At 58.7% G+C, this 53,822-nt stretch overlaps 1 protein-coding gene across 2 annotated transcripts; it reads left to right on the forward strand.

The window, feature by feature from the left end:
• The first annotated feature begins 22,155 nt into the window (after positions 1 to 22,155).
• FIGNL2 (fidgetin like 2) lies at positions 22,156 to 41,096 on the forward strand. Of its 2 annotated transcripts, none has more exons than XM_054183079.1 (2): positions 22,156 to 22,277; positions 38,369 to 41,096. In XM_054183079.1, the coding sequence occupies exon 2, from the start codon at positions 38,380 to 38,382 to the stop codon at positions 40,564 to 40,566; it is 2,187 nt and encodes a 728-aa protein (XP_054039054.1). In that variant the 5' UTR covers positions 22,156 to 22,277; positions 38,369 to 38,379; the 3' UTR covers positions 40,567 to 41,096. The 2 variants fall into 2 exon arrangements, with proteins under 2 accessions (XP_054039054.1, XP_054039055.1); XM_054183080.1 differs by lacking the exon at positions 22,156 to 22,277 and adding an exon at positions 29,203 to 29,306.
• Positions 41,097 to 53,822: the final 12,726 nt, after the last annotated feature.

A 53,822-nucleotide genomic window follows, 5' to 3' on the forward strand; every position in this document is an offset into this window, starting at 1 on the left:
CTGATGCTCAGGAGCATCCGCGCAGGTGGGGGGGCTGGGAAGGGGCTGGAGGACAGCCCTGATCTTTCACCCCTTGCCCAGGGTGCGGCTGGGAGCGCCGAGCCCGGTGGTCTGGCCCAGGTCTCTCATCCCTCACTGCCTGGTCATCTCCATCACAAAACCCGGGCGCAATAACTCAGCATGGAAGGGAAGTGGAGGGCGTTGATTTAAACCCGTGGACGGGCTCTCCTAACCCTGGCCCTCCTCGCCGCGGTCAGGGCTGGGTCACGGCCGAGTGCAGCTCCTGCCCTGTGCGCAGGAGGGGGCTGCGGGGACCCGGTGACACGCTTTGCAGCACGGCCACATCCAGCCCCACTGCCCCCGCGCTTGGTTGATGCCCAGGAAGGAGCAGGGAAAGGGTCGGGTGCCGCCACTGCCATCCGCGGGAGAGTGAGGAGGTGTCTGGCGTGTCACAGCCCTGCTCCCAGCCCGGCTGTAAATCAGTGGCGGGTGTCACCGTACGAGATGACAAGGCCAAACCTTCGCAGAGGGCCGGTGGCCGGTGCAAACCTGGGGTCAAGCTGTGATTTATGCCGCAGCAGCTGTTACCATCGCGGTTCCCGCAGCCAAGTCTGGTGCAGGCAGGAGCTGGCAGGGGCTTGGTGTGGGCAGCAAAGTGTCATCCAAGGGATTCTCTACCACGGTGCAGAATCCCGTCCTCCGCCTTTGCTGCATGGCCGGAGACCGAACCCTCTGCCTTCACCGCTGCCTGCATCCCTTTTCCTTACCCAAAACACAGCGGAGGAGGGATTGCCTCCTGCAGCGGGTCCTGCGGTGCTGAGGAATGTCACCCCCTGCCACAGGCGAGGACAAAGCAGTCCCTGCATCCGCCACGCTCTGCTGACCACCTTGGGGAGCTGCCGCTGTGGGGCCCGCGGCGGTGGGGACAATAACCCTTTGTCTTGTGCCTGCCTGGTACCGTGCCAGGACATCCCGGGAGGTGACACACGTTGAGCAGGGAAGCAGCACGCCTGCCCGCTCCAGCACGTGCTCGAAACCAGGGGATTTCGCTGGGATTTACCTTGAATACACATTAAGACCATAAACCGCCTTATCTGAGGCTGCGGGCAGGCGCTGCGGCAGGGACGTCATCTGCCTCCCGGCCCAAAGCGAGCAGGCAGCACCACAGCATGCAGGCTACCGAGGGTTGCCAGGAAAAGTTATCTTTGGCAATAAAAAAATGCAAAATAAAATGGAAATCTGGATTTTGTTCCCTGATTTTCTACAGTTTCACCAACGCAGTGCAGGCAGAGGGGGATCTATCCCTGGCACAGCCCAGCTTTGCTGCCTGAAAAGGCAATTAAGGAGTCGGGCGCGTTTGTTATAAGCGATTTCTTTCTCATTTCCGCTCCTGTAACAGCAGCATCAGGTCAACGGGTTTATATGAGGCTCTTGCATTACAGTTCTGCCGTTTGCCTTTTTTTGTTCTTTTGGAGGCCAGCTTGGGGCCAGCACGGCTGACAGCCCCCAGCCCAACCCTGAGACGAGCCGCCGGATCGAGGGTGTCTGTGGGGAGCAGCGTGCAGGATTGGGCCTGGGGGACCAGGCCATCAAAGCAGCCCCGTGTGCAGCTGGCCATGGCTCCTTGGCACTGCCGGTCACCCCTCGGCACAGCCCAGGCGAGTCCCGACACGCAGGGGCTGGCGAGATGCTTCGGCGATGGCTGCGGCTCCCCGAAACCGCTGCCAGGGCTCCGGCCGCTCCGAGTCCCACCCGCCACTGTCCTTTTTAATTTAGGGCCTTGGGGTTAAAAAAAATAAATAAATGCCAAGAGAGAGGCTTTTCTGATTAAATTACAGCTGGCCAGCGCCGGAGCTGGAGATCAATTTCAATTTCTGCCTTTTTTTTTTTTTTCGGAGAGGGGGGAAGCGCTGGGGAAGGCACAGAAGAGGGGAGCGGGGGGAGAAAATCAGACTTGCTAATTCCCCAGCTGTAATTATTCCTAAAGAGAGACGGTGCCGCGTGAGGTCCCTGGTGTGCGAGGGGTAATTTAGGGTTTCTTTGCGAGGCCTCTATGAAATTTGGAAGGAGAGGGTCTTTCCCCCCCACCCCCGCCCCCCACCCCGGTAATTGTATTTCTGGTGCCGCAGATGGTGCTGGCTCCGGATACTTGCTATAAAGAAGATGGATCGCGGCGCGCGGAGGGAGGTGAGGTGACGGCATCGCGCTCTCGCCTTCGTGATGAGCGTTATCCATCAGGCCCTTTACAAGGCAGCGGGAACCGGGACCACAAGGAATTGCCCGGCAGGTAAAGGCCACCACATCCAGTGGTGTCCCTGTCCCCAGCCAGTGTCCCCGCCTCTGCCCAGGTTTATTTCCAGCCCATCTTCTTGGTGCCGTACCCTTCAGCTTTCCCACACCTCCATAAAAATGGCTTTTAAGCAGGAGTGAGGTCCAGGCACAGGCGATGTGGCAGCGTGGTGGCTGCCGTCACACACGTGCAGGAGCGGAGATGCCCAGTATTCGCCTGATATTCCGGATATCTCACCAAACCCCGATCTTGGAAGACCCTTTAGGCAGCGGGTGTCTGGCAGGGGGCTGAGGAGGAGCCTGGCCATCAGGGCTGGAAAGAAAATCCTGGAAACGAGCCCGAGTGCAGCAGTGAGGTTCCCAGGAGCTGCTGGTAACCATGAATGAAGTAATTGATTTTTTTTAATGCTTGTGGCAGGGAAAATGGCTGCGTCATTTGCAGGTATTTCCCCCTATTTATAAAACATTGTTTCTCGAGCAGCTGTTTGGATATCTCCTGGCAGCACAAGTGCGCGCAGCGATGCTCACACACCCATCCTCTTCCTCACGCCGGGTCCCTCCCCACCAAACGCAGCTGCTGCTGCTCACGAAGGGTTTTCCAGCGGCTCCATGAGATCCTCAGCTGAGAAAAAAAACTTAAAAAGCCCCCCAACCTCCAAAGTGCTTAACCCAGCCATGCCGAAGTCTCCGGCTTTTGGTGCCCAGGGAGAACCGGCGGCCAGAGGAAACCTAATAACTGCCCCGGGGCGGCCGAGCGCAGAGAGCTAAAAGAGAAGCCGGGTTCCTGGCTATGTAAATAAATGTCAAGTTATCTGATCACGCAGGCAGTAAATAGAAACAGGAGAGCATGGCCATGGGAGCCGCATCCGCCCGGAGCGTCGCCGTGTGGCCGGGAAGGGTGGGATGCCCCGAGCCCGGAGAAGGGACGAGCAGGAGGGACCGGGACCGGGGCCGGAGCTGGGTTTGGTGATTTACAAGATGTGACAAGGGCGGCTGAAAATGATGGATAGGAGGTGGGTAATGCCGCTCCCCAGCTGGGCTCCGTGGTGTTAGCGGAGGGGAGAGGACGTCCCCAGCTATTTATCATCTTTCCCCAGGCCTCGTAGGACTGCACACACCCAGTGTCCAGCACTCCCTGGGTGGATTAACCCTTTCCAAGGATGCCTGGGGGGTACGGCTCTGTGGCCGGATCCCCGCTACAGCAGGAGGATGCGGTTTTGCTCCTCTTTGCTGTTTCTGCCCCAAAGAATCCGCAGATGGGTGGGATGCTGCTGCTCTGGAGGAAGGAGGCAGGGGCTGGGTGGGCTGGTTCCCCCATGGAAAACAGAGTCCTTCCCTTTTTCAGGGTTTTTTTATGTGCCCGGGGTGCAGCGGGGGGAGGGTGGGTGGGCAAGGTGGGCAGCACCGGGCAGGCTGAGGTCGGCAGCTCATCACAGTAGTGAGGGTGAAGAGCCCCAGCACCGCCTGTGCGGGGGGGCAGGAATTGGGGGGTGGCAGCAGAAAACTGCGACAGGAGCTGGAGCCACGGGGAACCCCCCTGGAGCCCAGGCGTCGCCGATCCCTCCCACAGCTCCTCGGCCAGCGCTACCTTCTTATTAGATTTGGCAAAATATTACGGAGGTGTTTGGAAGGTTAATTAACACAAGGCACCGCAGCCTGGGAATGTGGTGGCGCCGATGGGTGAGTCCTCGGACAGCCGAGTTCAGGCCGTCGCGCTGAAATAAAACCCGCCCCAGCACGACGGGCACCAGCACGACCCGGTGCCTTTTCCAGCCGGGATGTCTCCTCTGCGCAGGATTAGACCTGGCACCGTCCGGTCCTTCCTGCTGCTTCCCGCAACTCTCAGAGCATCCCCCGTGCGATGCTTCCCAGTTATCCTGGCCCTGTAGGCACCAGGCATACGGGGGACCCACTTCACCAGTGGGGAAACGGGGGAATGAAGCCGCGAGGGAACTGGCTGCCTTGTGCCGGGGAGCTGGGCTGGGGCTCCTGCCGGTACGCGGGCGATGCTGCCGCCCACCAGCAAGAAGCCACCTCGTCCCCCTGCCTGGACACTGCATCTCATCCCACATGAGCCCCAAGGGTGACACAAACCCCAAACCAGCTCCTTATGGTGCACTTTGGGCAGAGAAAAACGTTTTTCTCCTTCATTATAAACTGCATTTACAGGAAAAACCTGCGCCCGGCAGCTCGGAGGTGCCGGGGTCTCCTTCGGCGTCGTGGCACGGGAGGTGGGAGGTGCTGGGTGCCATCCCCAGCCCAGGGATGGAGGAACCGAGGGGCAAATAAAGCTGAACTGGAGCCAAGACGCTGGCTGGGGCTGCGGTACCAGGTAGCCATGGCTATTTATCCCCTCCTGCTTCCCCGCCTGCGAGTCGGGGTGCAGTCGCGCAGCCGTAACCTGACGCTCCCATTCCTGTCATGTTTTACATGGCCGGGCATGTGGTTATATTTTGTTTTGCCAACCTTTGCTTTCCCCAAAGGAGGGAATGAAAGGGCCAGTGTGCCGCCAATTTATTGTGCCTCCCGAGAGCCCCATGGCTGCCGAAAAAGCAGATGCCTTCTGCTTAATCTGGCCTGTTGCTATGTAAACCTCCTTCCCGCTTTGATGTCCCCTATAAATACTCCATGTGTTTCCAATAAACTGGCATTTTTATCACTGGAGCTGTTAAAGGCAGATCTGTGTCAGATTTGTCCCTGGGCTCGGCCGGGGGTTCACTGGGAATAACCTCCCTGCCCTCGTAAAGGGGCTCTTTGTATCTGGGACCGGGGGTCTGGGGCTGGGAGGGGACGCGGCGGCCGCAGTGATGGCACCGCTCCCGGCTCCGGCACGAGCTCCCAGGGGAATGGGATGCTGCCAGGGTGCTGGTCCCGCATCCGCTGGGGCTGAACCCTGGGCCGGGACCACCAGGGCCCCTGGGACCCTCAGGGCTCTGCCTGCCCGACCCGGCTCCTCCCCGCAGCTTGGCCCCTCCAGAAGTGCCGCTCTCCCGTCTCGCATTTTTAAGTGCTTCTTGACGGCGAGCAGGAAGGCCCAGCTCCTTGGGGGTGATCGCAGGCGTCTCTTTTTTTTTTTTTTTTCCTTTTCTTCCCAGTCCCTAATTTCGTAGCTTAAATTGCACAACAGCCGAAAGGTGTGTGGAAAACGCAACCCAACGTCCTTCCATGAGGTGCAGCCCAGAAGCGAGGACACCCCTTGTTTTTGTTAACAGTGTTTCTCAGAGGTGTTGGGCTGAAACCCACCTCACCTGCTCACAAGCACCTCCTCAATCTCCCCAGCGTTCCCCCCTGCCCTTTCGCCAGTATAAATCTCTCTGATTATCATTGTCGCCCAAGGACGGAGCACAGCCCGCCCCGGGCTCGGGGTGGCTCCTCCATCACGGTCACGGGTCAGTCCCCATCTCCTGCAGCGGGCGCTGCTGTCGGTGACGCCGGCAGCACACGAGGCCTTGGGGGGCTCAGCCCTGACAGGGGGTCCCTGGGGCAGCTGGTTGTGGCTGGGGCATCGGCCCCGCTCCTCTCTGCAGGAGGAGGTGGCCTGGGGTGGCTGCAGAGTGGCGAGTAAGTCCCTGCGTCCTGAGACATTTGAGGACAAAGTCTGGTGCATTGACAGTCTGTGACGAGGACACCGGTGTGACGGAGCTGAGATGGACGCGGGCAATGTTTCAGAGGGGTGCTGGATATGGGCAAAGTTACTGCGGGTCTGGGTCTTCCCGAAAGCTCCGCGCATCGGGCGTGAGCGTCACCGCACATTGTCACTGCGCAAAATTCACCCTGAGACCCCGGTGGGGCAGGGGGTCCATTTTAACCCTCACCAGTCTCGGAAGCTCCTGCAGGGACGGGGTTCACACTGTGGCTGCCCGTGGGACAGCAGCTCTGCCTCGTCCCCCCAGAGCCACAGCATCGTCCCCCTGCCATTGCATCCTCCCCGGGCGCTTCTGCCCCTTCCTCTTCCAGGAGATGAAGGTCTGGCATGGGCTGGTCCTGCTGCAGCAGCTCCGGCATCTCCGTTCCGATGCCCCACCATGCGCAGGAGACACCTGGGTGGACCCTCCCCATCAAAGTCCAGCAGCAACTGGGTTACCAGCTGTGGGACCGGGCAACCAACGTCTCTGCCCCATTGGGAAACTGGGGGAGGGGTTGTTGTGAGGGCTATTTTAATCCCTATTTTGGCCTGAAATGTGGTGTCAGAAGCCTGGCTGATATATGCTGCAAAAAAAGGGGTCGGCAGCGCTGGTATTCTTTATTTTGACAGGGCAATGAAAGTGTTATGTAGTCGTGACGCCTCCCTGCTGCTCCACCCCCCTCGGCCTTTATCAACCTGAAAGAGCCCAGGATCCTATTTATAACCTAACCTGAATTGTGCGATGCATGGGGAAGGGGCCACAAAGAGCGGTGATTTATGAACACGGAAAAAAACAATGCAGACCCTCCACACTCTCCCCGGGTCCGGAGGAGAGACCCCTTCACCCAGCCCCAGCACAGCAGGGACAGACCCGGGGAGGGGCGGGGGGTAGGGCTCGAAATGCCCCTGCTTGGTTCGCACAAGGTGACAGCAGCCCCTGCTCTTGCTTTTGGCTTTGAGATGGGAAGACGGAGCTTCCCAGGCACCAACTCCCCTCCCCGCCCCCCCGCCAAGCACTATAGCTGCTGTATGGACCGAGCGATCTGCCCCATCCCGTTGGGGTCTGCAGCCTTCACGGGTGGGTTGTGTCTAACATCCCGAGGGTGTTGGTACCCCAGGTCACCTCCTGGCGCTCTTTCTGCAACGCCGCTCACCTTGAGATGTCCACGAGCATCCTTCTAAAATTATTTGATAGGTTTTAAATTATGTACTTTGATAAAAAGTGCTTTCTGCTCGCAGGTCAGGAGCACAGACGGGTTGCAAAGCCCCGTGTTACGGCCCGGGGGGAAGGGGAGGGATGACAGCAAAGCTCGTCTCTCCAAGGTCAAACTGCTTCCATTCCTCACCCTTGCCTTTCTAATAACGTCGCCAACAAGCGCTGGCATTGGCGGCTCCAGGGGCGAAGGAAACTTGCCGTCCAGCTTGGCTCCATGGCACGCTTGGTTCCATGGCTTGGATCCATCCATGGATCCATGGCAGCGCCTCAGGAGGGGATTGGGGCAGGCAGTGCCTCCCTGGCCCTGCTCAAATGCCTGGTACCCACCAGCGCCAATGGCAGTTAAGCTTTCCGATGTCTTCTTACAGCTGTGAGCAATTCGGAGGAGGGTGTTTGGGCTGTACCTCGCTGTGTTGGCTGGTCGGGGGTTCCCCTGCTGCCCGCCCTCCCGTACCCCAGCGCTCTGTTCGCATTTCCCCTTTTCCCCCTTTTTTCGGATAGAAACCAGGGAGCAGCCAGGGCAGGGGTGGCGACGCCGGTGCCACCGACGGGCCTCTTGCCCCTTGCACGTATATCAGGTTATTGCTGATGACATCTGAATTTGGCATTTGGAATACCTCCCTTCTGAGTTGTGACACATTGATGGTTGAAGCAACCCAGCAGGGTTTTGACTTTCCCTGCCTAATTACTGCCAGATTGGTCAGCCCCTGCCCCGTGCTCCCCAGGGACGCGGCTGCACGTGTGGGGAACCGGGCTGCCCAAATTTCCAGCCTTGGCAAAACTCACCCTTGTCCCAGCGTCACTGCGACCGGGCTCTGCTGAGAAAGATGCGGCACCAGAATTAGTTTATTATCAATTTCCAGTGCAAAAGCACCTGGAAGTTGAGCTGGGCGGCGCTAAGTGTTTCATTAAGGATGCTCTACCTGCTGCTGCAGATCTCCTCCATCTCCCCATCTCTGGACCATCAGCCGGGGGTTGATGTGCTGGGTACCACCGGTGTCGGTCCATGAGTTCCCTGCTCCCGGCACAACCCCCGCGCTGCAGTTTCTCGCTGAAGAGCTTAACGAGGGTGTTTCTTCTATCTTAACTAATTTATTCTTGTATACATCGAGGTCAGCCAGGGTGCAGGGCACTGCAACCAGAGTGAGAAAAGCTCTTGACAACAGAGATCTTGCTCTGCTTTCCGTCAAGCGTCAGCCCCGCTGCCATCAGCATTTCCCTTTGGTGTCGGAGCCGAGTCACCGGCCAGGGACGTGGCACCTCCCTGCCGCTGGCGCGGATTCCTTGAGGAATGACGCCGGGGATCGGCTGCCTGTGTGTGCCATGGCCACGTTATGGTGGGGTTTGGCCCTGCCTGTGCGAGAGGAGCCCGGGGAGCGGGCAGGACACAGCTCTGCGCACCCAGCCGGTGCCACCGCCGGCGGAGGTGCTGGCTCCTGGCTGCAGTGAGCCGTGGCAGCGGCAGGACTGCCCGGAGCAGGGGGGGGAGAATAATAGTAAAAAGACTTTTACGAGGCAGCTGCTTGCAGGGGCTTGTTGTGAGAAAAGCAGATCCAGGTGCTGCACTCAACCAAGCATGAAAAGCAGCAGAGGGGAAGGGCTGCGGGGAAGGGAGAGCGCCGCAGCGTGCGCCGCGGTCACCCGGCTTTTACTGTACAGGGGAGACCGAGAAGCTCATCTCGTGTCCCCAGATATTGGGGACAGAAGGAGTCAAAGTAGCCGGAGAAGTGGGTAGGTGGATGGATGGATGGATGGATGAGTGGATGGGAGACCCTGGGGATGCGAGGAAGCAATGGAGCTGCCAGGGCACGGCTGCTCGTTGCCGGCCAAGCCCCCCAGCACGTTCCTCCCTCCCACTTTGCACACCCGTATGAACCGGCTTTTGTCCCCACTCGCCCGCGTGTCCCGGCGGAGGGAAGAGACGCTTGAGGTCTCGCATCTGCCTTCTGAAAGCGGCCAGGTTCCTGCTGCAGGGAGCAGGCGCGTGGCTCCTCCTCCCTCTGACCCCTGTGGTTTGAGGAGCTGGTGTGAAACTGTACGGGACGGTAAATGCCACCGTCCCGGTTGTCAGCCCAGCAATCACCTCCTTAGCCCTCTTCTGCCTCCACCACAGACTCAACTCAGAAGAAAAGCTTCATCTCGGTGGGTTCATGAGCAAGAAGGACCAAATCGGCACTTGCATAAGCCTGGAAATAGTCGTACAATTGGTGCTTTGTCCTAGATTCAAGCAACATCAGTATTGGCACAAATCCACCCCAGACCCATGGCTTGCTTCTTCCCAAACTGAGTTAATTTTGAGGCCCAGAGCTGTAGAAACTTCAGCTTTAGGACTTTCTTCATCAAAATACTGTTCTTTCCTAATTTCTGGAGGTCACTAAGCACGTCCGTGATGTGTTTGGATTCCTGCTACCTAGCCAAAAGTCTTGCAGGAAGTCAAGAGGTTCCTCAATGGAGACATTCAAAATGTCTATAACAACGCCCGCCCAGAGTTCATGTTTCATTGCGCGTTGATTTATCATCCCTTGAGTTAATTATTGACCTTAGCTTTGCCTTGGTCAATATTTACCTCCCCAGGTCAATAAATCTTGACGTTCACCTCAACAGAAGTCGATATCTCCTTAGTGTTTGTCTATTCCTTCTGTTGCTAATTTTGCTGAAAGCTTTTATTTATTCTTATAAAGCGTGCTCGCTTGGCGCAAGGCCCACTTGGAGAGGAGCAACCTTGGTGTATCCATTATGGACAAAGGCCTTTGCTTCTCTCCGATGGCTCACGTGGGACTTCATGGACACAAACTGTGGGTAGCATCACTCCAGCCAAGACAGGACACTGTTTTCTTCCATCTGACTGATGAGACCTGGCCAGTTTTCAATCATCAGCAACACTGGCTTTTCTGATGGAGCTGACTGCTTTGCTGTCGAGAAGACCACGTGTTCCTACCATCCAGGCTTGGAGCTGGTCAAATGTTGGGGCAGGGGAAAGACGAATCACAGCTTATCCTCAAATATTTATGGAAAGATAGGCCAGCTCTTGAGGATGTCATCCCTGCTTTGCTGCTTGGTCCTTGAGTTTCACAGACAGCTTGTGGGTGCCATTCTCATGATCTCACTCCTAATGGAGGAGACCCGTCTCTGATAGGGATGGGCAAGGGAGTCATGATTTTAAAGATGCTATTTCCATGGTCTGAATAAGCCTTTCCTCTAAGTACAGCAGCACTGGGGGTGTAAATCGTTCCCCACTCCTGTCTGTGGAGGCAGGAACACCCCATCGTGCCCTCGGCCTTGGCCACTGCAGTGGTCCAGGGGTCCTCCCAGGTGATGCCTCTGGCACGAGAGCTTGCCCTTCCCTTCTTTCCATTAAACGGAACTAGATTAATTGCTGACACATCTATATGCCCCTGTCCTCTCTCCTTTTGATTACCCCCGTGACAAAGATTAATTGGAGTTGCTGTAGGAGGCTGGGGGCATGGGGAGGGTGCGAGAAGCACATCCGATGCGGGTACGAGTGGGTGACATACGGCTTCAGAAGCCTGAAGGCCTCCTGTGTGCTCCAGCTGTGCCGTGTCTGAGGTCCCTGGCCACCGTCGTGTTTCTTAGCAGAAAAGCCCAGAAACCCATGGAGGCACAAAACATGATCCGTAGCTCCTGGGAATCCTTCTTCCCCCAGACACGGACACAGGTGGGTACAGCCGCTCTCCAGCCAATGCCCATCCATGGCGGTGTCGCATGGGCAGTGCTGGTCCTTCAGTGCAGAGGCAGAGCCACCCATCACCTTTTGCTCCAATTTTCTGCTGGCCCAGCCCAAATCCCAGCCCTCTTTTAGGCAGAGTGGGTACCGAGGAGGATCCTGCCTGGGGTGAGATTTCTGTTTCCTCGATGGTGCTGAGGGACGGGAGCAGGGTCTTCCTGTCCTGAGGGCCGGTGGTGGGACATATTGGCTGGAGATGGCTGCTGTCTCCTGGCACTGTAGGGCTGAGGACACGCGGTTTTGTGGATTCCCCTCTCTTGTCCCTAGTGCCACCTACGGAGTCTGGGCTCCTGGGTCTGGGACAAGCTCTGGTAAATGCCGGATTCTGTAGCATTGGATATGGGCAGAGATTTTTGTCTTACAATCACCTGATTTGGGAATAAATCTCTGCTCCTTGCCTCTCGTTGCATGTCCCCTTGCCCACCAGGACCCCCTGACATAATCCCTAATCTCTCTCCCCCTGCGAGGAGAAGAGGGGAATAACCTCCATCCCTGTGCTCCTGCCTCGAACTTTTAATATTTTAATTGAGTGAATTGACCTGGAGTAGTCTATTGAACTCTGCCTGACCTTTTAAATAACAGGTCAAGGATTTAGCTTTGCAATGCTGACCTCTTCCCTTATCTGCTAATACCGCTCCTCTCTCAATTAGCTGCCGTCCCCCCAACCCGGTGAAGTTGGGACCACTTTGCAGGCGTCACTGTGGCTTCCTCCACGCACGAGTGGGTAACGCCGCGCGGCTCCCGCCTCCGTGGCTCTGAAACAGAGATCATTGATGCTCCCTTGGGGTTTGCTGCCACTGTCCTACAGCTTCCTTCTTCAGGGACAGGCCTCCAGGCAGGGATGTCCACCAGCACCCAAAGAGAGCTTCATCCTTGACTTTTACTGGCGGGGAGAATGGAGGCATGGCAGAGGGAAAAGCGAAGCTGGTGCCTCTCTGAGGGTCCTATAGAGGCTCCAACCTCATCAACCACATTGAGGGGACTGAAAGGGCACTTTCCTCATTTGCTTGGACATTAAAGGTCATCGAGAGGAACAGCTTGAGATCCCACCTGCCCTGGGGAACCAAGGGAGGTGACCCCTTTGGACCAGCTCGAGCTGCTGCTGTGGCCCAGCCAGAACGTTCTTCCCAAGGACAATAGTGGAAAACGCTTACCAGGAGTCTTGTGTCATGCTAAGGGCTGAAACAGGGATTTTTTTGGTGTTTCAGCAGACCTGGGACGTGGATCCCTCCACAATCACATCAGCTTGAACAAGAGGCGCTGTGTCATGAGTAAAACGGGCTCTGCAGGTTCCTCATGCCCTGCATGCCAGGGCAGCGCTCCCCTGTGTCCAGAAGATGGACTCATGTCCAGGTGAACCTTTACGGGTTTTGAATCTCTCTCTACGGCCCCTTGTTAGAGGTCGGAGCCTGTTCCTTGGGCAGTGGCCGGCTGTGGCCGTGCCACCCTGTCCCACCCAACACAGCTGGCTTCTCCATCTGCTCGGCGCAGCGGCCACTGCCTTTATGGGGAGCATCATTTAACTTTTACAGGGATCCGAGGGGGCCGGTGAACAAACGCAAAGATTTGTAAACCCATAAAACTCTGCCTGGTCCAATTTTATCTCCGCGAGAGCCTGGTTTGGGGAGCAGCCCTGGGTTACCCAGCCCTGTTAAATTAGCACTGGGCTCTGCATTCCAGAGTATAAATATCTGCCATTGTAGTGCTGAGGAATGCAAGCGCGTTGGAGTCTAAAATTAAAGAGCTGGGACGAAGGCATCTCGGGTTACCAGAAACAAGACTCCATTGTGCTCCCATTGGGGCTTCGCCTTGGTGCAGGGAAGTGGACTGTGAGCGTTTAGAAACCGCCTGGGTTAAATGTGAGGGGTGAAATAGCCTTTCAGTGCAAAATTTTTGATATGTATCTTAAGTTGAACCCCCCCGGCTGCTGCTCCGGGGGGCAGGGTGCCCCACCAGCCGCTGGGTACAAGGTGCAGAGGATGCTCCGGAGCTTTGCAGCATTTTCCGGGGGCTTTTCTATCACCCATGTGGGATGCTCTGGCGCCCCGTCCCCTTCTCCTGCCTCGGCTCCCCACGTCTTTAAGCAACAGCTTAAATTAAGCCCCTGTGGGACTCGGGTCAGTGTTAACTCACATCCCGCGCCCGTGTGGTGGGGAGGAACGTGCTGTGAGCCCCATCCCTGTGCCTGGCCCCATCCGCGCCCACCCTTGAACGCAGCCGTTGCTCATGTCGCTCCGCTCTGTTTAACACGCAGAGCCAGAGATGCTCGGCTGATGTTTACCGGCGATGAGGCCACTTGCGCAGAGGAATTTCTGGCCCCTGGAAAAAAAACTGGTGCAGGGGAAATTTGTTGTGTCTTTTTTTTTTTTTAACGATGGTCTATATTCTGCAAAGGAATGGAAAACGGGGCAGGGTGGGATTGTGCTGAGGTTGCACCGGGGGTACTGGGGTGGTGTTCGACCTGCCCGGGTTCCCTGTGCCATGGCGGTCCAGAGGAAGCCTTGAGCCCAGCAGCTACACGGAACCCTCTCCTTCCGGAGAAACTCCCCCTGTTTCTCGCTTCAGATGCAAACGTCTCTTTGGCTGAAAATAAGGAACAGGGTTAGAAGGAAGGCAGGAGTCAGAAAGGAGCAGAAAAATTCAGATTTGCTTGTTATTTGCTGTTTTGCTCCACTGTTCGTGGTTAGGACGCGGTTCTTCACGCCTGGGTGTGATCCTGAGTGTTACTTCCCCACGCCTGCTGCACCTTGGTTTTGCTCTCCTGGTTCCAACCCAACGCTGCCAGAGCAGGACACGGGGCCCGGGGGGATGATGGAAGGGGTCTTCCCTGCCTTTGATGAGGGTTTCACTTCATGTCTTGCCCCGAAAGCCCGGAGGTTGCTGGCAGCGTGGGTGGGGGCCGCCACGGCCATGGGGGTGTTGGATCCCCTTTTGCAGGGGGTCCCGGTCACCTCCCTTTAATCCCGGCCCGCGAGCGTGGGCTCTGATTGCCGTTTTGAACCCACATGCCCGCTCAGCGAGCCCGGGGTCCGTGACGCAGAAAAAACACAGAAACCTCAGTAAATATGGAGCTGTTTCCTGTTGCCGTCGCGGTGTCCCCTGAGCAATCAATTTATGGCCCCTAAAGCTCCTCTAAGTGGATTTATCCTCTCAAGATAAATCTTTTCCCCTTTGTGCGCGCAGAGCGCGGCCCCGCTTCTGCGGCCGCTGCTGCCAAATCAGGTGTTCGGGGGGATTAAACCCCGTGGCTGGACCCCTGGCCCACGCTGGCATCGGTGGCAACGCCGAGCCCAGTGGCAGTAGCCACCCTGCTGGGCCGGTGCCGGCGGCTCGCCCCCAAATGGTTCTCATGGTCACGGGACTATATTCTTTTTTTTTAATCAAGGGAACGTGTTTGCCCCGGGGTAAGGTCTTAGGGCTGCACTATGATTTTCCTTACGCAAATGGACTAAAGAAAGGGCTCCCGGGAGTCCTCTCCCTGCTCCCTCCGCTGCCTCCCAGCAGAGATAAGCCCACGAGGACCCTCCTCGGGACAGACCGGGATCCTCGAGCCGCCTCGTTTATCCCCGGGAGCCGCTTTAAGTAAATAAAGCTGCTAATGGACCCTCCGCTTTCTCCACCCTCGCAGGATTTGCTGTAGAGGGGTCCCCAGGCTGGGGGTGGTGCTCGGGGGTCCCCGTCTCTCCCGTCGTGCTGTGGAGACCGGGGATCCCGAAGCTCCGTGGGAGCAGAGCGGGCGGGCGGTGGTTATTTATTCCCCTCCGTGGAGAAAGGGAAGGGAACTGAGGCAGCTTCCCTTCTCACCGGAGAGGAGGAGCCGGGTTTAATTGCAAACGGGAGCGGGGATGCTGGGGGACGCTCCCCAGCTGCCGGCAGCGCAGCCCCCGGCTCCAGCCTTCTGCTTGCGCTGGGCTGGAAAAAGCCCTATTAGCTCCACGAATTTTAAGCACAACCAGATGTGGGAGATGAAGCTGTTAAACTCCTTTTGTGCTCTCGGCAGAGGCCGGGGGTGAGGGGGGGTGTGTGCTCCCGGGCCCCCGCACCGCTCCGTCCCCCCTTCACTGCGGTTACTGAAGCCAGAGGCTTCGTTCGGGCCAGGGAGGGGACGGTGCCGCGCAGAAAATTCTCATGTGACAATTCGGGGGGGGGGGTGTCTCTCATTGCTGAAACCACGGCTAAGGCTTGTGCCACGAGCTCCTTTCCCAATTTTTGCTCTTTTACAAGCACCAGTATGCTCCAGAAATTCAGCGCAAGCTCTTTATAAGCAGGAGACCCATTTCCAAACTGCACTTTCTGGAGGTTGAAGGACTTTGCTTTCCGCAAGCTTGTCCCTGTTAGGAGTCGGCGTGCATTTGATCTTGTCACCGGGAGCAGGTATCCCCGAATCCCAGGAGAGAGCACGAGCAGTGAGGATCCAGCAGCCCGGCCGCCAATAAATCAGCAGCTCTCTGTAATTTTATGTAACGTTAATAAATCAGACAAATGAAAATAGCTTGAGCCTTGTAAGGCATAAATCAACCTTCCGCTCTGGCATGGTGCTTTAAAATAATTTGTAGATTGATGGTTGTCTGGCTGAATGAGGGAGTTGGGGGCCTGGGAAGATTTTTAATGACCGCTGCAGTGCAATGTCTCCCCGGGCAGAGTCCCAGCTCCTCCCCCCTTCCCAGTTTGCCAGAAGCGGCTCCGAGGGAACTGGGGGTTGGCTGCGGCGCGGGGAGCAGGGGGAGGTCAGAGCCGGACACCCAGCCCGCGGGCCCTGGGTGCCCCTCACCCTGGGCGCCCTTCCTTGGCATCGGGGGCTTTTCTGAGGCTGGGGTCCCCCGGGCTCCGGGTACAAACTCGCTGGGACCGGGTCCCCTCCCTCCTGCTGGTCTCTGGGGTGGCACCACTGCCGGCACGGGATTCGTGCTGCCGTCACGGAGGGCTCCCAGGGTTTTGGAAGAGGGAAAGGCAGCAGGAGATGCACAGCTTGGCAGAGCTTCTCCTGCGCCCTCCGAAAGTGCGGCCGGAGTGCAAGGGACTCACCAGACCCGCTCCCAAAAAACCCACCCCCTCTCCGTCCCTGCTGCCACCGCGGGCTCAGCGTGGCCGCTCCAGGGACACACCAGCGTCACCACGGTGCTGGCTGCTGCCACCGCGGGCACAGCGCCGGCTCTGGCAGAGCAAGGACCTCGATCTCGCCAAACCCAGGACAATGTTGGCATCAAAACCAAGGGAAAATATTCCTTTTTTTTGGTTTTGTTCCTGTTATTCATTTCTATCCTGGTTTTGATTGCTGCCCTCCCTGCCCCGGCAGGTCCCACGTGGTGCCGGTGCCGTGAGCGTTAGTGCCGGGTCAGGGGTCCCAGTCTGTCCCTGTCCTTACTGCTTGCTGGTGGGCAACCGTTTAACTCTTCTTGGCCTCATTTTCCCCATCCTCACACTGAAAATAATATTCCTTCCTACGGGCACTGGCTCCATTGATGGCTGTTTGCCATTAGACCTGGCGTACACCCAGATTCTGCAACTGGTTATACTGGCACAACTGGTATCCTTCACCCGCATTCGCGGGCTTGGTGCTCACCGCCAGACCCAGCTGGATGTCACTGGGGGACCTCTCAAACCTGCCTGAACCCGCGCTGGTTCCTGGCCATGCTCGGACCCCTTTGCAGCTCTCCCCACGGCGGACCCCTCGGCTCTCGCCCATCTGACCCCCTCTGCCCTGGGAGAGGGCGAGTGCGGGGTTTGCGTGAATTTTTTTGGCGTGTTTTACTGCTTTTGGAGGTGTGAAGAGTTAAGTGCTTGGCCGTAGGGCGGCGGATCAGGGTAATTGCTCCCTGACACGAAGGCGGCGTGTTCCAGCAGGATAATCCGCTCTGCCTGCGGGTTTTATCCTTGTCCATGGGGTTTCCAGCAGGATCCCGGGCGCTCGGCGGCTCCGAGACCCCCTGAAAGCAGCGACACATTTCCCGGAAGAGCAGCCAGTTTCTCGGGGTCCCTGCGGCTTCCAGCCGGACCCTGGCCAGGGGCCCGACGCAGAGTGTCCGGCACCGCAAAGCCGGGCTGGGATGAACGTCTCTCTGCAACCCCCTTCATCCTGACTTGATGATTCACAGGGATGCGGCCGCCAGCCACGTTGCTGCCAGCGCTGCGAGGCCGTAAGCCGTTGGTCTGCTTGTTTTTAAGAGCTGAAACGAGCTGCTGCCCAAAATGGGGCAGCGAGGCGGGGCCGGGGCCGGTGTCCCATCTCCCGCGTCTCCCAGACAAAGCGGATCCAAACCCCACCCCACCATCCGGGGATGAGCCGTGAGCGTTTCGGCTCACCCTCGCACCGAGTCGTAGCCAGATTTTAAACCCTTTGTGGTGGGAATTTATAGCCCTTCCAAATCCCTGGGGAAGAAGGACATTAAATAATTAGAGGCCTCTTCAATTAATGCCTCCGGCTCGGCACTGGGCGCAGGGAGTGCCCTGGCTGCCACCACCGAGGGAAGCGCAGGCCGAGGCAGGGAGATGTCACCCCTCCGTGAACCGGCAGAAAACATCAGGCATCACATGTCCCAAAGCCGCAGCCCTCGGATTATCATATTTTGCCGTTAAACCCTAATGCGAGCTGTGGAATGCCAGCCTCCCTGTGGGAGAAGAGAAACCCCAGTGTTTTTAAGAAGTAGGTGTCAGCACAGATTTTTGCTGATGGTTTCTATTGCTTATCAAACAGAGAAATAATTAACGAATTCGGACTTTTGATTAGGAGTTTATTTTTCAGAGGAATCATGGGGAGTGATTAGTGAAAATAAATTGCGTGACCCCGCGGTTCCCATCCAGCGTTTCCTTGGCTAATGAGGTGAGTTTGAACTCTGCAAGCGGGGCTAGAAATCCGGCTTCCCAGTTTAATAAAAGGCAGCTTATACCTAGTGAAACCGGAACCACAGTAAATGTCAGGCTCGTTTTATAGCTGGCGAGGATTAGTATCGTTAGATACTGTTTTCAGGACAGCGGCACCCAGATGCACGCAGCCAAAATCACCGTCCTGTGACGCTGGAAAGTCCTGGCCCTGGAGGACCCGCTGCTGGAGCCTGAGGGGTGACCGCGGCCAAATTAACCAACGTGATCGAGAGGCGGATGGTTGGCATCACCTCGATGAACTGCCTCTCAGCATCCATCCATCTCGGATCATGGGATCCTGGGTACCGCGAGATAGTTTGGAACAAGCCAAGCTTGATCCCATTGGCAAATGTCCACTCCTGCTCTGCATCTCCCTGCCTCTGTCCAGGAACAGCCGCTCCGACTGTCCAGCCATGCGTCACACCAGCTCTGCCTGTGCTGGCTCCAAGCGTGCCCGGGGTGGCTCCGAGTGTGCCTGTGGTGGCTCCAGGTGTGCCCGTAGTGGCTCCAAGTGTGCCCATGGTGGCTCTGTGTGTGCCCGTGGTGGCTTCGAGTGTGCCCAGGGTGGCTCTGTGTGTGCCCGTGGTGGCTCCGAATGTGCCCGTGGTGGCTCTGAGTGTGCCCATGGTGGCTCTGAGTGTGCCCAGGGTGGCTCCAAGTGTGCCCATGGTGGCTCTGTGTGTGCCCGTGGTGGCTCCGAGTGTGCCCAGGGTGGCTCCGAGTGTGCCCATGGTGGCTCTGAGTGTGCCCGTGGTGGCTCTGTGTGTGCCCGTGGTGGCTCCGAGTGTGCCCGTGGTGGCTCTGTGTGTGCCCAGGGTGGCTCCGAGTGTGCCCATGGTGGCTCTGAGTGTGCCCAGGGTGGCTCCAAGTGTGCCCATGGTGGCTCTGTGTGTGCCCGTGGTGGCTCCGAGTGTGCCCAGGGTGGCTCCAAGTGTGCCCATGGTGGCTCTGAGTGTGCCCGTGGTGGCTCCGAGTGTGCCCGTGGTGGCTCTGTGTGTGCCCAGGGTGGCTCCGAGTGTGCCCATGGTGGCTCTGAGTGTGCCCAGGGTGGCTCCAAGTGTGCCCATGGTGGCTCTGTGTGTGCCCGTGGTGGCTCCGAGTGTGCCCATGGTGGCTCTGAGTGTGCCCGTGGTGGCTCTGTGTGTGCCCGTGGTGGCTCCGAGTGTGCCCAGGGTGGCTCCAAGTGTGCCCGTGGTGGCTCCAAGTGTGCCCAGGGTGGCTCCGAATGTGCCCATGGTGGCTCTGGGTGTGCCCAGGGTGGCTCCGAGTGTGTCCGTGGTGGCTCCGAGTGTGCCCAGGGTGGCTCCGAGTGTGCCCATGGTGGCTCTGAGTGTGCCCGTGGTGGCTCTGAGCTGCCTGCCTTTACCCGGGCACTTGTCTCCTGGGGGGTCTCAGGGCCACGACACCACAGCAGTGAAATGCTGCGCGTGGTCTCCGCTCCCCGGTGCCCGAAGCTTGCGGTGAGCAACGCCGCATCCCACTGTGTCCCAGGGAGGGGACACGGCCGAGGGGAAGGAGGCATTTTCTTTCCAGCACCGGCTCCCCAGACCCGCGCTGAGCTTCGTCGTGTGCCAAACTGGGATGGGTAAAGCACTGTGACGGAAGAGGCTCGGATGGAGCTGCCCTATGGTGAGCTGGCCCAGGGCATCGGGAGCGTGTAGAAGTAGAAACAGAATAGAAACCACCAGGTCCCAGCACGTCCAGCAGCCCCACAGCCGCAGGCGGGCTCAGGCATTCGCAGGTTTTGGGTCTCTTACTGCAATCGCACACAAAAAATTAATCCCTGTCACCATCATTTGGGCCGGTCCCTCCGCCCAAAGGGACTCATCCAGACGCCCCTGCGGGACGCAGCGAGATGCTGAGTCCAGTCCTTTCCCTGTTGAATGCAGAAGAGCCCTGGATGTCCCTCCAGGAGCACCCAGTTTCCAGGAAAAACCAGTGGTGGGTGCAGGGGTGGGTGGTGGTCCTGGGGCAGGGGGAGCAGTTTGTAGGCATTTTTCCCCTGATAAAATATTTAGTGGTGGAGATCAAACGGGAACCTCCAGCCGGCTGGTTTTCTACCAAGATGGGAAGAGTGGGAAGCCCCTGCTGGGCGGCTGAGCGGCTCCTGCAGGGAGCCATGACACATAATCCCCCTCCCAGGGCCGCGCCGCGGAAGAACTGAGCCCCCAGTGTCTTAAGCGCGGTGTCCGCGCGCACTCCCGGCGCCGAGCGGGGCTCCGCGCGTCTTAAATAACGGCTTCTTCTTGGTTGCACCCAAATTAAAAGGCACAATGGTGTATTGTTGTGGCTGGGGGCGGGGTGGGGGGAGAAAAAAATTGGATTTTTTTTTTTTTTAATGTAAATAAGCTGCACTGAGAGAACTCAAGGTGGGAGCAAAACGTGCTGGCAGATGGGGCGATGCTTGGGAGCAGCAGCCGGGAAAGGAGCGACAAAGCTGCCCGAGTCCGTCTCTGTGGGAGAACCCCAATTAGTGAAATTGCATCAAATCGCTCAGGCCAAGACAAGGCCCTTTCTGGAACCGTCCCTGCAAATGTCCCCCTCTGTGCCCCAAGCCAACAGTGTCTGGAAGCGCTCCCGTCATGGGGCTGGGGGGAGGATGACTGCCGTGGGGCATGGCCCCCCCCATCCTCCCCCCATCCCATCCCTTCCCCACGCTCTGCCTGAGCGCTCAGCTTAAAATCTGATTAATTTGTCCTTTCCAGGCTTTTTCAGGCCAGCCGGAGAAGCGGTATTGCCGTGCCTGGATCGCAGCCGGGTTAAAACAAACAGCGCGTCTGCTCGGGTTTCGGTGCGGGGCTGCGTCGCTGGTGGATCCCAGCTGGCAGCTCCAATATCTGCCCAAGAACAGGCAACGCTCGCCTGCTCCTGAAAAGAAAAAATATGTCATAATCCCTGCGGGATATGACACAACATTGGTGTGAGGGAAATAACGCCGTAATGTGATTACATCAGGGAAGAGCCTGAGCTGGTTAAAGAAAATGAAGCGGGGGTTCGGAGAGCGCAGGCGAGGCGGCTGCGGGGCGTTCTTGGTGTAAACCCACGCCAAAAAAGTGAATTTTTGAGCCCGGAGAAGGGAGCATCCCACCTCCCACCCCAGCCCCGCTGATCCCAGGCTGAGCAAAGACTATACTGGTCCAGAGAGTTTTTGGTGGTGTGGATAATGCTTTAATAAACAGGTTGTCCTGTGGACACCTCCCATCGACACAGTATCCTTGGGGCAACTGTTTTATTTTTGCATGGTAAACTAATAGTAGGAAAGTATTCCAGGTATTCAGGATTCCTCTGAGCACGGCTCAGCAGCTGAGGACCCAGCCCGCGGCTCCCCGCAGGCCGCGGTGGGGTCCCTGGGGGGTACGGCAGGGCCGGAGCTGGGGTGCAGGGGTCAGGGGGCCGGGGACCAGGGTGGCGGGATATTGGAGGCTGGTGCAGAAGTGGGGCAGGGGGACGGGATGCACAGGGCTGGGGTGCAAGGACGCTGGATGCCGAGCACATGGCACCGGGATGCCGGGGTGGGGGAGGTCGGGGTGCAAGGGGAATGGGATGCAGGGGTGCTAGAAGCACGGGTCCATGGGGGCCGGGATGCTGAGGTGCAGGAGGATGAAATGCACGGGGGCTGGGGTGCACGGGGTCTGGGATGGTGGGGTGCAGGAAGGCTGGGTGTGCGGTCGCTGAGACGCTGGGATGCAGGGGGTCGGGGTGCACAGGCACTGGGATGCTGGGGTGTAGGGGGTCGGAATGCACAGGTGCTGGGGTGCAGGGGGTCGGGGTGCAGGGGTCGGGGTGCGCGGTGCTGGGACGCTGGGGTTGTGCGGGGGTGCGGGGGTCGGGGTGCATGGTGCCGGGATGCCGGGGTCGTGCGGGGGTGCAGGGGTACGGGGGTCGAGGTGAGGGGTGCGGGGGTCGAGGTGAGGGGGTGCGGGGGTCGGGGTGCACGGTGCTGGGACGCTGGGGTTCTGCGGGGGTGTGGGGGTCGGGGTGCATGGTGCCGGGATGCCGGGGTCGTGCGGGGGTGCAGGGGTACGGGGGTTGGGGTGAGCGGGTGCGGGGGTCGAGGTGAGAGGGTGCGGGGGTCGGGGTGCGCGGTGCCGGGATGCCGGGGTCGTGCGGGGGTGCCGGGGTGCCGCGATGCCGGACTCGGCCTCCCGCTCCTCCGCTCCGCCTTTGTGCGGGGCCGTTGCCGGCCGGGCAGCGCTGCCGGCGCGGGGCCTGTGCCGGCCCCAACCCCGCTCTCGCCGCGGGGCCGCCCCCCGCCTCCTCCCGCCCCCGCCGCGGCCCAGGGGCCGCTCCGCTCCGCCGCGCTCCGCTCCGCTCCGCCCCGCCCCGCCGCGCCGCGGGGGCGGGCCGTGGGCGGCTGGCGGGGGGGGGGGGCCGGCCCCGGCCCCGGCCCCGGCCCCGGCCCCAACCCCAGCGCCGGCCCCAGCCCCAGCCGCCCGCGGGCCGCCGCGCCGCCCCGCATTGTCCGGGCGGCAGCGGCAGGATGCGGCGCCCCGCACGGCCGCCCGCCGCCGGGCTGCGCTAGGGCCCGCCGGCATGAGGAGGTGAGTGGGGGACGGAGCGGGGGGTGGGACGGGGGACACCGGAGCGGGGGCGGGCAGGGACGGGGCCGCCTCCCGCGCCGCCGGCCGAGCATCCCCCGCGCCGCCCGGGCTGCCCCGCTGCCGGCGGAGGCGGCGGCCGCCCGCCCCGAGATCCGCCGAGCGGGGGCTTTGGGGAGAAAACAGCCGCGGGGGGGTGGGGGGGGTGGTGCTGCCGGTAACCCAACCCCTCCCGGGGGACCGGGCATCCCCCGCCGCCTCGGCCTTTGCCTTGCCCCGAAAAGGGTACGGGGAGCCCCGGGCAAACGTGCTCATGACATGAGCCCCCCGGCGGGGGCAGCGCAGCGGGCGGACCTGGGGGGCGACGGGCCCCGGTGGCTCCAGAGGCTCCCATGGCCAGAGGGGTGTGTGCAGCAGGGGGGACTGACCGTCCATCCAACCATCCATCCAGCCATCCCTCCATCCAGTCATCCATCCAGCCATCCACCCACGCATCTGTCCAACCGTCCATCCATCCATCCATCCATCCTTCCATCCTTCCATCCAATCATCCATCCATCCATCCAACCATCCTTCCATCCAATCATCCAGCCATCTATCCAACCAGCCACCTATTCATCTGCCTGTCCATCCATCCAGCCAGCCACCCACCCACCCATCCAACCTTCCTTCCATCCATCCATTCATCCATCCCTCCATCCACCCACAGCCCAGGAACAATGTGCACTCCCCTCGGCCGCTGTCACACGTCAAGCGCGCGCTGGAGCACTCACCTTCAAAACAGTGGTGGTGTTGAGGAGCTGATGGCAATTTTTAATTGGGGGCTTTGCCTGAAAGATAAGATCCTTTCCTTTTGCTTTTTTCTTCTTTTTTTGAAGTGTTCTTTTTCCACTTGGGGGACAAAAGGCACTTGGCAAAAAAACCAGAAGGGTTTAAGAGTGGCCTTATCCCGTGTCTTCCAGCACTGGTTCTCCTGGGTTTGGGGACACCGTGTGCTGGTTTTCATCATTCCTAGTTTCACTCTGCGATCACAGAAATGAACGTTATCTTTAATTGGACCTGGTTTTGCAACAAACAGATTTCAGGGGTGCGAATGTGCTGAATTGAGTTCCTAAGAAGAGAACTTGGGCGCGCGCGGTGTTTCGTTGGGATGCCTGCTCTCTGCGGACGGTGCGTGAATACAATAATAACGGCTCAGAATTGATTTACGGATCCCGTGCATGGGAATTGCCGGGGTTTTTCCCTGCTTTCCTTCCCGTGTGCTGGCTGGGTCCCGGCTCCGGCGATGACAGGGCGCTGGGTTTGCCGTCCCTGGGTGCCGGTGCGCGGCTCCAGAGCCTGTTTGCTCTCAGAGGTGGTTCTGAATTAAACATTTCTGCGGGGGCTGAGGCCCAGGAGTTGTTTATCACATTAAACATTTGTTTTAGCTCTCTTTAGGAGAAGTGTGTTGACATTTTCTCTTGGGGGACTGCCGGGGATAATGAATGGCACGTACTGTATTGTGTTCCTCGGAAAGCCGCGGGATCCTGCAATAACATAAACACCCCTGGCTGAATTCATCCCAGATCTGAGAGGAATGGGCTCGGTGTTTACATCAGTGCCGGTGCTGAGCCGCAGCTCGTGCTTCAAGTTTATTATTGATTATGAAAACCTCCCTGTTAATACTTATCAGATATGTTTTTGGGTTTTTTTTTATATTTTACTGCCGACAGCTGCAGTTTTGCTCCGTGCTCCATGCGGGTGAAGCTGTCGGGGGGGAGCGGGTCGCGCCGGCTGGGTCTGGGGGTGGCGGGGCCCGGAGGGGAGCAGCCCCGTCTCTCCCCGCTCACGGTTCCTCCTCGCTGGAGCAGGGAAGGGTTTCGCCGCCGCCTTTGTTCTCCCACCGAGCCCCCGCTGCATTCTTCCCCTTTTGCCATTATCATTTTGGTTAAACAGAAAGGCAAGTTGTGTACCATATGGATCATGTTAACAATTGCTTATCTGGAGCTGGTGTTTTCTCCTCCCTCCTTTTCCCCCGGCCCTTTTCTCCTCTCGGAGATCCGGCTTGGGGTTTTAACAGCATCTTGGGTTTGGTCCCGTAGCCCAAACCTCTCCTCTTGCGTCCCTCGGAGTTGATCCCCTAAGTTAAAACACGGAATAAACGCTGCTGAGAAATCTCCCAAAGCGGTTTTCCCCGGGTGCTCTGAAACACAACAAACTGGGGGTGAAGGAACCAGCGTGTTTTCCGTCGTAGGTTCTCCCCTCTTGCCGGCAACGGGTTTCTCCCCCCGCTGCAGCGGGGGCTGCGTTTGCCTTTATTTGCAGAAGGCCCAGAGATGATCCCGGAGCCGCTTTGCCTGTTTGTGCCGTGTTTTTCCCAAATCCCCACTCCAGGCTGTTCCCAGACCTGTATCGAGCTGCCTGAGGAAGGGGACTACGAGTTTTGAGCCCTCACCCCTTTGAGCATCCGTCCTCTGCTCGGGGCACTTCAGCAGCCACTGGGGGAAAAAAAGAGGAAAAAAAGGAAAAAAAAAAAAAAAAAAAAGGCTGTTATTTTGGGTGCCCAAATACAGATGTGAGGGCCTAACCTTAGGCCAAGGGAGTGGCCACCGGGTCACTTCATCCTCCTCCTCCTTCCCCGGCGGAAAAAGTAAACACAAAAGCCTCCCGGAGCATTCGCCTCCAAAGCCGGTATCGCATCCCGCAGCAGCACCAGCGGATTAGAAGGAATAAACCGATTCTGCACAGCACATCGTCACCTCCGTGACGACAGCATCTCCAGCGTCCTTAAAAAAATAATTCCTGGAAGGATCCTGGAAGCGTGTGCCGTGTCTCGCTGGGGCGTGAAGATGCTCTGGGCTTTATTCGTATTAATTATTTTCGCATCCTCCTAGTCGAGGAGATATTCCCGAGCGTAGAAATGCCACCTCCAGATTTTTCTGCAAATGGCCAAATGTTCCCATTTCTTCCCTTCTCTCCCTGCTTTTCTAAGGGTTTGGGGTTTCTCCACCTCCCTGCTTTCGTTCCTGCCACTGGGCGGAGGTGGGTCGTGCGTAGGGCAGGAGAAATCCCTCCATCCGCAGCGAATGGCAGCAGATGCGGGAGCGCCGGATTTGAGTGAGGATTCCTAAAGGGAATTTCCGGGCAGATGACATTAATGCATCTAGAGAAGCGATAGTGACCCTTGCGTGACGCTGACCCTTGCGTTTATGCCATTGTAAACACTTTTCAGTTATGTTTTTTGAGCTCCAGTGATGATGTGGCTGGGAGCAGAGCTTTGCTGTTGGACGGGGTGCTCGGGGCGGCACGTTTTGTCATCCTGGGGCAGATCCCGTCGCGTCTGGCCAAATCTCAGCCGGAATTTTGCAGCCTGCAAAGAAAGCTCCAGGCTCGCGGCTCGGAGAGTCTCGTTCGCTCGGTGCGCTCCCTTGCTCTGCTCCGGCCGGCTGGGGCGCCCGTGAGGCCGGTCCTTCTTTTCCTGCTTTTTTTTTTTAGTAAAATAAAGATGTTTTTCTGCCTTTTGGGGCGTGCTGGGTAATGCATGCGTTTAGCGACTCTGTGGTGCTCTGGCTCCAGAAGGCTCGTCCCTGGTGCTGGGTCACCGGCGTGTGTGGCCGAGCATCCATCACTCTCATCCCAGGGGACACACGTGCGAGTGGTGGCACCAGCTCCCGGTTGAAGGGAGCCCTTGGGACTCCGTCAGACTTTATTAGTATTAAGCAGGAGCATTCCCATTGCTGGCTCAGCAGCCAAGCAGGGAATAAACCAGTTCTTCCCAGTGCCAGCCCAGGCAATCCATACAGTCATAGAATCATGGAATCGCTGAGGTTGGAAGGGACCCTTCAGATCATCGAGTCCAACCATCAACCCAACGCTGCCCAAACCACCCACATCCCTCAGCTCCACGTCTACCTGGCTTTTAAACGCCTCCAGGGATGGCGACTCCACCCCTTCCCTGGGCAGCCTGTTCCAACGCTTGATAACCCTTTCGGAGAAGAAATTTTTCCTAATATCCATCCTAAACCTCCCCTGGCACAACTTGAGGCCGTTGCCTCTTATCCTATCGCCTGTCACTGGGGAGAAGAGACCGACCCCCGCCTTTCCCGGTGCTGAGGAGCAGTTTGTCCCCTTGCAAGGTCCTGCCGCCGCAAGTTCGTTGCCGCGATTACTTCTGGTATATTTTCCTGTTGGTTTTTCCTTTGGACTTGGCTTGGTCTCGTGCTCCGGGCTGGCGGGACGGGCTCTCCCCCTTTTTCTCTCTCATGCTCTGAGCCCTGGGCAGGATTGCGGTGCTTTTTCTGCTGCAGGAACCCCAGTCTGGGTTTGCAGAGGATGCTGGTGCCCAGCAGACCTGCCCGGGGCCGTCAGCCTGGGCTCAGCGATCCTCTGATGGGAGCAAGAGTTGGAAGTCAGCACCGGCTCTCCACAGCAAAGTTTATTTTGCTGTGTAACGAGGGTGTTGTAAAATCTCTCTCCTGGCCTTGTGGCCTGTCATCAGCTGAAGTTAATGTTGGTTAAATTGTACAGATCACTAGCACAATTTTTCCTCCGGTGGTGCATGCCTTGGGTCGCTTATCAGCAGCCCCTGATCTTTACTGGGGCCCTAATAAACCCTGCCAAGGCCTCGCAGATGCTGCTGGCTTGGAGCTGGGAGCAGGGGAGGGCGCAAATTAAAGGTTTTCTTCCTAGCACCTTTCTCCCGAGGACAGACAACTCAAGCATGTAAAAACCAGGCATTTTATTGAATTACAGTGATGTCATTGTGGCCTGTGATGTGGTGGTGCCTGGGGCCCCTCGCCCTGGGGCAGGGTGCTGGGATGCACTCCCTGGCGGGATGCTGGGGTGTGGTCCCCAGGGAGGGATGCTGGGATGCACTCCCTGGCGGGATCCTGGGGTGCATTTCCCAGGGAGGGATGCTGGGGTGTACTCCCCGGTGGGATGCTGGGGTGCGTTCCCCAGGGAGGGATGCTGGGATACACTCCCCGGTGGGATGCTGGGGTGCGTTCCCCAGGGAGGGATGCTGGGATGTACTCCCTGGCGGGATCCTGGGGTGCATTTCCCAGGGAGGGATGCTGGGATGCACTCCCTGGTGGGATGCTGGGGTGCGTTCCCCGGTGGCATCCTGGGGTGCATTCCCCAGGGAGGGATGCTGGGATGCACTCCCCAGTGGGATGCTGGGGTGCGTTCCCCAGGGAGGGATGCTGGGGTGTACTCCCCAGTGGGATGCTGGGATGCACTCCCTGGCGGGATGCTGGGGTGCGTTCCCCAGGGAGGGATGCTGCGGTGTGGTGCCTTGGACCGGGATGCCGTGGTGCGCTCCCTGGGGTGGGGTGCCGGGGTGCATTTCCAGGGCGGGATGGTGGGATACATTCCGAGGGCGGGATGCTGGGGTGCGCTCCTGGGTGAGATGCTCGGCTGGGGGAGGTGTGGTACCCAGGCGAGTGTTTTCCCTCAAAAGATGAGCGTGCCACTTTTTTTTCTCCTTTTTCCCCCAAGAAAGTGAAAACTAATGTCAAGACAAATTGCACTTTAACCCACACTTGTCTTGCCTACAAAAAAAAAAGCTGAATAATAGCTGAATAAGTACCCCTTTCCCTGCCCCAGCCGCACTCGGAAGAGGAGCCTGCTCCTCACAAAGAATTTGCTGTGTAAATAGATGAGAGGTGCGGCGGCGGCACCAAGCTGGAGGGGACTCGTGGCATCAGGGGACGCTGGAGCCCGTGTCCTCTCCCTGTGATTAATCTTTCCCGGCGTTGCTTTAGGGCTCTGAAGAGCAGCGGGACTGGCTGCCGGGCGGCTTTGTCTGCTGCCTCGGCTCTGCCGCCACGCGGGGATGGTCCCGTCAGAGGCTGTTTCTTTCCTTTGGAAAGAGTCTCCGAAGCACTTGACTCTGCTCCTCACGTCCTGCTGCCTCCCGGAGCGGGATAATGTGGGTGTAATTGATGGCGAGAGGACTAATGGCTGCAGAAATGTGTAATTAAAGGCCAGGGGTGACGTGCGGCGAGGCTGTGCTGTGTGCGGGAGGTTAGAGAGGTTGAGTGTGTTTTGAAGGGCTTGTCCTGCCCGTCCCGCCTCGGGAGGGCAGGTCACCCCGCTCGGGGTGTCCCATGTGCCCTACGCCGTGTGTCACCGGGGGGAACACCGTGGGGGACACCGTGGGGACACTGGGGACACACACCGGGCTCCCCTGTTGGCCCAGCAGAGAGCTGTGTGTGCCGCAGCCCCCCAGCTGTGGGTGTGAGGGTTCAGGGGTGGGGGTTTTTCTTGCCCATTTTGCCATCGCTGTGACTGGATCTGGAATTGCCAAATCCCTGGGACTGGCCCCGTCCTGCCGGGATGCTCCAGCCCCATCCCGGCTGTTTCCGGAGCATTGCCTCCTCCTCCCCACCACCAACGCCGAACCGGGCCATGTGTTGCAAAGATAAATCGGCTAAAATGCCGGCGTGCCGCGACTTTGCCAGACCCGGCTGTGCTGTCGGAATGAGGCAATGGCTCGGAGCCCGTGCTCTCCCCCCGGGGAGCTGGTCCCGGCGATGGGCAGGACGCCGTGCCCGGGGCGGGTTATGGCAACCCGAGAGCACGCCACGGTGCCGGCTCCGCGTGTGCCGCTGGTGGGGACACGGTGGCACTTCCTTGTGTTACACTTTGTGGCTTCACGCTCTTAGAAGAACGGGTTTTAGCAGCTGCGATGAAGCACCAACAACATAAAAATACACTGGGGGCAGGAGATTTGGAGATTTATTGGAGAGGCCACCAAATAATGATATTTAAGAGACACCTTTTGAAGAGTTGTCCCTATTTTCCGCCGGGTCAATGAGAGGAACATCTGTGCAGCGCGAGCCGGGTGCTCGGCCACAGACGCTGTTGGGCAGCGCTCCCAGAACGAATATCTGCGGGTATAAAGATATTTCCATTTCCGTTTCCATCGCCCCCGGCTCAAGCAGCGGGGCAGGGCCGCAGCCTGGCCGCTGCTCGGTGCGCACCAGGTACGAGCTCCAGAAATAACGTCGTGATGGATCTGACCTTGGGCTGTTCGTATCCTCCTCCAACAAGGTGATTACTTTTTAATGAGTGGCTGCTGAAAAGGGAGGCAAATGAATTATTTCTGCCGTAGGATTAGCTCTAGGAGCCCGCAGCAGCACGGCCCCGATCGATAGGCTCTCGCACGGAGCCAGCCCGGCACCAGGCTTCTCCCTGATTTCCCGGCGATGCCTTCGCCCCGACGCTGCTCCCACCTTATTATTCTTTATTCTCTTTTTTTTTTTTCCTTTGGAGCAGCGGCCCTGTAGTGGCGGGTTGAGGGGTTGGCACCCTGCGCTGCGTAATTATAGGTAATGATAATTGGCTTGTAATAGCCAGGTATCTGTGCGAACTCCCAGGGCGCAGAAGGCGGGAGCCGAGCTCCGAGTGTGGCACCCGGGTCCCCGAAGTCGGGGTCCGTCCGTCCATGCGGACGGCAGAGGGGAGCCGCAGCCTCGGACGGGGATGGGGGCAGCAGTGTCAGCAAAGAAAGAAGCCAAAAAAAGGGGACTTCTGGAAAATCCATTAGTGAATGGAGTGCAGGAGGGAGCTGGGCTTTTCAGGCTGCTGGGGCGGTGTTTAAAAAAGAATCCGTGAGTCAAAAGGCTTGTGAAAACAAAAGCCACCGAGAGAGGCCTCCCCCAGCCCAGCGCCGGGGCTGCGGGTGCCGAGGGCAGGGAAGGTGGTCCCCAGGGATGGGGACGGGGTCCGTCATCCCACAGGGTGTGCGGCGGGGACGCATGGGGACCTCCAGAACGGAGATGCAGAAATGATGGAAAAGAGAAGTTTTGTTTTTTTTTTTTTTTTTTTTTTGCTTAATTCCCTGTGGAGCGCGCTGCCCGGCAGGGCACCGAGGCGGAAAATACAACCGCTCTGTGCAGTGCTGGGTAGGGCTGGGAGGCTCCCCAGAATTAGAGTTAATTAAGATTGATTCGTTCTGTGGAGGGGATGAGCTGGAGCGTTGCTGCTACCGCTGCGGACAGGCTCTAGCGCATGGGGCAAATTATCTCCCCGCCGCAGCCCATCTCCCGTGGCCACCGCAGCCGCCGGCACCGACCCCGGCCCAAGGCCAGGTGTTGGAGAAGACAGACCAGGGGCAGGTAGCTCCTGCCTTGGCTTTTGCGCCCCCCGAGGAGTTCGTTATTGGAGCTTTATCAGGAAAACCAGCCGGAGAGGAGAGGGCTTGGGCAGGGGTGGGGGGGTGCCCGGTCCCTGGGCCCCTTCCCTGGCTGCAGAGCATCTCCTGCGCTTCATGACCTTCATCCAGGCGCTTGTGGGAAGACGAAATGTAATGGCAATGCTTTCTTCTTGGAAAAATAAGTAATTTAAAATTGTTTTCAGCCTTCCGGGGTTTATGTGTGTATCAGGGTTCATAGCCCCTGCCCACAGAGTCTGCCCCCGGCATGCTCAGCGCTGGGTGGGCGTCAGGCCGTGTTTTCCCCGGGGTGCAGCAGCTGGGCTCAGCATCCATCCCTGTAACGTGGTGGCTTTGCTTCTTCTCATGCTGTTGTAGAGCAGATCCCAGAGGTTGCATCCCCCCGGGCATCCCCCCCGCCCCCCCGCAACATCCTCCTGCACAGCATCACGGGGCGCTGGCTGGGGCGCCCCAGGTCCTCCTCCTGCGGGGCCAGGGGGGCTGGGGCAGTCCCTCTCAGGGGGGTGGGGTGAATCCTGATGGGTCTCAACAAGTGGTTTTGAGTGAAGATCAGGACAAGGAGTTTTTCAGAGTAGCTTCCGTCTGTCTGTTGACAGCCCCGGCTAAGCGGCTTCTGTAGGAGCAGAGGTGGAGATGGTATAAAGACCCCTTTCAAACTATTTCTCTACATCCTCCAGTAGACCACGTGGATATGCATCTGCACAGCCAAAATCTCCACAGGTGGTTTCATGTGGCATGTTTCTAGATGGCTTTCAGGGGGAGATGGCCGTGGTCAAGCCTGTGCCAAGCCCAAGTGGGAGAAGCAATGTCCTCGCCTTGCCGCATCCTCCATCTCCCCATGGGTCAGGGACAGAGGCAGGAGGCGAAGTCCTGCTGCCCGCGTGGGACCGGGTGGTGGGACCGTGAGCTTCAGGGCGCGCTCACCACGCTTGCTGGCCTGGCCGTTGTTAGGCAGATCGCATGCAGATTGGGTCCATTCGACCTCCTGACCTTTTTATGGGGCCACCTCTGTTTGGGGAAATGGTTCTGCTGATTAGAAATGGATTTTCCCCTCTAATGTAATCCTCCAAAAATGGGCTGGGTCCAACCCAGGCCCCGGGGAGCTCATCCGGCGTCAAGGAATGAAATTTTGGTGGAGGTCTTTGGTCCTGACAGGGATCTGAGCAGCACCCAGGGGCCATGGCGCCCTTCTCCAGGGCGGGCTGAGGTTTCTCCTGCACCTTGAACACCTGCCCTAAGACAACCTTGAGGGCTGGTGGACTTCAGTGACCTGAGTGCCCAGTGATGCTCTTGCTAAAAACCCCCTTCCTACTTAAGATCTGTCCTTCAAGCAGCGGTCTGGTGGAGATCACAGCTGGAACGTCGCCCCAAGGAACATCCTATGGCAGACGAGGCGGTTCGGGGCAGGAGAATATCTGCTGGAGGAGCAGCAAGAGCTTGGCCGAGAGTGGGAATCCTGTCGGAGGGAGCCAGGTTTTGCACGTGCTGAAGCACCCCCGTGGCAGGGAGCGGGCAAGATGGTGATGGATTAATGTGATAATTAACCTTTTGGGTTTAATGTTGGTCTTCAAAGCACTGGAGGGAGTACAGGTGGCAGGAGCAGGGAGGGTTGGAGCAGTCCCACCTTTCCGTGGTTTGTAGACCCAGACAAATAGTTCAGCAGTTTTCTCCGTGTTTTGGGGGAGGGTGCGAGGCTGAAGCCCAGATCTCGGCCAGGCCTGAGCGGTCTATGAGACCAGGGACAAGTGATGTTAAGAAAAATATAAATAGCAACGAAGAGGCTGGGTTGTTTATTTTTTTTTGCATTCTTTTTAGGTCCCTTTTATTGCTACTTTTTCTCCCATCCATCTTATATTGAAAGGTGGAGCAAAATCCTCAAATCCACTAAGTGCATCAGCTCGTTATTAATAATATCCAGATTTTATCGCCGTATTCCCTCATTCTGGGGGTTCCCAGGCCCACACGCCGCGTACAGTTTCCTCCCGGTGACATTTAGCTGAGAGTTCCTCCTCCCGCGGTGACAGATGGGTGATGCTCAGCTGCTGCCAGGCTGAGCGGATCCATATTAATTTTTCATTTGCTGGCTGGGTCCTAGAGCAGGACAGATGGGCGATGGCCCGTTGGTCACTCCCGGTCCGGGCTGGTGTCCAGCTGCTCTGCACTTGATATATGAGTGGACAGAGCGGATGCTGGAGCCGTCGGCCGGGGCTGAGGCCGTTTCTCCTGGGGGTGGGGAGAGGGCACGGTGGGAGTTAGCCTAAATCCTTTTAACATATGTACATTGACCCTGCTCTGATTGCAATACCATCCTGCGCTTTGTCGGCACCGATTAGGAGGGGACGGGGAATGCGGCAGACAAAGAACTGCGGCTCCCCGATGGATTTGCCAAACCACCCAAATTCGCCTTAGGAAACTTGGTGTTTGCGCTCCGGCAGCGCGCCACGGGACGGGCCGCCCAGCGCTGGGCGGCAGGGGAGGGATGGAAACCTCTCACCCTTCGCAGATGCTGCCAGGTATCGCGCCTGGGTCGTACCACGTCTAAGTGTGGCTTTGGGCTCCCCTTGGCCTGGTCCTGGCTCCGGGACCAGCTCTGCCCCCGCTGTAAATCGCTGCCTTTAGGCTGTTTTGCCTATTCTGGCCCCGCCGCATAGGGATTCCCTAGGGATGAGCGGTATCTGGCTTAAATGTGTGTATCAACATGCAGAAATGTGGCTATAACCTATAGCATTAATGCTAAAACATTTCAGAAACATTGCCACAACCCTCAAGTCCACAGCGAGTGTGGATGGAGGATCTGCACGGGTTATAATTCTGATTTATAGCTGTGAATTGACTCGCGGTAATGCCGTTGCACTTTGCCTACACTGCTCTTCGGAGGCAGGGATGAACCCCAGCCCAGGACAAGCTCTTGGCCGCAAAAGCTGAAAAGATTGTCAGGAAATGCCTCATTAAAAAAGAAAAAGCCATTCCCCTGCCTCCCATTCACTGGGCAGACTTGGGAGAGTCTCTTCTCTCCTCCGGCATTTTTTTCCTGGCTTGCCTTTAGCCTCGAAGATGTCGCTGCTGATGCAAGACCTGCAGCATCTCTGCGCGGACGCGGGCACCTCTCGCTGCCACGGATCCAGCTGCAAAGCTGTCGGTGCAGGAGTTGCGGTGACGGGAGGCTGCGTTCCTGCTGGGGGTGCTTGGTCCAGGTCCTGGCGGGACCCACCGTCAGATGCTGGTAACAAAGTCCAGCCCAGAAGATCCATCCCACGCAACATCCCTGACAGGGGAGGTCTCTGTTAGCAGGGCTTGTCAGGGCTGTAGGCAGCGCCTGGGGAAGGCTGGGCTGTGAAACGGGACTCTCAGTATCCAGCTTTGCTGTTTCTTGGCCCAAAGTTCGCACATCACAGAATTAAAAAGCTGGGAATTTGGGCAGAGCCAGGAACTGGGACGGCTCTCCCTGCCCGGCAAGCCGATGGCATCGGGCTGTGCTGGTGCGGGTAATTTGCAGGGATAATGCAATGGCTCAATGTCTTTTGAAAAAGGTATAAATCCTCCAAGCTGGCAGCTCTGCAGAAAAAGGAGCCGTCGGTGTTCAAACCAGCAAGACGGCGGCGGTGCAAGCGCAGCATGGTGGGGGCGGCTCATCAGCTCCTTCCTGCCCCGGGGAGCCCAAGGGCGGCAGCGCCGGCTCCCTCCCAGGCGCTGGGACGCCGACGGGTTGTCCCAGGGGACGCCGGGGCACATCCAGCGCCACTCGCTGCCGTGCTCCGCCGTGGGGACACCTCGTGCAGGGTCCCGGGGGCTCGGCTGGGTTTAAACCCTAGAGCATCCTCAGCTGGAGCACGTTTGCTTTGGCACACTTCCCTCTCCGCCCTCGCCCTCCAAATCTATTCAGGCCCTCTCCCGATCCCCCCGGGGATGCTGGATTGCTGCGGCCATCCCACGTGCTGCCTGCAGCTCATCTCCGCGTCCGCCTGCGGGGGTTTCGCTGTGCGTTTTGCCCTGCACCGGCGCGAGCGATGGGTGCGTGGACGTGGGGCCGGGACGTACAGGACGCGTGTACAGGGGTGCTCTGCAGCCGAGGTTCTGGGGACGAGATATCTGTGCTCCAACAAAGGCGGCCGGCGCCGGGATGCTGCGGGGGCCAGAGCTTTTCCCGGGGAGGGCTGGGGGGCGGCGACGGGGCTGGGGGGGGGAGAACGCACCCCATCCCCAACCCCGAGCCGTTGGACACCCTCAGCGGTGCGCCCCGCTAAAAAGCTCCCGAACAAAAGCCCAGTTCAGAGTCGCTGCTGAATAGATTAACAAGATTTCCATAATTAGGGCGGGTGGGAACAATAGGATTCTCCCCTGCCCAGCCCCCCCTGCCCGCCTTTGTCTTGCGCTGGGGGATAATGGGCAGCAGCGAGGGTGGGAACTGGCCCGGCCATTTGGTCACTGGACAGTAATTTTCTCACACTGCCAAGGGGAGCATTGAAACATCTGTCCCACTCCGCCGCCTCATTCACGTCCCATTTCAAACCCCTGACAACTTCTCCCTGCCCGCCCGCCCTCCCCCTCCGCCTGGTTTTCCAGGGTGCGACCGGGCTTTCCGGGGGTTTTGGCTTTTCTTCTCCCAAATGCATCTCGTCTTTAAAGGGGGCGGATGGAGGCGGGTTCGCTTCTCCATCCTTTTGCGCTCGGGGTTGCTTTGGAGGAGCAAACCCGTGCCCAGGCATCCCCCCCCGGCCCATCTTCTCGCAGCAGCTTCGCCCTTTTGCCATCATGGTGGGCTTCCAGCCGCACGCCACGGCCTCTGCCGCCCTCTTAGAAGAGCAGTTGCCATCCCTGTTTTAGCAGGGTTCGGCATTTGGTGTCCATCCCTGCCATGGGGAAAAGCTGGGGGCTGCTCAGAGACATGAGCGTCAGTGTGTGGGGGTTGTGTCCAGGGGTGTGAAGCTCAGGCTGCCGCGTGCCGTGTTGCAGGAGAAGATGGACGTAGGGTTGCTTGGGCGATGGGCTGCCAGGTCATCCCTTCCCCAGGAGGGACAGTGAAGGTGTCCGTGCCTCGTCAAGGGCAGCTTCAGAAGAAACAGCCTGGAGCGGGGCCAGAGGAGGCCCCGGAGACGCTGGGAGGGCTGGAGCCCCTCTGCTGTGGGGACAGGCTGAGAGAGCTGGGGGGGTTCAGCCTGGAGAAGAGAAGGCTCCGCGGAGACCTTCCAGCCCCTTCCAGTCCCTCAAGGGGCTCCAGGAAAGCTGGGGAGGGACTCTGGAGCAGGGAGGGGAGCCACGGGACGAGGGGGAAGGGTTTTACACTGGAAGAGGGAGATTTAGGTGAGATGTGAGGAAGAAATTCTTGGCTGTGAGGGGGGTGAGCCCCTGGCCCAGGTTGCCCAGAGAAGCTGTGGCTGCCCCATCCCTGGAGGGGTTCAAGGCCAGGTTGGACGGGGCTTGGAGCAACCTGGGCTGGGGGAGGTGTCCCTGCCCAGGGCAGGGCGGGGGATGAGATGATCTTTAAGGTCCCTTCCAACCCAAACCATTCTGAGATTCTCTGAAATGCCGCCGGGCTTTGCTGGTTGTGGTGGTGGAGTCTCTTTCCTGTCGCGCTGCTCCGCACCGAGCCCCGTGCCGTGGCAGAGGCTGGGGCAACGGGCCACCTCCCAGGCGCCTCCCAAACCCCTTCCTCCTCCCCGAGCCCCTGCTTTTGGAGTCTCGGAGTCTGCTTTTGCAGACTGTATTTTTGGAGGAGCGTAAGGAGTGCCCCTGCGGTGCACTGTGCGCTGCTGCAAGGATGGAAACTCCTGGTGCTATAGTCCCTTCCCCCCAAAAAAAAAAAAAAAGAATCTTATTCCTCCTGGAGTCATCCAAACCCTCATTTTCCCCCCTTTCATAGCTCCTCTGTGCCTTGTGCTCGCAGGCAAAAGGCTCCGTCCCTCTGCGCCCAGCCAGGCCCCCGTACGGCGTGGGGAAGAGCTGCCGCCGGAGCGCGGGTTTATTGGGCAGCGTTCGCCTTTGTGTTCGTTAAACTGGGCCCTTTCCCGCAGGCTGCGGTGGCTGTCTCCGTCTGAGCCCTTATCTACCGGGAGCACTTTAATAATGGCCAGTAAATGCAGGGAGGATGCCGGATAAAGCTGCGCAAAGCCGCCATTTAAATCCTCTTGTGTAAGTTTGATATCCAGAGTGGAAGTACAAATGCCATATAAGTCAATTAAAGCATTAAGTAATCTAATTGTGCCGTGGTCACAAAGTGGCTTAAAGGCTGAGAGAGGCGAGTGAATGGTGCACAAGGTCCCTGCTGCAGCCGTCCCCCGGGGCTTTGGGCATAAGGGCGGGGGGACGGGGGGGACCTGCGCTGGGGGGGGTGATGGGGGTCACTGCCACCACCCCCTGCAGGCACTCGGGGGCCACCCAGTTTTTGAGGGCTGGAGGAGGAGAGGGTGACGCTGACCTCGGCATCCCCATGCTGCGGAGCCGTGGGGTGACGAGGGATGGTGACGCAGGGTCTGTGGGGTGACAAGGCCATGGGGGCATGGTGTCACAGGGTCTGTGGGGTGACAAGGGATGGTGACGCAGGGTCTGTGGGGTGACAAGGGATGGTGAGGGATGGTGACGCAGGGTCTGTGGGGTGACAAGGGATGGTGAGGGATGGTGTCACAGGGTCTGTGGGGTGACAAGGGATGGTAAGGGATTGTGACGCAAGGTCTGTGGGGTGACAAGGCCATGGGGGGCATGGTGTTACAGGGTCTGTGGGGTGACAAGGGATGGTGACGCAGGGTCTGTGGGGTGACAAGGCCATGGGGGGGATGGGGTGACAAGGGATGGTGACGCAGGGTCTGTGGGGTGACAAGGGATGGTGAGGTATTGTGACGCAGGGTCTGTGGGGTGACAAGGCCATTGGGGGCATGGTGTCACAGGGTCTGTGGGGTGACAAGGGATGGTGACACAGGGTCTGTGGAGTGACAAGGCCATGGGGGGGATGGTGTGACAGGGTCTGGGGGGTGACAAGGCCGTGGGGGCCATGGTGTGACAGGGTAGGGTCTGTGGGGTGAAAAGGGATGTTGACACAAGGTCTGTGGGGTGACAAGGCCATGGGGGGGATGGTGTGACAGGGTCCGTGGGGTGACAAGGGATGATGATGCAGGGTCCGTGGGGTGACAAGGCCGTGGGGGGCATGGTGTCACAGGGTCCGTTGGGTGACAAGGGATGGTGTGGCAGGGTCCGTGGGGTGAGCAGGGACCCCCGGCAGGTCCTGCAGAGCCCCCCCAGGATGCGTTTCCCACCCGCCGCCATTGCAGCCCCGGTGCAGGGGTGGGTCCAGGCACGGCCGTGGCGTTTCTGCCTTCCCCTTTGCTGAGGAAGGTGTTTCAGCGGGGCCACGTGCAGCCCGGCCGTACCAGTGCCGATGCCAGGGGGTGGGCAGAGGGATGCGGCAAAGGGCAGCTTCCCACCTGCAGGCGCGCGTGTGGGCAGTGCAGCCCCTATTTCTCCGTCCACCTGGCTACGCGCTATTAATACGCTATTAATATTATACGCAATGTATTTATAATATTACGGTTATACCCTGCTCCAGGTGGAGCGTCTCAGGGCAGGGTCGTTCTCCGGCTGTGCGTGCCGATACTTGGCACCGCGGCGCTGCTGACGGCACTTGGTGGGGGGGCTGCACCCTTTGTATCGCCTTGGCTTGCCGTGGTTTGGTGACCTGAAAATTCCAGTCTGCTGGACGACGCGACCATCAAAACCCGAGCTGGCTGGGTTCTCTGCGATGCTGCTGCTTGCTGTTCCTGGCGGGTATTTGCACCGGTGGTGGCCGAGGGGATTTTGGCATGAAAGGTGCGTGACTGAGAGCACGCGTTTGCAGTCAGGAGGTGCAGCGTGGTCCAGGAGGATTGGTGGGATTTGGAGATGCTCCGTGCAGAGAGGCGCTCGTCCCTGTTTCAGTGGCCTCACCCTGCCCCGTCCTGTCGCCCCCCAGGTCTGTCGAAGATGCACTGGTCACCAGAGCATGCCCAGTCCCTGAACCAGTGGCCGGAGCAGCACCTCGACGTCTCCTCCACCACCTCCTCGCCAGCCCACAAGTCCGACCTCTACCCCAGCACCCGCCAGCGCTTCAACTACGCCTGGGCCAACGACGACATCTCGGCGCTCACCGCCTCCAACCTCCTCAAGAGGTACGCCGAGAAGTACTCGGGGGTGCTGGACGCGCCCTACGAGCGCCCGGCGCTGAGTGGCTACGGGGATGGAGCCTTCGGGCCAGTTAACGGGCAGAAGGGGGATGGGGAGCCCTGGCCGGTGGCCCACGGCTCCGATGGCGCCTACCCCCTGACCCCCATCCACGATGGCCTCCCTGGCACCAAGGGGGTGGTGCCGCCCGCCATCCCGCCCGGCGGCGGCGCCATCGGGCTCGGCGGCTCCCCCGTGGTGTCCGCCAACCTCGCCGATCCCATGTACCCCGGCAACTCCTGCGGAGGAGCCACCGCCAGCTCTGGTGGGCTTGGGTCATCTCAGGAGTACCCCTCAGGCTACGGCAGCACGTACTTGCCCTCCAGCTACTGCACCCAGCCAGCAGCAGCGCTCCCCCCCACACACCCCTCGGGGCTCCTGCAGCCCCCACACCCCTCGCCCGCCCTGGTGCCGGGCTACGGCTCCTCCGGCCCCATGTACAACTACGCCACCGGCAGCTACCCACCGCAACCGGGCTACGGGACCATCCACCCGCCCCATCCCTCCGCGTCCTACCTGCCCTCTGGCATCGCGGCACCCACCCCCATCCCAGCCCCACCACCTGCCGCCCGCCCCCCTGGGGTCCCCGGCTATGGCTACCAGGGTGCCGGCTTGGCCCCCCTGGCTGTGCCGCCCCTGGGCACCGAGGCGGCGGGTGCCCTGAAGAGGAAGGCTTTCGACATCTCCGGCGGGGAGGACGAGGGGGAGGGCAGGTATAGGAAATACAGCTACGAGCAGCCAAAGTCTCCCTACCCCATGTCAGACAACGGTGAGTGCCGGGGCAACGGGTTCAGCGGCAGCGCTGAGTCCCCCCAGGTGGCCTTCAAGCCCGGGAAGCGGCCGGCGGGAGCTGGGAACACCGAGGAGCACGCCGGCAAGTATGGTGGGCAGCCGATGAAGAGTATGGTCTCACCGCCCTACAGCGCTGGGGATGCTCCGCTGCAGCCGGCAGAGCCCTTTGAGAAGTTCAGCCCCCCCCTCGCCAATGGGGAGCGGGTGGCCGAGCCAGGACCCCCCTTCCCGCTGCGGCTGCCCCAAAAAGCTCCAGTCTTTGGCAGCCCACCGGTGGAGGAGCAACCCAAGAATGTCGACCCCCTGGTCTTGGAGCTGGTGAACACCAAGATCGTGGAGCGGGGGCCGCCCGTGCAGTGGACAGACATTGCTGGGCAGGTCTCCGTGAAGGCCACCATCGAGGAGGAGCTGGTGTGGCCCATCCTGCGTCCCGGCGCCTACACTGGGGCGAGCCGGCCGCCCCGAACCATCCTGCTGTTCGGTCCCCGCGGCACGGGGAAGACCCTGCTGAGCCGGTGCATCTCCACCCAGCTGGGCTCCACCTTGCTGAAGCTCAGTGGGACGACCCTGCTCTCCACCTGGAAAGCCGAAGCTGAGAAGATCCTGCAGACCGTCTTCTTCGTGGCCAGCTGCCGGCAGCCTGCAGTCGTGCTCATCACTGAGGCCGAGTCCTTGCTGGTGGCCCGGGCTGGCGAGGACGGCAGCCAGGTGAGCAACCTCAAGTCCCAGCTCCTCTCCTACCTGGACAACGTGGCTACCTCATCCGAGCAGAACGTGGTCATCATCGGGACCACCTCCCGGCCTGGCAGCATGGACGAAGCTTCCCACCGGCGCTTCGCCAAGCGGTTCTACATCTCCCCGCCGGACAGCATCGCCCGGCGGCAGATCCTCCATCACGCCCTGGCTCAGCAGAGCTCCTGCCTGAGCGAGCGGGAGATGGCCTCCCTGGTGCAGCACACGGAGAGCTTCTCGGGCAGTGAGCTGGTCCAGCTCTGCCAGCACGCCGGGGCCACCACGCTGCACGGTTTGCCGGGCCAGATCCAGCCCACCTCCTACCAGGACTTCGAGAAGGCCTTCTGCAAGGTCCGCCCCGCTGCCTCCCAGAAGGAGCTGGACTTGTTCCTGGAGTGGGATAAAATGTACGGCACCAGGCACTGATGGCGCGGCATCGGGGGGCTGGGGGCGCGGGGACGGACCCTTCGCCCCAGCCCGGGGCTCCGAGGCCGGTCTGGGGACTTGGCCGATGCCCATGGGGTTTGGGAGGGGCCGGGTTGGGGTCTCCGGTTCTCCCCGGGAACGCGCCGGGGCCGGACTCCCCCCTCCCCAAGCGCAGGAGACCCCCCGGGCAGCCCTGACGGCAGCTTCGATGTCCCTCCTCTTTTCCATTTTTCGGACTCAGCCGGGCTTTTCCTCTCCTTGGATTTTCGGCAGCCGTTGCCCACGGAACTCAGGATAACCTATTTATTATTTTCCCGCTCATCCGTCCCTGGACCAGCGAGCAGTGCCGGAGGCGCCGCAGGGTCCGGCTTTCCGGTGTCGGATGCACGAGCTCCCTCCCCCGCACCCCCCCATCTACCCAGAGGCTCGATGATTATTTTTATTGATTGCTTTTATTGTTCCTAACAGAAATACCTCGGGCGTCTTTCGAGCAAAGCAGCCCCTCGCACAGGCACGAGCAGCCCGGCAGCAATGTCCTGCGTCGGGGAGGGGGGAGTGGGGAGGGGGGGGGGACACAAAACGGGGCTCGGGGCGGGGGGGGGAGGGGAGTTTGGAGTAAAAAAAAATGCTGTAGATTGTTTAATATACTAGACTTGGGTTTTTATTTTTGTAAGGTATGTAGTATTTTTTGGGTTTGTTTTTTTTTGTTTTCTTTTTAACTACTCAGGAAAAGAATTACCTCAGAAAAAAAAAAAAAAAAAAAGAATGTGTTTTTAAAAACTCTTTTTATCTTCTCAGAAAAGGAAAAAGAGATTTTTAAGAGTTTTCAGACCTGGGACAAAGCTGCCTCGTGCGTTTCCTTCCAAAATAAGGGTGGAGGAAGAAAGAAAAGAAAAAAAAAACAAAACTTGAAGCTGTTACAAAGATGAAAGTTGAATGTATTTTGGGTGCTTCTCACATATGCTATGCCATAATTTTATTTTAATTTTTTTTTTTTTTTTTTTTTAAAACCATTGTTATTATAGCGTTTGGTGGAGTAATGTGTCTTCAACGGAAAGAGTGTTAGTGCCGTAGTTCGGAAGCTGTCGCCAGCGCCGCTTTTGGATCAGGCTGGGTCCGTCGCCCTCCAGCGTCTCCGGCCGCATCCCGGGGCTGGGGACCCGGGGGAGGGGGGCAGGGGGGGGGACACCCACCCGGGGCCCCTCTCGCTGACCGCCCTCGGGTGCAAAGCTGCGTTGCACAGAGCGTGGACCCCCCCCGCACGCCCACCTCACACCCCCCCTCCCCGCCTCGCATCGCTGGGTGGGGCCGGTTTTTTTTTTTTCCCCTAATTGAAAAAAAAAACAAACTATTTTTTTTTTTTTTATTATTATTTTTTTTTTTTAGACCTATATATTGTGCCGGGGGGAGCTCGGAGCAGCCCCCCCCCCCCCCGCCATAACCTCAGGGTCTGTACACACACGCCGAGGGGACGCACCCCCCCCGACAGGGGTCTGTCCCCAGGCCCCATCGCATTTGGGGCGTTTTTCCCCTTTTTTTTTTTTGCAGTTTCCCACTGAAGCGTGGGGGGCGGGGGGGGGGGGGGAACGGAGGGGGGAACACACGCAGACGTGTGCAGGCAGCTGCCTGCAGGCAAAGGGCATTACCTGGGCAGAACCCCCCCTCCCCCCCCAAAAAAAAAGTGGTACTGGGCTCCTGAAGACTTTTTATTATTATTATTATCATATTTGACTTTGTACACTCTCTGTAACCATTTCTACCTCATTTTGCAACGTATTGTACATGAAAGTATTTAATTCATGTCTTATTAATGTCTGAAAAAGAAATGCTTTTGAGCTGTAATGGTCTACCTCAAGAAATACTGTATTTTAAAAAGAAAAGTATTACACAGTATTAAAGAGATTACACGAACGCCCGGCTGAGAGCCTGCGCTGCCCCCTCCCAGCCCTCCCCCCCCCCCGGATTTTTCAGCCCTGGGAGGGGGGAGGATGTGGCAGGGGACAGGAGGGACATGGGGGGGATATTACAGGGGTTGGGGTGTGGGGAGGGGGCATTAAAGGTGGGGGGGGGGGGGGGATGTTGCAGCCAGGGGAAGGACAGAGCCTCAGTCGTGTCCCCCCCCCCATTAGGGGTGATGGGGGGAGCCCATTGTGCCCCCTCCCCTCGTTAGGGGTGATGGGGGGGGTCCCAGATGTACCCCCTCCCCTCATTAGGGGAGAAGGGGGGGTCCAGGTGAGGCCCCCTCCCCTCATTAGGGGTGATGGGAGGGGTGTCCATTGTGCTCCCTCCCCTCATTAGGGCTGTTGGGGGGTCCAGGTGTGCCCCTTTCTTCAGTAAGGGTGATGGGGGGGGTCCAGGTGTGCCCTCCCCCGTTGGTGGTGATGGGGTGTGTGTGTGTGGGGTGTGTGTGTGTGTCCATTTGTGCCCCTTCCCACCTTAGGGATGATGGGGAGATCCAGGTGTGCCCCCATCTTGTTGGGGTGACGGGGGGGTCTGGGTGTGCCCCCCCCCCCCCCCCCCCCAGCAGGGGCCACAAGGGGGGTTTTGCCAGCGCTGCCAGGCTGGGGGCTCTGCGCTCTGGTGTCTGGCCGGGGTTTGGTGCTGGGTTCGTTCCCTCTTTGCCACTTGGGTTGAATTTTTAGCCTTTTGAAGCTGCACTGCTTGCACCCGTACTGCTGCCCCCGCCCCCCCCCCCCCCCCCCCTTTCTCCAAGTTGCACATAATTCGTGAATTATGGAGTGTTTATCTGTTTATCAGGAGGTTTGTGACATCCTCGTCCCGGTTTCTTTATTGTGTGTGCGGGTGTGTGTCGTGGTTTCACTCCGGCCGGCAGCCGAGCCCCCTGCAGCCGCCCGCTCACCCCCCAGTTTGGACGGGGAAAGAATCGGAAGGGTGGAAGCGAGCGACTCTCGCCGACGAGACCAGCTCCAGGTAAGTCCGTAACCGGGGAAGGGAATCGCGGCAAAAAAGGCCGGCTGGGGGCTCGTTTTTGGGGCTCTTCGAAGCTGGGAAAAGCAGCCAGCCTGAGACGGTCCCCGGCAGCTCCGTGGGGCAGAGCCAGCAGATCTAAACGAGATGTAAATTCCCCTCCCTGCCTCCCCCCCACAGAAGACGCCTTTCGGGAGCACCCACAAGCGGTGAGCGCCATCGGCAGTCGTCCCGCTCTCCAAGGGGCTCAGGAGCTCAGCTGTGGCTCCCACCCGGGAGAAGGCGGCTGTCCGCTCGGCCTCAGCCAGAACGGTGTGGGAACCAGGACCGAGCGCCCGCAGACACGCAGCCGCCCCGGTCACCGGCTGCAGGGAGCGCTGGAGCCTTTCACCGGCAACGGGAGGCGGCTGCGGGAACTGCCTCGTACGTTGCGAACAGGTAAATGACGTGCTCAGGCTGGTGGCGGAGCTGCGAGAGGAAACTGGAAGGTTAAGAAGCTTCCGGGAGGCTGAGGAAGAAATAGACTGGTGGAGCCAGGCTCTGCCCTCCTTGGAACCGAGGGTCGAGTTGGAGGCCTGTAACCAGTGGTGTCCCCCAGGGGTCAACACTTGGGCCAGTATCGTTCAACGTATTCATCGACGACCTGGACGAGGGGATGGAGTGTATGCTCAGCAAGTTCGCTGGTGACACCAAACCAGGGGGGGTGGCTGACACCCCAGAGGGCCGTGCTGCCATCCAGCATGACCTGGACAGGCTGGAGAGTTGGGCAGAGAAGAACCTCATGAGGTTCAACAAGGACAAGTGTAGGGTCCTGCACCTGGGGAGGAAGAATGTCAGGCACCAGTATAGGTTAGGGGTGGACCTGCTGGAAAGCAGCTCTGAAGAAAAGGATCTGGGGGTCTTGGTAGACAGTAAATTATCCATGAGCAAGCAACGTGCCCTTGTCGCCAAGAAGGCCAACGGAATTCTGGGCTGCGTAGGGAAGAGTGTGGCCAGCAGGTCAAGGGAAGTCATTCTCCCCCTCTGCTCTGCACTGGTGAAGCCACAACTGGAATACTGTGTCCAGTTCTGGGCTCCCCAGTTCAAGAGAGACAGGGAACTGCTGGGGAGAGTCCAGTGTAGGGCAACAAAGATGATGAAGGGGTTGGAGCATCTCCCTTCTGAGGAAAGGCTGAGAGAGCTGGGACTCTTCAGCCTGGAGAAGAGAAGGCCAAAAGGAGACCTTATTAACGTTGACAAGTATCTAAAGGATGGGTTGAAGGAGGATGGTGCCAGACTCTTTTCAGTGGTTCCCAGTGACAGGACGAGGGGCAACGGGCACAAATTGGAATGTGGGAAGTTCTGATCAAATATGAGAAAAAACTTCTTTACGGCGAGGGTGACGGAGCCCCGGAACAGGCTGCCCGGGGAGGGTGTGGAGTCCCCCTCTCTGGGGGCTTTCGAGACCCGCCTGGATGCAGCCCTGAGCGACGTGCTCTGGGCCACCCTGCTCTGGCAGGGGGGTGGGACTGGGTGATCTCTAGAGGTCCCTTCCAACTCGGAAAAAAAAACTCCGTAAATTCTGTAATTCCGAAACAGAAACAGGAACACCCAGCAGAAAGCAACTGGGATCAAGAGGCCCCTGTACCCTGCTCCTGGCAGGCAGAAGGCAGAAGCCTAAATGAAGGGAGTGAATGGAGGTGAGTTCACAGTAGGGGCAGTGGGCAAACCCTCTCCTTGCCCCCCCAGCACCTCTGAACAACAGCTATGAGGTGCTGGACGAGGAAGGCCAGTCGAACGAGGGTGTGGATGGTAGGCAATCTACACTAGAGACATCTTCGCAGTCAGAAAGGCGTACTGCCCGTTTCATCACCACACCCACAAGGAAGAAAAGAAGGGTTGTAGTCATTGGTGACTCCATCCTGAGGGGAACTGAGGGTCCAACACGCCGGGTAGACCCTCCTCACAGGGAAGTCTGCTGTCTTCCTGGAGCCCGGGATAAGGACGTAACTAGGAAAGTCCCTACTTTGATACAGTCCTTGGACTATTACCCGTTACTGATTTTCCATGGAGGTGGAGATGCAGCTACAACTCGCCGACCAAGAACAATCAAAGGGGACTAGAGGGCCTTGGGAAGGGTGATGAGGGAGTCTGGGGCACAAGTTATTTTCTCCTCACTCCTTCTGGTTGCGGGTAGTGACACTGGAAGGAACAGACGCATCCAATCCATTAATACATGGCTCCATGGCTGGTGTTGCCACCACAATTTCGGGTTTTTTGACAACGGGGTGGCCTACACAGCACTGGGCTTATTGGCATCTGATGGGAAACACCTTTCTCAAAGGGGGAAGAGGGTCTTTGCCCAAGAGATTGCAGGGCTGACTGACAGGGCTTTAAACTAGATATGAAGCGGGAGGGGGATGATAATATTAGGCTTGTCTGTGACAAGCGGTGGGACAACACATCAGGGTTGGAGGGACGGGGCGCTAGGAAGGGCCTTCGACCTGTTGCCCCGAGGCATGCTGGGGATGCTCCATCACAGCCAAAGTCTTACGGAGATGAGCCAGGGGCTCCTGAGGTAGTCCAAGTCATCAGGGAAACACCCGAGAAACACCCCAAGGGGTGCTCCTCTAAGAAGGTGTCACAGCCAACAGCCCGGCTGAGGTGCCTCTACAGGAATGCACGCAGCATGGGCAACAAACGGGAGGAGTTGGAAGCTACCGTGCTGCTGGAAGGCTACGACAGAGTGGCCATTACTGAAACCTTGTGGGACGAATCCTTTGACTGGAACGTGGCTATCAATGGCTACAGGCTGTTCAGAAGGGACAGGTGAGGAAGGAGGGGCAGAGGCGTTGCCCTCTATGTTAAGGACTGGATAGAGTGTGAAGACATGTCCCTAAAGAACAGCCAAGAGGAAGTCGAAAGCTTATGGGTAGGAATTAGAGGCCGAGGCAACATGGGGAACCTTGTGGTTGGTGTCTACTCCAGGCTGCCTGATGAAGGGGAACTTGCTGATGAAGCCTTCTTCCTCCAGCTACAGGAGGCATCGCGCTTGAAGGCTCTCGTCCTGCTGGGGGACTTCTGCCACCCCGACATCTGCTAGAAAAGTGACACAGCGAGCTGTAGACGATCCAGGAGGTTCCTGGACTGCCTGGATGATAATTTCCAAAGACAGGAAACAGACAGCCCTGCCCAAGGGGATGCCATACTGCACCTCATAGTCACCAATGCCCGTGAGCTCATCGGGGATGTCAGGATTGGAGGTAGCCTGGGCTGCAGTGACCACGCAGTGGTGGAGTTCACAGTCCGGAGGGATACGTGCCAGACGAGGAGCCTAATCAGGACCCTGAATTTTAGGAAAGCAAACCTCTGGCTCTTCAAGGAGTTAGTCAATAGGACCCCTTGGGAAACGGCCCTCAGGGACAAGGGGGCAGAACAGAGCTGGCAGATCTTCAAGGATGCTTTCCATAGAGCACAAGAGCTCCCGATCCCCAGGTGTAAGAAGTCATGTAAGAAAGGCAAGAGACAGGCACGGCTGAGCTGGGACCCACTGGTCAAACTAAAAGGCAAGAAGGAAGTGTGCAGGCAGTTCAAGCAGCATCAGGTGTCCTGGGGAGAGTATTGGGACGCTGCCCGGGTATGTAGGGATGAGGTCAGGAAGGCCAAGCCTTGCTGAACTTGGCAAGGGATGCTAAGAATAACAAGAAGGGCTTCTATAGGTACATCAACCAGAAAAGGAAGGTCAAAGAAAGCGTGCCCTCCCTGGTGACTGAGAATGGCAAACTGGTAACAACAGACGAGGAGAAGGCTGAGGTTCTGAACAATATTTTTGCCTCAGTCTTTACTGCCAGCCTCTCTCCTCACACCTCCCGGATTGAAGGACCGCAAGACGGGGACCTGTGGGACAAAGTCCCTCCCACTATGAGTGAAGACAAGGTTCGTGACCACCTGAGGAACCTGAACATACACAAGTCTATGGGACCTGATGAGATGCACCCCAGAGTCCTGAGGGAACTGGCTGATGTAGTTGCTAAGCCACTCTCCACGATATTTGAAAAGTCATGGCAGTCAGGTGAAGCCCCTGGCGACGGGAAATAGGGAAACACCGCACCCATTTTCAAAAGGGTAGAAAGGAGGACCCCGGGAACTACTGCCCTGTCAGCCTCACCTCTGTGCCTGGGAAGGTCGTGGAGCAGATCCTCCTAGAAGCTGTGCTAAGGGACATGGAGGACAGGGAGGTGATTCGAGACAGCCAGCATGGCTTCACCAGGGGCAAGTCCTGCCTGACCAACCTGGTGGCTTTCTACATCGGAGTGACTGCATCAGTGGACAAGGGGAGAGCTACGGACATCATCTATCTGGAGATCTGCAAGGCCTTTGACATGGTCCCCCACAACATCCGTCTCTCTACGTTGGAGGGATACGGATTTGATGGGTGGACTGTTTGGTGGATAAGGAACTGGGTGGATGGTTGCATCCAGAGGGCAGTGGTCAATGGCTCGATGTCCAGGTGGAGAGGGGTGACAAGTGGTGTCCCTCAGGGATCTGTACTGGGACTGGTGCGGTTCAATGTCTTCACCAATGATTCAGACAGTGGGATCAAGTGCACCCTCAGCAAGTTTTCTGATGACACCAAGCTGAGTGGCGCGGTCGATGTGCCAGAGGGACGGGATGTCATCCAGAGGGACCTGGACGAGCTGGAGAGGTGGGCCCAAGCAAACCTCATGGAGTTCAACAAGGCCAAGTGCAAGGGGTCGGGACAACCCCCGTTATCAATACAGGCTGGGGGATGGCGTGATAGAGAGCAGCCCTGCGGAAAGGACTTGGGGGTCCTGGTGGATGAGACGCTGGACATGAACCAACAATGTGTCCTTGCAGCCCAGAAGGTCAATGGCATCCTGGGCTGCATCAGGAGAACCGTGGCCAGCAGATCCAGAGAGGGGATTCTGCCCCTCTGCTCTGCTCGGGGGAGACCCCACCTGGAGTCCTGTGTCCAGCTCTGGAGCCCTCAGCACAAGAAGGACACGGAGTTGTTGGAGCGGGGCCAGAGGAGGCCACGAAGATGTTCCAAGGGCTGGAGCCCCTCTGCTGTGAGGACAGGCTGAGAGAGCTGGGGGGGTTCAGCCTGGAGAAGAGAAGGCTCCGGGGAGACCTTAGAGACCCTTCCAGTCCCTAAAGGGGCTCCAGGAAAGCTGGGGAGGGGCTGTTTGGAAGGGCATGGAGCGATAGGATGAGGGGCAATGGTTTAAACTAGAGCAGGGCAGGTTTAGATTAGACATTGGGAAGAAGTTCTTTCCAGTGAGGGTGGTGAGACACTGGCCCAGGTTGCCCAGAGAGGGGGTGGAGGCCCCATCCCTGGAGACATCCAAGGCCAGGCTGGATGAGGCTCTGAGCAACCTGATCGAGCTGAAGATGTCCCTGCTGACTGCAGGGGGGTTGGACTAGATGGCCTTTAGAGGTCCCTTCCAACCCAACACAGTCTGTGATTCTATGATGATTCTATGAAAAACTGGTGGGTTGAGATAAAGACGGTTTAATAAATAAAGCAAAAGCCGCACACAAGCAAAGCGAACCAAGGGATCCATTCCTGGCTCCCCATGGCAGGCAGGGGGTTCATTTGTCCCCAGGAATGCCAGGCTCCATCCCGTGGAACGGCGCCTTGGGAAGACAAATGCCATTGCTCCTGATGTCCCCCCTTCCTTCGCCTTCCCCAGCTTTACACCCCGAGCACGCCGCCGTGTGCTCTGGAACATGCCCGTGGCCAGCTGCGGTCGGCTGTCCCGGCCGTGTCCCCCCTGGCCCTGTCCCCCCTGGCCCCTGCTGCCCCCCACCCATCGCTGGTGGGGGGTGAGGAGAAGGAAGAGCTCAGCAAAAGCCAGACCCACCAGCGCCGCTGGGACCCCAAAGGAGGGGACACTCATCCCTGGTGCTGCCTGCAGATCCTCCCGCCTCCATCCCTGCGGGACCTGGCCATGCCACAGGGATGGATTTTTCACCCTTTGCGTCTGTTATTCATGGAAATAAGGGGAAAAGCAGCTCCCAGACTGTGGCTGCTTGTTTGTTTGTTTGTTTTCCCAAGTGCCTTGGCCAGGCCAATAAACGTGTCCCCCCAAGGGCTCGCCCCGGTTCTGTCTCCACACCCAGCGCAGGAGTTAGTTAAGCTCATTAGTGATAGCAGGCACACAGCCCGCTGCAGAGGGGCCCTGTGGCCCAGAGCAGAAATAATTATGGCAATTAGTGCAGTGGCTTCAGGGTGTTTCAGTGGGTGGGAGGGTGAGGCACTGGGTGCCGTACCCCTGTGCTGGAGGGGACGCGGTGGCATCCCTGGCTGGTGGCCGGGAGGTACCCAGAGTCTTTGTGCTGGCGCTGGCACATCCAGAACAATGCGGCAGCTCCGGCCTTTTATTGGGACCTCTGAGGTTACGGCTCTATGAATAAATTACTTGGTGGATGGGCTGCAGAGTCACCAGCCGGGAAAGTGGGATGAAGGCTCCCTCCTCCTCCTCCTCCTCCACCTCCTCCTCCTCCTGTGGCAGAAGGAGGCTCGGCCCCTTTCCCCTGCTGCGAGGGATGCTCTGTGCATCCCTGCTCCCAGATAGCGTGGATGCCTTCGCTTTGTCCAGCCCCACGGTGCCGGGGCAAGGTTTGGGATTGGCCTTGGCCAGCCATCGCGGCCAGCACTGGACCGTCTTGGCTTTCAGAGGGGCCTCCCGGTGTTTGTTGTTGTTGCGGTCACTGGCACAGGGTCTCTGTGAGCAAAGCCCCACGGCAGCAGGACGGGGGCACCCTTGCCAGGGCTGCGCTGCACCATCCCAGCTGGTTTTCCTGCCTGGGATAACTGTGTCCGGCCACGGTCTGCCGCCCCAGCCGGGAAAACACCAGGCTTGGCCCCGGGCTGGCCCCAGCTGGGATGCGCCGGCACAGGGAGGCGAGGCGGACACTTCCTGGTGTCTCAGGTTATTGAAACGAATTTGCAGCTGGACTCTGACATTTTGGAGACTCGCTTCCACGAAACGCACGAAACACGCACACTCTCCCCAAATCCAAGCCAAGTTCCATGTGGGAAGTCGGGCCAACGGCACCAGCATTCCTGGCATTCCTCCCCGTCCTGGCCACGTGTGCCACTCGCCGGGATGGTGGGACACACACAAGCATGTCCCACTGCCCCGTCGGCCTGGGGCATCTGCCCTGGCCGCATCTCACACCTGGGGAGACCCGGGGGATCGGACCCTCTCGGCACTGCCAGTGCCTCCCCGAGAGATGCTCCCCAATCCTTCGGCAGCGAGGATGGGGAGGAGCATTTCCAGTTGTGGCAGCTGCGGTGTTAGTCCCAAAATCTGCCATCCTTAGGGAGAAAACTCCCTGTCATCGGTGCAAAATTGAATATTAGAGGGATGGGGTTGGCCAAAGCCACCCGTCACCGTGGGCCCGGGTCTGCCTCTCCTGTCAGGGCGGCGGGAGAAGGGGCCCACCCTCATGTGGGGGCAGGAGTGGGGCAGCAAGGGGGTTTGCTTGGCTTAGAGTTCCCTTCTGTAGCAAGACTCTATAAGGGTATTGAGGAAAAAGTGCTCTTGTCGGAGAAGCCTGGTGTGATGGCTGCCGTCTACAACTGGGCTTGGTGTTTTCATGCAGAATTTGTTCATTTTTGGGTTGGGCTCTGGGCTCGTAGCCAGGGGGGTTATGTGGGAAACTGGGCAGCTCTGAGCCTGTTTGATGCCACAGTTCAGCTCTCAACAAGGCAGATACTCCTGGAAAACCCTCCCCTCCCCTACCCCGGGAGCGGGGTAGGTATTAGCTGGGCGGTTTCCCATCCTCTCCTCATTTGCACTCCCGAAGGGGCTGCACAAGCCCCTTCCCTCCATCCCCATTAGCTGTCCCGGGACAGGGTGGGATGTTTCGGAGCTGCGGTGCTGTGGCTTCCCACCCCCGGAGTGGGGCTACCCATTGCAGGCATCTGCAAATCCTCGCAGCAGGATGAGACCCTCGGCACGGGCAGCTCGGGCAGCTTGGGTGCTCAGAGGACGGAGGGTGCCTGGAGGAACCAAATGCCCCACGGAGCTGGGAGAGGCAGGAGGCAACGACAGGATGGAGCCCCAAAATGCGAGTCCATGCAAACCTCCTGGCCGGGGAATTGCTCCTTCTCCTGCTCTTTAGTGTGTTTCCTCCAGCCCTGGTGTGGTCCCGGACACCGACCACGGCCCTGGCACAGCCGTGCAGCCCAAACCACCGTGCTGGGGTTCTTTGGGGAGACATGGGGAAACCGCCGGTTTATTGGCACCCTGATAAACCCAGGGTGCGCCGGTGGAGTGTGGCCAGGGCTGCATTGCCACCTCGTGGTTATGGGGTCCTCACCCGCTCCCCGAGCAGAACTGCTTGGGCCAAACCCGACTCTGCTCCGCTGATTTAGGGTGGGAGAGGGAAACGCCGGGTCCCAGCGGGGCGTGCGGAGGCTCCGTACCCCTCCGTGGGGAAGGAAAGGGGAGCTGTTGCCTTTGCCTCGGAGCCTTTGGGAGGTGGAAGAAGGTGGTGGAGACATCCCAGGGGCCATCCCCTCTCCCCCTCTTGCAAACGTGCTGTCAGGGACATGGGGACAGACCCAACTGAGCCAGGTGCCATGGCCGCAGGCAGGATGCCCTGGGCCGAGGAGGGCACGGGAAGCAAAAGCTGTTGTGCCTGGATGGACGACGGACAGACAGATATCGCTGCCAAGGGTGAAGGTGTCCCAAAGCTCCTCACAGAGAGCATTAAATTTCCAGCCCTTTGGTTTGGCTCTGCTGGGAATTGAGAGACCATTTAGTCTGTCCCCATGTCCCCATGCTGCGAGCTTTTGGTGCCCAAACGGACTGTTTGGGAGGGATGAACTGGGGAGGGATGCCAGGAGGGATGTCGGGCTGGAGGCAAGGGGTTCAGCCATCACCATCGTCCCTGGCTGTGCTGGAGATGTCCCCAGTTGTCACTGGGTGCCCTATGACAGGGAGAGAGCCAGGCAGAGCTCCCTGGGCCACATCCTTGCTGCAGCCCCACGTGCCCCAGCATGGGGTCTTCCTACCTCCCAGTGTGTCCCCCCAGGCAGGGAGGGGACAAAAGCTCTCAAAGATTTTTTGTTGCCCTTGACATCCCCAGCCAGATTTAATTCCATCAGGGCTTTGCCTTTCCTAACCTCTTCCCTGGCTGCTCGGATAATTTCTCTGCATTCCTCCCAGGCTACCTGCCCTTGCTTCCACCCTCCATAGGCCTCCTTTTTCAGTTTGAGTTTCTCCAGGAGCTCCTTGGTCATCCATGCAGGCATCCTAATGTTTTTGCCTGGCTTCCTCTTTGTTGGGAGGCATTGCTCCTGAGCTTGGAGGAGGTGATCCTTGAATACTAACCAGCGTGCTTGGGCCTTTCTTCCTCCAGGGCTTTATCCCATGGGAGTCTACCGAGCAGATCCCTGAAGAAGCCACGGTCTGCTCTTCTGAAGCCCAGGACAGTGAGCTTATTTGTGTGCCCTCCTCACTGCCCTAAGGATCCTGAACGCCAACAGTTCATGGTCACTGCAGCCAGCGCTGCCCTTGAGCTTCACATTCCTCACCATCCCTCCTTGTTGGTGAGAACAAGGTGCAGCATGACATCTCTCCTCGTTGGCTCCTCTGTCACTTGGAGAAGGAAGCTGTCATCAACACATTCCAGGAACCTCCTGGATTCCTTATGCCCTGCTGTGTTGCCCCTCCAACAGATATTGGGGTGGTTGAAGTCCCCCATGAGGACGGGGGCTTGTGAGCTTGAGGCTGCTCCTATCTGTCTATAGAGGTCCTCATCTGCTCAGTCTTCCTGGTCAGATGGTCTGGAGCAGACCCCCACTCTAATGTCCCTGTCCTCTTTTTAATTCTGACCTGTAAGCTCTTGATTGGCTCCTCATCCATCCCCAGACGGAGCTCCGCGTGCCCCAGCTGGTCATTGATGCAGAGGGCAGCACCCCCTCCTCATTCCCGCTCCCTGTCCTTCCTGAAGAGCCTGTATCCTTCCGTCCCGATGCTCCGGTCACAGCAGCCATCCCACCACGTCTCTGTGACGCCAATGAGATCACAGCCCTGCAGGTGTGTGCGCGTCTCCAACTCCTCCTGTTTATCTCCCATGCTCCGTGTGTTTGCATAGAGGCATTTAAGCTGGTTCCCGATGAAGCTGCCTTACTGGCTGCAGTGGCTGCAATCCCTTCCTGCTCTCCTGCTGACCTGAGATCCTTCTCCAGGCTCTGGGCGTCCATTGCTGACGCTGGCATCAAACTGGTAGGAGTGGGATGGATTGAGGTTCCCCTGCCCAGGCGACTCTAAAGCCTCTTCCCCAGCTTGGCAAGCCCCTGACGGAAGATG

This window comes from Rissa tridactyla, chromosome 24 (genome assembly GCF_028500815.1).
Source record: "Rissa tridactyla isolate bRisTri1 chromosome 24, bRisTri1.patW.cur.20221130, whole genome shotgun sequence".
NCBI lineage: Eukaryota > Metazoa > Chordata > Aves > Charadriiformes > Laridae > Rissa > Rissa tridactyla.

Bases quoted from the DNA above. Each gene is read 5' to 3' on its own strand.
- FIGNL2 (XM_054183079.1), top strand. From the start codon at position 38,380: ATGCACTGGTCACCAGAGCATGCCCAGTCCCTGAACCAGTGGCCGGAG.